Genomic DNA, 72,089 nt, shown 5'->3' with positions numbered 1-72,089 from the left:
ATATCTTTCAGTATTTTTACATACGGCTCGTCTACACCCTGATTCCGTAATGCCTCCATGACTGCTGAGGATGTAGCGGTGGCGTAGAGGTAGAACCCCCGCCTCGCGTGCGACATGTCCGTGGTTCGAATCCCGGTGCCGCGCAATTTTCCACGGGATTAAAAAAAATCCGCGTGGTAATAAAATTGCATAAACAGGCCTGGAGTGTGGCCTGATCCCGGTGAACAGAACCGTTAACGCACTTTCTCCCCAGAGCAGGATTGGCCACCCTGGTGCAGTGCTTGGCCACAACCTCCTACATGAACACAACAATGAAACCCCGGCCATCAGTCCCCAGCAGCTGCGAAGCAACTGACCACAGCGGGGGTCGGACCTGCGACGCAGCAGAGGGTGCTAAGCAACAGGTGACAATGGCAACATACTTGAGCCTGTGCACGTAGCTGAGTTCTGCCTGGCGGGCCATTCACTAGACGTTAGAGTGACAGAATAAAGAACGACTAGAGATCTGTGGCGTGAACAATGCAGATCTTCTGCGGCCGTCAAGATGGAAACGAAGCAATCGCTATCAAGGAAAAAAAATGAATATTTGAAAGTTTTTAACATATCTTTATTTCCAACAGATTGGGGGAGACAGGGAAGAAAACCTGCTAGTGCAGCTTGAAAAAACGCCCTGCCCCATATGACCACAAGTCATTGGCAGCGCAGAGCTGCCGCGTGTTTTTAACAATACAAAAATACACGCTTTTGCAAGAATGCATGTGAAGAACTAAGCGAAAAGTTAGTAGTTGTGTGTAGTCAAGTTACACAAGGTTTCAGACATGAGAGATGAAAAAATATTCATATATATATAAACATGTATACGCATTATAAATGTAAACAAAAACCTGTACACTCAACTAATCTGAACTTCTGAAATAGCTGACCGTATAAACATGAATATTAGTCCTGCTTATTAATTCGAGAAACTTCTGATGGGGTAAGGGCACATATATGAATTACAGATTTGTTTTAAGCATTTAAAATCCTTGATAAGTTGTTTTTTAGCATTTGTGAGCTGTAATTAGATCTTAAACGGTGCACTGTACAGGGGCTCTGTGTTTCTTGTGAAACGTGAGGGGAAAGGTTCTTCGAAACATCATGATTTAACAAGGGATAGATCGCGTTTCCTGATCATGTAATAAATCTTCTTCAGAAGCCGACGCCCATTATTTCGTGAGCTGTGATAATTTTAAACTTGTCCAATAAATGCTCGTTGTGTTTACCGTACGGGACATTTGCGAAGACGCGTACTATCCTTCAATGGTATAGTAGTGAAACAATAGTGAAACATAGTGAAACGAGAGTGAAACATAGCTCCCAGAAGAGCGCAAAAGTACATTTGCACAGAGCCCATCTATCGCTGAAGCGATATCGCATTGGCGGGGAAGATGGGGAGGGGAAGATGGGGGAGCCGCAGCTCCACAAGAGCTCTTTGCGGTCGTGTGGACAACGCTCAGCGAGCTCGGCGGACCACCCACCGGCCTCACGGTGTGAGTCGCCAAGGCTGCATATTTCTTCCATTACTCAACTGCAGCGGGTACATCTGTTAGAGCTGGCAGCAGTATGCGCCGCTTAGAGGCCAATGAGGACACCCGTCGACGCCCATCACGGTGACTTTCAAGCCTTCGCATTTCAATGGGAGGCGTTCTCTGAGATCACATCGCTTGGGAAAAATTGTCGCTCGGCGTCCCGTAAGAGACAATCGATGTGAACGACTTCCAGCCACATTGCGCAGTCGGCGCAGAAAGCTGCAGCGCGAGTCTCGGGAAAAGGCTGAACAAGGAAAACCGCGCATCACGTGATAGGAAAAGGTACTCTGTAAGTTAACCTTACCTAACCTGCTTCTCTTATACACTTCACAATTTTCTTTCCTCAATATGGATGGACAAATATTGCAGTGGAGCGTCAGGGCACTTCTCCACAACTTCGAGCTTGTCAGAACATTTAGTACGCCACACGTGCCAACCAGGAGAGACAAGCATTCTCAGGTGCTATGTATTGTGTCGCAAACACTTAGCTATGTGTTATCATTGTTATGTATTTGTGTATTCAACGCACTCATTATTTCACACCAATAAATTAGCAACGACCTTGTACACGCATTCTCGTAACAGTAATTGCCCTAAGTATTCCGATTGGAACTTGAGATTACGCGAACTGAATAGATAAATAAAAGATGATTCCTATGCGTTAAGGTGGTTGTATGTTTCACGCCAGTCCGGAAAAGGAGGTGGGCATAATATTGCCGCATAAGTGAAAGAGAACACCACTTTTACATAAACCAGACACCTGCAGGACTGATACTATAATACAAAGTGACAGATCTTCGAACGAATTTCTCTCCCATTGTTTGGAAACATTACTTTTCACAAGTTATCACCCAGCAACGCTACAGGGAGTAAAGAAACGTTTTATCGATCAAAGAACGCGCAATCTACTAGCTGTACTTCTTGCATAACGTGTTCACAAGCGTGTAGCATTAAAGAGCTCATGTACCCTTTTTCGGTGACTCCTTGCAGTCTCGCGGGCAGTGCACTATATCATGCTGTTGACTTATGATGCTGAGTAATATTGGAGTTATAAAGCTTAGGCGGTCACTCTAGATCACTCGTTAGTCTTGAGCGGACGTTGAAATCTCGGTTCAAGGGCTCAGATTTTGGAATCTGGATCTGCCTACGGAGAACATACATTCCCTGTAGGTGATCAAACCGTATGTCGCTGCGCACACGTCACACAAGGTCGTTCCAGAAACCGTGGACAACTTCCTTCCTCTACGTTTCGGTGACAAACGAAGTAACTGTACAGCGGCGGCCACACATTTTCATACCGATTTTACAGAAAAACGGAAGTAGCTGGTGTTTTGTGCCTTATTCGCGCCTGAATCTGTATTCCATGACGGAGAAAGTAAGAAAGATCTCCCGCCAAGGTGCGGGTTCCATACGCGCCTCGATGATGGTTTGAAAGGGTCGATGCAACACGACCACTCCAGACCATTTGGTTGAATCCACATCCAGCACCACGGAGCAAAAAATGCAATTCAAGTTTGACCAGTGAAAACTCGTCGAGTATACATTCACACCCAACCTAAATTCTGAAAACGATTTTTTATTGGCTGGAAGAAAGCATTGCACGATGAGAGATGTGGGCTGAAGTGCACCAGTTTCCATGGCTGCTCTACCACCCTCTCTTACCGTAAGCAGGCCCATCATCAAATAGTAACGTCACGTCAGTTTTTGGCACCTCATGTTTGACGCGACTTAAAACATTACAAACAAGCTATATAAAATCAAGCGTCGTTAAAAACAAGCCAGTCGACTCGATTCAATACATTGCAGTGAATAACGTCATTCCCGGACATACATGCGACTATTCTCAGGTTCCCCGCTTTCTTTGACCGGGTTGGATTCATAGCTGATAGTGCTTTTTTTACCGTGAAAATCACATCACCACCGTAGCTTCCGAAAGAAATATTGTAGTTGACTTCCTCCACGTAAAACCGGCATTCACGTGGTCCTTTCGACTGCAGCCACGTAGCGCACAGCTTGCGGCAGCATTTGTCGTCACCCTACTTGTGGACAGCAGACCTCCGCGTTGGCATTTTTGCAGTTTAGTTTTGGCCGTCTAAAAGGCAATCCACAGTGTTTTTCGGAATGTAATTTTGGCAGCTTGGCCCCCACTGCTTTGTCTATTTGCGTTATTGTATATGTAGGCTAGTCATCAACAATACCTCTTAAGCTACTCACGACATCATTCCAAACGTGTCTTGTACCAGTCTGTCAGTTTCACCTCTCTTGACCGGTAATAATTGCCAAGAGAAGAATCAAGAGTTAGTGAAATGCCTCAGTGCTGAGATTAGGGGTATATGAAATGATGGCAAAATTACCCTATTAGGTGGCATTAGTGCCTGCATACAGGATCTAGATGGTTATATCGACAACAACCAGAAGTGAATGCTAGATCTTTGTGAGCAACATAACTTCGTTATCTTGAACGGGGGACTTGAGTGAGATGGGTGGATCATGTGGGAAGTGGGAGACCGGCCGTCGACCGTTGATTACTGTGTAATGGCAGAAGGAATTCATAATAAATTGAAGAGATGGTAATTCACGATAAAGGGTATAGCAGCATAGGGAATCACCATAAACGAATTATTTTGAAAATTGGATATACAATGGGGAAAGTCAGTAAGGATCAAAGAATGGCTAGTCCAAATTTGAACGCTGTACAAATATGAAATATACTTAGAATAGTGGAGAACGGAGTGGGCAAATGATCAAAGAGAGTGGGAATATATTGATTTACTAAGTGTAATATGACAGAAATACGGAAATAGAAGTAGCGCGCTCATTGGAAAGTAAAAAACTCTGCAGATCTCACGCCTTGTGGGAACGCATTTTACGTGAAGTAGTATGGGACCATAAGGGTACCAAAACGTAGGCGGCTGTTTCATGACATACATGACACAAAATTCATAATATTCATGTCATGACAGGTGATTAAGTTAGTCATACACTCTTGCCATGCCATGCCAATTTTCGTACATACCTAGTTAACGAAACGACCATAACAGCACCAAAACGTAGGCGGATGGATAGATACAAAGATACTGCCAAAGTGGCAAATTTTCTCCTAAAAATGCTTCGCATTTAAATGAAACCGGAAAGCTAATGAAATACGGAGATACGGGAAGCGATTGCCGTACGACAGAAAGCATCATGAGAGCACAGCAAGCAGCAAAAAGCACAGTTGCCACACGATGAAGTAGCCAGAAAATGGAATATTTACAAGGAGAAAAAAAATATGGCTCAAATACTGGTTAAAAACATAAATGATGAAAGTGAACTTTGTCCAAAATACGTGAGAAAAAGAAGGCTGCACCTAGCGTATTTTGGCACAGTATAGACTTATTTGTCGGGAACTATCGCACAATACAACATATACTTGACCAAGGTGGAAACAAGCTGGAAGAGAACGGGGCATTTAAAATTGCATCCAAACATTACCAGCCCAATATTTCCGAGGCAATAACATGGTGGCATATGAGGAAAAAAGTGCTTAAAAGAGAACTAAATTCAAGATCAGCTGCTGTCGACAAATTTAAACCGGAAGAAAGCCGAAGAGCAAATTTCTAAGCGCACAGCCACAGGACTATAAGAGGTTTCCGTTATGCTCATTAATCATGTGTGACCAAAGGTAAAGAAGCTCTGCTGAAAGAAGTAGAAAAAGGAACTTTAAAAGATAGGCGAATGCCAGAGAGTTGGCGACAAGGTAGAATGAGATAAATTTATCAAGTTCAGGTGTAAAAGGTGGAATTAAATCACATCGACCGCTGTCCATTACATTGGTACCATAAAGGTTAGGAATACAGGGGAATCAATAAAGCTGCATGGATGGGCAGAGAATTATGACATATTGGGAGAACTTCAGAATGTCTTCAGAATAGGTAGGCGCCTGGAGGATAACTCAATCTTCTTTACTCAGTGTATTGAAATATTCAGAGTAGAAAACACACTAAATGTAGCTCTTTTTTATATTACCACGGCGCATGACAACGTAAACTGCAACATACTGCGGAATATTAGGGAAGGGGAAGGTACAGGGAAAGACAGTACAGAGATTTTGCGGGAGTCTTCCTTAACAAATGCAAGTTACGTTGGATGAGAAGGAATGAGGAGCGAGGACCAAGTTGATATTATTAAGGAATTGAGAGAAGGGTGCCCTCAATCCTCGCTGCTGTTCAAGAATGCATGGTTAGAAGGAAGAAGGTGCTAGAGGGATGGATTATCGGGTTTAGGCCGGTAGAATTGTGGTGCAGTAGCTTCTATGTTTGCTTTATGCAGACGACTTAGTGTTTCTGGCTAACAGACAAAGTTATAGGCAACATCTGACTAATATCTGTAGACAGGAAGGCGGAAATTAATGGCCAAAATTTAGAGTTAAAAAACAGGCGTTGTGGAATTAAATGAAAAGAGTGTACAGACAGTACGAATCAGGGCCAGGAAATACTTCGGGTAAAAGAATATAGATAGCTTGGTATATGGATAAACGAAGTCCATAGACAGGCAAAAACTCAGGATAAAACAATACCAGCAAAGGGGAAGAGAAACACGGCAATAATGAAGAACAGAGGACTGTGGGGATAAACTAGTTATGAGGTGTTCCGGGGTATGTGAAAAGGTATAATGGTTCCAGGATTTACATTTATAAATGTGGTTATTTGCTTCAAGTTAGAGGCACAATCAGGACTCGATGTCAACCAAAGGTCAGAGCGATGCGCCGCATGGGGCACTCAAGAGAAAACTACAAACAATGCGGCGCACGGTGATATGGGCTGGATAAGAATTAAAGTGAAGAGAGATCAGAGTATACCCTGAGTGGCTGGGTGTGATGGAAAATGTACTGGGCGTGATGGAGAGCATGGTGGGTATGATGGAATTCACCGTGCGTATTGGGTGCATGGTAGGTGCAGTGGTAGATGATGGTATACATACTCGGTGACTTGTCTCAATGGTGGGTATGCTGGGTGGATGGTGATATACAAACTGGAGAACCTGTGTAAATGGGCGGAGAATTATGAATATGCTGGATGAATGATGAGTGTGCTAAGTGGATGGTGGGATACGTACTGTGTTACTGTGTAAATGATCCATGGATAATGTGCATGCTCGGTCAATGGTGGGTGGATGGTGTGATGCATAGTGGGAGGACAATGGGTGAACGTGTGCGACAGCGAGAACATATTAAGTGCCTTATGGAATAGCAGTGACAGTGATGATGATGGGTTTCATGATGTGATGTGATTCACTAACTTCCAACGTAGAATCACTGTAGCCCCAATTTTTACATATATAAACTTACTTGCACATGTACATTTCTATTCAAGCATTTCCGGATACCTAATTACTAACTGTTGTTCCTGCAAAGTTTTTGTCTAGAAATAATGTTTTTATTGTAATGATTTGAGTATGTCTTGCTCGTTGTTGTTCACAATAAGATGTCGCTGCTTTGCTACCCTATGTGGGCAGTGGCAACTTGTCAAGCTGCTTCACTTATGCTTTTGATCTCGCCATTTATAGTGTGCAGCAAGTAAAAAGTAATATTGTGTTCAGCATTAGAAGACTGATGTGATTGAGAGCATGCTAGACATGTACGTGCTACTACACTGCACTGGATACGGTAAACTGCATGCCCGTCAGCATGTGGGCAGCACCACAAGCTCTCTCTCAAGAGCACTTGGGAGACGATGTGCATGAAGTGGCAAACTGGAATTTTTTCTCATGTATATTGTTTATGTACTTCGGTACAAATGACAGTCATACATGTGAAACAAGAAGAGCGATTACAATAGTGAAAAACTTTCCAGAGGAACAGCACAAAACGCCCAACTAAATTTCTAAAAAATACTGTAGGACATTGTTCTTTGAGGCAGCCACTATATTACTGTGCACTGTTGCAAAAACGTTCTACGGGCTGTAGATGATCAGCAATAATTGCATAAATTAGGCTGTTTCAAATGCCTTCTTTCAATGAACTGTCTGTGCCTTTATATCTGTCTGTGTGGTTGAGCCCGGTTGAGAAACAAACCAGTCTGCTTTTGTATGACGTCAGCCAGCACAGCCTCGTGCACATCCCAGTGGTCTGCGGTCATCTGCTGTGCACACGAGAATGGTGTAGAGCTGCCTGGTGTGCACGCCACAGTAGTATAGCATTACTCGATGTGCACATAACTGTGAGGCGGTCCTTGTCTGGCGGGCATCCACTAGGTTGTGCTGTATACTTAGCTTTTGCACACCAAGTGCCTTGGTTTGTAGTGGTCTTTTCTGGTACGTGTGTCATTGTTTTTATTGCTAATTTGGCTGCGTTGAAAATAGCAAACGGACAGATTGAAATTTCTTTTAAATATTTCAACATACTCTATCCCGGTAGGAGTGCTGCAGGAATGGAGAATATAGATTACAAATTTAGCAACGAAATAAATCGAAAACGAAACAAGATGCGATGGAAGACCACTGGCCAAATTTAGTAGCTGAATTAAGCAGGTGAAAAGCAATTGACTTGACAAGGTAAAGTACTGGACAGTTTTGTAGTGTGTACAAAAAGAATATTTAATTTTTTCGGTGCAGTGCTGAAAAGGAGACACATTCAGTCATGATGATGTTAAGTGGACGTAGGTCAAACAGTTGTGATGAAGTTGCTGAGTAAAGGAGCTTATGGGGAGGACCCGAGTATGGAAAATTTCAATGATCCTATGGGGCAACAGGGAAAGAGAGCGGACAGTTGAACATTTCCAAAGAAATCCTTACAAGGGAAACAATTGCATGAGAGCTGTGCTTGCAACTTGATACAAAAACAAAAAGAAAATGTGAATAATGACTGCGCATACATTCAAATTAACACAGAACTTTCGATGGCCACGAAGTTAAGCATTAGCTTGCGAATTTGCAAGATTCATGACAAAGCTGCTTTATAAAATATGATATTGTATGTATATATATATATATATATATATATATATATATATATATATATATATATATATATATATATATATATATATATATATATATATATACCTCATCAGCCTGGTTACGCCCAGTGCAAGGCAAAAGCCTCTCCCGCACTTCTCCCACAGCCCTGGTCATGCAATAATTGTGGCCGCGTTGTCACTGCAAATTTATTAATCTCCTCCGCCCACGTAACTTTCTGCCACCCCCTGCTACGCTTCCCTTTCTCTTGAAATCCATTCCGTAACCCTTAATGACCATCGGTTGTCTTCCGTCTTCATTACATGTCCGGTCCATGCCCATTTCTTTTTCTTGACTTCAAGTGAGATGTTATTAACTCGCGTTTGTTCCCTCACCCACTCTGCTTTTTTCTTATCCCTTAACGTTACACCCACTATTCTTCTTTCCATAGCTCGTTGCGTCGTCCTCAATTTAAGCAGAACCCTTTTAGTACGCCTCCAGGTTTCTTTCCTGTAGTCCTGGTAAGACGCAGCTGTTATACACTTTTCTCTTGAGGGATAATGGCAACCTGCTGTTCATGATCTGAGAATGCCTCCCAAATGCACCCCAACCCACTCTTATTCTTCTAATTATTTTGGTCTCATGATCCGGATCTGCAGTCACTACCTGCCCTAAGTAGATATATTCCCTTACCACTTCCACTGCCTCGCTACCTATTGTAAATTGCTGTTCTCTTCCGAGACTGCTAAACATTACTTTAGTTTTCTGCAAATTAATTTTTAGACCCACTCTTCAGCTTTGCTTCTCCAGGTCAGTGAGCATGCATTGCAATTGGTGCCCTGAGTTACTAAGCAAGGCAATATCATCAGCGGATCGCATGGTACGAAGGTATTCTCCATTACCACTTATCCCCTATTTTTCCCATTGCAGGTCTAAGACTACCTCCTGTAAACACGCTGTGAATAGCATTGGAGAGATCGTATCTCCCTGCCTGACGCCTGTCTTTTCGCTATCACCCCATTCCTCTATCAGCTGATTGATAGTGTGAATATGGTCTATTGTTGAATAGACTTTACGGAATCCTGCTTGGTCCGTTGGTTGAAAGAAGTCTAAGGTGCTCCTAATTCTATTTGCGATAACCTTAGTCAATAGTTTGTAGGCAACGAACAGTAAGCTGATCGGTCTATATTTTTTCAAGTCTTTGGCGTCCCCTTTCTTATGGATTAGGAATATGTTAGCGTTCACCAAGATACCAGTACGCTCGAGGTCATGAGGTATTGCGTATACAGTGTCCAGTTTTTCTAGAAGAATCTGTGGTTAAATCTGCTGTTACCTGATCCTCCCCAGCTGCATTTTCGCTTTGCATAGCTCCCAAGGCTTTCTTAACTTCTCTCGGCGTTACTTGTGGGATAGCAAATTCCTCTACACTATCCTCTCTTTCATTATCGTCGTGGGTGCCACTGGTACTGTATAAATCTCTATAGAATTCCTCAACCACTTGAACTGTCTCATCCATATTAGTAATGGTATTGCCGGCTTTGTCTCTGAACGCAGACATCTGATTCTTGCCTATTCCTAGTTTATTCTTCCCTGCTTTCAGGCGTCCTTCGTTCCGGAGAGCATGTATATATGAGAGCATATATATATATATATATATATATATATATATATATATATATATATATATATATATATATATATCTATGTATATATATATTGCAGGGTATGCCAAGTTACGATGAAATTTGCTTGCTTATGTCTCCCAGAATTAAGCTTTTATGACAAGAATGGAAAGTTCAATTATCCCCGCATGTTCTTGGCACAGGCAGAAGCTCCATGAGAAATAGTTAAGTACTGGTGGAATTTGAATTGCGTGTATAAGATGGTTGTTTTATCCTAGTGTTCCGCTTTCATATGGTTGCCTAATATGAAGCTTTTGAAAACAAGTGGTTTCAAAATATGTTAAGATGACAACTAATGAATGCGTAGTATTCCTTTACCTTGTATAAAGGCATGAGACGAAGGGGTTATGATAATGAAAGCTATGCTTTTAGCTTTTAGCAGATCAACTTTCAGTGGTGTGCTGAAAGGAGGTGCTCGTGCCTAACACATGTGTTTCACAAGAGTTATTTTACTTATGCATTCAATATACTTAACATTATGTGGGAATGACATAAGAATTGCACAATGTGAAGCGAAGAAAACGTATTTAGTAAACACAAGCACTGTGCTTAGAGATGGCTTGGTAATTGTGTAACTGAGAAAACGACACAGACGTTCGCTCAGTAAATCTGTATTTTAGCGGTAGTGTGACATAGGAGCTGCTTATCTTTAAGTGAGCAGATTGTTGCTCATATAATTTTCTCTGCCGGTGTCCAGACAAATGCACATAAACATCCGACTTACAGAATAAGTAGGCGGCAAAGCCAATTACCCAACTCACAAGATAATTTGAAATCAGATAGTTTGAGACCACGCAGAAATAATTTCTTTGCTTCATGACGTACAAACTACAGTCGATGGAGGAATAAGAGTTTGCGTACTGATATAAATACTCCAACGGAATAACTATGCATCGCTTGACCTATATTACTCCTAAATTCATGTCTAAACAATGCAATGCATGCTGTTGAATAATCTCTCAAAATACCTTCTTACCTTGAAGAGGCAACAGTGCAAAGATGAAACATTTTACTTGGAACAAATGAAATGAAGAAATCATATACACTACCTCCAATGAGCAGACAATCATATTTTGATTTAACATGGGGCAAGGTCCTCAGCACTTGGAGCATGCTGAGATTTTGACACGTCATTGTGAGAGTCACGTACTGTAAGAAGTTTAGATAATTTTGCTTCATTATTGAATGTCCAAAGCTGTATTGCTATGATCTTGTAAGATTACCACTGATGTCAATTTTCAAGGAATAAAAAGCCGGATTTTTCCCACCCCACTACAGACATTTCAGTGTTCAGCAAGAACATCTTTAAACGGTTTCTCATATGAGAAGGCGACCAACACTCAAACTTAGAGAATGCAATGTTATGTAAGTGCATTGTGGATTCTTTTGCAGATACAGTTGAATCACAACGATAAGGCAGAAACAATAAAGCAAAATTCGCGTAAGCAACCGCGTCTATTCACTGGAATGCACGGTAATACTTGGCGCAAGCACATTGTACACCGCCGTAAATTTCTGGCACACACCACAGAGGACACAGTCGCGCTGCAGAGACATGTTTTTTAGGAATGTTGCGGGTCGCACTATAAACGCAGGAAACATGGATGACAGGATGGAAATCCGCGCCTATTCAACATACGAACACGAAAGCAATGTGGATGATATGGGTGTAAGCTGTGCCAAACGTGCAAGAAGGCAGTGTAGCAGTTGGGAGTCAGTGTACAATTGCACTCTTTTTCCCTTTATGTCTATATAACATAGAACGCGAAGGAAGCTAGCAAGTAGTTCAGGCTAGTCATGCTGTATCGTTAAAGCAGCATGCAATTTCACACAGTGTGCAAAATTGGCTGCTTGCTCTTGCTCTTTATTAGGTAGGCACTGCAATGTTGCTCATCAAATGAATTTGATTTCAACAGCGCGGCACAGAACACCTGATTGGTATTGCTTCAATTTTAATAGTGATAATCAGCCAACAAGCGGTAATTCTACAGCTCTCAAGGAATATTTCTATTACGTTGGGTCCTATTTGGTTGGCACAGTGGACAGTCTTCTATTTGTGTACTCTATTTGGTGCTGTTCAGGTAAGAAGGTTCGTCAGGCAGTTAGACAGAAAAATATTTCAGCCGTTCTGCATTTGTAAAGCTACTGATAATGCGTGAGGCTGCTGATGAACGTGTAACACTGGATGTGTGTGTATATCGTCCACAAGTTCTTACAGAATGAAAATGTGAGTTGAAATACAAAGGCATAAAATCACGATGAACATACTTGTGTCAATGGAATAAATAGGCACAGAAGAATTTCTGTACCTTGTAATCTAGGAAGGACACCTTTCTTTCAGGCATTGATTATCGGCGGCGGCTAAAGAATGCCTTATATGTGTGGTTTGCCTGACTGATTTCTGTCGTCAATTTTTCAGCATGAGCGAAAATAGATTAAGGATTTAATCCCGCCTAATGCTTTATCGCGTCAATGCATGGCCAAGTGGAACGAGCATACTGGTCTTCTCAGCTAAATATGGGGATTTTTAGCACACATTTATTCACTGACCAGTATGCTCTGTTTACATTTGACCACACATGGTAGGAATACAGGACACTGCCTCTGACACACAAAAGACAGATTTGTTGATACCTTTAAACAAGCGAACCTCGTTTGCCTGCTCGCTTTTTTCAATTCACTTTGGATTGTCGTGCATATGCTGCCCATTTTTTTTTTTTTTGCTGGAAGAATGTGCGAAGAGCCGTGAGCAGGTGAATCGAGAAAGGCTTTCAGGCACGGGAGATTTGGTTGAAGGTACCTCCTAATTTGTTTCGTGTTCGTCATTGGCAGTGCAAGCTATGCCTTTCCTCTTGTGTATATTTCCCCAAATGTAGCTGGGGCAGACGGCCCTGTGCATCTGCATGTGCCCAAGAGAGTACTATAGTTAACTCAGAGGACAGGTATGCCGTTCAATATGACGATGCACTGGCACGACTGGTGATGCGCGTAATATGTAGATTGTTCTTCTGTTTTCTTCACTTACCACGACCGATTGATCAACACAAGAGCTGAGGCATACCACTTTAGAAAATTCGGTATGTCTCAGCCTGTGCTCATTATGATTGCATCTCAAAGAGGAATAATCTCTGAAGGACATGGAATAGCAACCACTCCCAGCTGATTTATTCTAGTCTTTGTGGAAGTGCTGTTCATGGTGTTCTTGTACATTAGCCCTGCAACTCATTAAGTACAGGTGCACACGCAGTGTACATAATATTTTTAGCCCTTGCAGCAAAAGAAATGTTGAATTGATAAATTTTTGTCCAGTAGTCTCGCTTCTGTTCCTTGTTTCGCATGCAAACGTTGAACATGAAGGTGCACCAACTTACTCAATTAGTTGTCAGTCAGTGTTCATAAACTCGAAATGTTGTTTTGAGCCAGGACATTCTTGCCATTTATGTCACTTCCGGTGAGTAATTCTACCACTTCTGCGCTTTGTATAAAGCATGCTACTAGGTACTTTTACTCAATGAAGAAGTTTGCGCTAGGTGGTGATAACTGAACTTGGACATCATGACCATTACAAAGGCACACGAACCCTACGATACACAGGAACGATGGGTGCTAGACATCAACAGAAGTGTTTAATGAAAAAAAAAATAACACAGCAACGCGCATTGCGCAGAAACCTTCAAAAAGAAGGAAAAGGCGAGTTTGTCACTCAAAATGTTTCCAGTGCCACTCGAGATATGATTTTTCCATCTCATGCAAGGCCAGGGAAAGAGCGCTCACACATCTATCAGTTTCGCTTCTAATACACAGGGTCCCAAAATTTTTTCTAGCTTGCTTCGCAAACTTGCATAGGACGTAGATGCCGGGAAAGTCAGGCTTGCATGAGCCCCACATCCAGTGACCTGTCAAATATCCGCCCCCTGCTAATGATTCAACAGCGGCGCGGTGGTCTCACGATCTTTCAGTGACGCATCGGCCGGTCCTGCTGACAATTGTCCGTATGAAAGTGGGATCCTGTAGAACACAAATACGCTGCACTCCTCAAAACTTGTCACCCGCCGCGGTTGCTCAGTGGCTATGGTGTTAGGCTGCTGAGCACGAGGTCGCGGGATCGAATCCCGGCCATGGCGGCCGCATTTCGATGGGGGCGAAATGGAAAAACACCCGTGTGCTTAGATTTAGGTGCATGTTAAAGAACCCCAGGTGGTCGAAATTTCCGGAGTCTTCCACTATGGCGTGCCTCATATTCAGAAAGTGGTTGTGGCACGTAAAACCTCATAATTTTTTTTCCTCGAAACTTGTACGGTGCTTTCTTTCTTGCTAAGTTTAAAACTAGGTTTAATATACCAAAATAGATACACTTCGGTTATTGATAGGAAGCCGCGATCTTGAACCGAAAGGAGGGATTTCTAAGTTGTATGCAGATAAGACTGACTGAAAATACGAGTTGAAAGCAGTACCAATAACATAAGGATAATTAGTGGAAACATGGTTTATTATGAAGGATTGAGGATTTTCAGATGACTGGAAAATAACACTAATTTGTGAATAGAACATTTGGGAGACCCTTGTAATCAATGTGACAAAATCACGCAAAATACAAATCGACTTATAAAATTTGTCCGCTTTGAATGCTCTGATTTGTGCAGTTTACAGGACTGCAATGTCTATACTAGGTGCAGAGCGGCGAATTTGTAAGCTTCGTGCTTCTATTCTTTTCAAGCTTACCAATATTTGAAAATTTCTTTTAAAACAACAAAAGCAAATTCAAAGTTCTGGTTCTGATATTCACTTTAAACTAACACCACCTTTCAAATGCACGATATTCCATTAAAACCGCCCAATGGTTATCTCCGGAAAGCGTTTCTGCGTTTTAAATGTATTTGAACAGGCGGCATCGGAGTTAGGCCCGAGCTAAGAATGTCACAAAGTGCTTCCGACGATTATGCTAGCCCGTTGACGTTGCAGCATTAAAAAAGATGAAGAAAAAGAAAAAAAAAAATACCGCGGCAGCTTTTCGGTATGCCTCTGAAAAACCCGGAATCATTCACCAATGCGTTTGACTCGTCCCGTCTAACCGTTCTGAGAATGATAGGTAATTTCCAGCCGACCTGCGGCCACTCTTTATCAAAAACACTAATAATCCCCGGTGAGACAAACTTCGTGGGGAAGTTGAGTGGGCAGGGATAGCTTAAATTATTTTCTTTTTCTTTCGCTGACATCATCCTACGTCACCGCGGGAAGCTTGAAAAGTTTAACGTCACTACGCCACGTGGTGGTACTGCCGCGAACTAATACCTGGCCTGCAAAAAGCTGGATACGTTGAAGAAGTGCGGCCGTTGGTACCACCAGTCCTCGCAATGGCAACAGCAGATCAATTCACCTGATCTAGCCCAAAAAGCAGGCGTTGTGTACCTAGCAACCCGCTGGTTTAGGAGCGAAGAAATATCAGTGTTCAAGACACCTGCCATGCGCTTCCTTCGCCTTTCTTGGCTGACGTCACATGCGTTCGCTGCAGCTGTGCACAGATCTCGGCTGCGGATGGGGCGTTCGCATATGACGCACGCCGCCATCACTTGCTCATTTGTTAGTGCATGACGTCAACAACGCGCACTGCTGATCTCGATAATGCTCTGATGAGGAGGGGTCACACGCAGCGGGAACGCCCACCTCATACGGTCCGGCGATAGTGCGTGAAATCACTCGCGCGCGCACCAACAAATCAGGTGTGTTGTTGCGCATTGACCTTAACTGTAGCCAAATGACGAATAAAAACATTAGCCAAATTTTCAAAGTGTCGAATGCATCGAAATAACACATGCATATGGAATATTCTCAGTAGCGTTTGCAGTAAATGCAGCGACACCTTTATTGTTGCACGTTCGTGGCAAGCTGTGGCACAATATCTTCCAAATATTGCATTTCACACGGTGCTGCTGCCTCTGGGCTGTTCGTTTTCTTGAAGTCTAGTCTGCTGTAGAATTAAAAAAAAAAGACAGTACGTTTCAATTTAAAATATCATTCTGCAGGCTGTCCCAGCTAACTTTAGCCAGAGTTTAAAGATATGCGAATGCCACGTATATGGACGGAACAAAACTAATGTTATTTGCCGGTACTTAGAGACACTCGATCTATCTGTTTCATTCCGACTAAACAGATAATTGTTCCTAGTTATATAATGAACTTCTTCAATAAGAAAATTATACGAAAGGTGTCAATGAAGAAATCGTAGCGCGACATGAAATACTCCCGACAGACCTTTCTGTTGCTCAATACGTGCTAGATAAAACTGTTTTTCCGAGCGTGAATGAGGCCTGCGAATACACGCAAAGTGCCTCGAGCGGCCAGTCGCGCCGTAAATTTTCGTGCATTTGCGCTCTCCTCTCACGCTCGGAAAAAAAAACAATTTTCTGTAGATAGTATTTAGCTACTGAAAGCTGTATGGGGAGTTTTTCTTGTTAAAAGTTAAATTATGAGGCTTTACGTGCCAAAACCACTTTCTGATTCTGAGGCACGCCATAGTGGGGAACTCCGGAAATTTCGACCACCAGGGGTTCTTTAACGTGCACCTAAATCTAAGTACACGGGTGTTTTCGCATTTCGTCCCCATCGAAATGCGGCCGCCGTGGCCGGGATTCGACCCCGCGACCTAGTGCTCAGCAGCCTAACACCATAGCCACTGAGGAACCACGGCGGGTGGTTTTTCGTGTCGCTCTACAATTTTCTCATTTACACTTTTCATTTAATTATATTATTTGAGTACTAATAGATATTTAGGACAAATTGTTCAATAAAGCGAAATGAAAAAAAAAAGATAATTTGAGTATCTATAAGCGACAGCAAACTGCATTCACTTGGGCGTATCCAGCTACGTGGCATTCGCATATTTTTAAACGCTGGCTAAAATTAGCTGGGACACCATGCATATGTCAGTATAGCGTAAGAGCTAAATGATCGCTTTGATAGAGTAAACACTGCACCTTTAGAAGAATTAGGCACACATCTAGTTTTTGGAACCTGGGCGTTCTCTAAGAGGACTGGTAAAATAATACATTGCTCAATGAAAAAATACTGTAAGGGCTACACCTGATTTTCTCGACAACAGATGTCGATTAAATATTTTAAGATATCTGTTATAAAACAGGGCGTGTCGCTATAGCTTGACAGCTTTTACTAATCTTATAGGACGCCAAAACGGATTTAGGATTTTTCAGTTCTGCATAATGTTGCAAAAAAAGACCCTCAGTTTAAATACCTCTAAACTATTTACCATGTAATGCATGTTCTTGACGGAAACGAGACACGACTTCCTCATCAAAGTAAAACCTCTCGCGGACAAACACTTAATATTTACGCTTTGAAAGAGCACGATGCAAACTGCAAATTAGATTGTACTGCTAGCGCTCACTGCTGTTTTTCTGAATACGTACCTTCAACATCACGGAACACAATCTCGCCTAGAAAAAGTGAAAATACCATTCATATTAAACTATATCATTGGTGGCTTCCCAGTTCGTGTCATTTTCAGTCATGTGGTTGTAACGTGCAATGTTTCAGAAGTAAATGCTCGCCTACCAAGCTTTCGTCATCATGGTGCCCAAAAACGCTACACCAGCGACCACATTTCCAGGCTGCTCATGACACAAGTTAGGAATTCTGAAATGGCTTTCATGTTACGAAAGGTATACCAGAATCGATAGTTTGTTTCTATTTCGCAATTTTATAAGTATCCTAGCCTAAAAGGAGTGCAATTTCGACTGCTAAGCCAACCATTCATCAGGTAACCTGTTAAAGGCCAGTGTGTGAAAGCACTGTAAAAGTTGTTTTTGTGTGTATTCCAAATTGTTCAACAGGGTTCGTCAAAACAGCAGCGCTGTAGCTTCTTTCACGGCTGCATGATGCCATTGATGTAATCATCGTCAACATTGGAAAAGTGTGGTACGTACCAAGTATGGCTGTGTAAGCCGCCTAATTTTTTCTATCATCCTAAGTACTTGCTTCGCGAAACTTATTTTTAAGTTTAGTTCTCATAAAGAATTGCAGTAGTTGATGCTGAAATTCATTGCATATACAATTCGTATATATAGAGCCATATAAAAATTTACCCACTTGTACTTTACATAGTACGCTGAGCCTATGTGGTTTGCTGGAATGGTGTGCTGGTCTTTAAAGCAGATATGACCCTCCGTTCTTCAAATATATTGGAAAAGTACTTTTGTGAGAAAAAAGTGACAGTTGTTTCGAAGAACTGGATGAATTTAACAATTTCGCCAACATTGGCTATTTCATTCCCCCTATTCTTGCGTCAGTTCGTTTAGTGTGACGTAAAGGGCGTCGAACATTTCAGCAAGCTTGTACGCGATCTGAGTTCAGTATAATCGACCACGCGCATAAGCTTTGTACTTCATTGTTAAGACATCACGTGAGGTTTCTATAATAACTGGTTAGTGATTTAAAACACTCGGTATGTTATACAGGTAAATTAATGTTTTCTTTGTAAATATAACTGAATAATCTTGAAAGCATACCTGGTTTGAACTGTACTGGCCATGGTTCTGAAAAAGAAACAACTAAATGATTATCTCTTTTTAAAATCCCATCGTCTATATGTTCACTGATATGTCAAAAAGGAAAGATTCCCTGTGATGCGTTTAGCCAGCATGTGCAAGATGAGCATTGGAATATTATCAAGTAAGGCATGTTGTATGTGCATCCGTGTTTCTGTTCATGTCCCGTCTTCTCCGCGCAGTTTAAGATTTTGCTGAATAATATGAAATAGGTATAAATAAACGTCTAGCATTCTACGGTTTTGTTTTTAAACGTTTGGCACGCTTGCTTAGTTGTCATAAATTTGGCCTCTAGATATGAAATGAAACTTCACTGCGTTTTTAAGGTGTACAATCTTGCGTGTTAACATGGCCCATTTGCATTCTGTGACTGTGTGGTTCACTAATTTTGTTTGTGTGGTAATACTCTGCATGATGATTGATATTTCTTTTCATTACTTTAAACGAAGTTGTGTAGCCAGGACACAGGCCCATAGAACGATGTAACTATAGGCGTCCATTCTGGCTGAGTGCTTCGATACTTAACCCTAGAACGAAACTAAAAGTCGCAGTTTCACCCGAAAGCAGAAGCATCGATTGCGATAGCAAATTAGTAGATTATTATACGAAGCAAGGATAGTAGTTTTTTATGGGCCGCGTAAACTTGTAAACATTTGCTTACTAACTACCAAGCCCAGTGTGACCCGCGCACACGTAAACGTGAACATATATTGCGCCTTCACTGCGGAAACTCGCTGCCAAAAGGCTCAAGTGAGGAATCGCGGCCGCTGCAGCAGTGAGCTAATTTATCTTCGTGTATCTCTTGCTTATACGCGAGAGAAACGTGGATAGCACAGGCGATGGGAAGCCACTGGTACTACCCGCACACTGCAAACGTTGCCGATTGCTTTGAACATAGGACCCACACTGACGCCCACTTCGGCCACGTCGCAGATCGCGTTCAACATGCGGTGCCCACGCGGCCGCTCCGTAAGCAGCAGCCGCCGCTGAAGAACGCAACCCCTCTCTCGCCACACCACCATGTACCACGAGCTACAGAAGAGGGCGCGCTTCTGCCTAGCCTTCCGCCGAGCCACGTTCACGGAATCAGCGTCACACGCGTTCACATCCACATAAAGCATACGGTACGCGATGACAATTTTATCGGCCTTGGACTTTATACGGATCCTCACGGCGACGGCGACGGCACAAATGCGGCTAGAGTGTCTAGATAATTGCTACGACAACAAATACTTTATTTGCCCTAATATGCACGTAGAGTACTCGGGCGAATAATACAGGAGAACAATGGGTATGTACAGTCAACAGCAAAAGTTAGCGGATGCGGTTTTCCCTTCAAATGTGAATTCCTGCACCGTTATGGTATGACACTTCATATTTAATGAATCACTGTGTAGGTGGTGAATGCTACTACGTGCTGGAAAATTTAATTCTAGGTTGTGTGAACACGCTTCGCAAGAATTCAAGTTGTTCGCAGATCCTGCGAACCGCAAACTTTTGCGGTTGACTGTAGATCCAACCGCTCCATTCAGTGGTACTACATAACGTTGAATCTGTTCGGTCCATACATTACTGTATCGGCCCACGATCGGCGCCCGCTATTCGTTCTTTCCTTTTTTTCTGGTTGATGCGGAAAACGTCGTACCGCATTCAAAATAGTGATATCGACAATAACTAGGCCAATTGAATAGGCATTTGTACGCCTCCTTTCTGTTGGAAATAAGCGGAGCCAGAATATACCTGCATAATTAACTCATTCGTTTAAGGGGCGGTCTATGTCACTTACACACAGAGCAACAATTCAGGGCGACACAAGTTTAATAAATTCGAGCATGATGTGACCGCGCGTTCAAAGAGTCTTGAACTTGACTGACACTTGCATACTGATCGCACGCAAGGTGCGTTAGAAGTGGAGACGAAGCACTTTTGGGTAAGAGTACGGATGCAGAAATGTCGATTTGAGTAACGTTAAGTAGCTATGGTGTTCGGCTGCTGAGCACGAAATCGCGGGATCGAACCTCGGACAGGGCGGCCGCATTTAGATGAGGGCAAAATACTAAAACGCCCGTATACTTAGATTGAGGTGCACATTAAAAAACCCCAGGTGGTCGAAATTTTAGGAGTCCTGCACTACGGCGTGCCTCGTAATCAGAAAGTGGTTGGGCACGTAAAACCCCACATTTTGAAAACAAAACAAAAAACTTTAGGTAGTTCCAGAGTTCACGGCTATTTAAAAAGTGAACAAAAAATAAGTATGAAAGATAATGGAAATTTCGAAACTTACCTACTGTATAACGGTCCTTGGTGTCGACTAGAAATATCAGACAAAACAATCTGGTCATCTTCTTCGAAAAAATATGTCGCTTATCGTACCTTTCGTTTTTCATATGGAAACGCTTTACTACCAAACTATATGAATTAGGTATTAGAGGCCATTATAATCAAGAAACAGATACAAAATTCAGAAAGACGGGAGCTCACAGAAACACAGACGCTTCAAGTACTAACTGGGGTCGAAGAAAAAAGGTGGCGCTGGAGCGAACATGGTTAAGAACGACCCGCTGAGGTGCAAGCTTTGCCATTCAGGTGCGAGAGCGGCATCGACTTTTCCTGGAAAGCCATCGCAACCCTCTAGCCGTGGCGTCACTAAGTCGACTGTGTGCGGAGAACAATAATCGTCTCCTCGACTCTCCGTCGCAGGAGCCGAGATGAGTTCGACGAACCAGGCTTTGTGACGGAACACGCCACCACCGACCCAGTCTGCTTTGAGCAAGGGAGTCCCCAAGGTAACCTAGTTCAAGGCCCCTTCCCACGCACTGTTCCTGACGTCAGCCCCGAGTTCTGCGAAGACCGTCTGACCTCGGTTGGGGACCGTGAACCTGTGCGGAAGTGTGTGCGTGTAAGCCCTCGCGCAAAGAGGCGGCTCGTCTACTGGTCTAACGTTTCCCTCACCTTGGGATCGAGGGAGGACCGAGTGTTTATAAAACGCTGTTGTGCGGCTGCTCAGTGTACTTTCTGTCGCAGTCATGCTAGACTGATGAACTGCAACGTCCTTATGTAGATATTGTAAATAAACCGATATTCCTCGTTCTCGATGAGAAGCAGTCCTTCCCTTCAAGAACGTCCTCAGCGTGGATAAGTTGGACGACGGCATGGGCCAGCTACCATCTAATTCACGCCCGATTCCAATCTTGACAATATGCGACAATGAGGCCTGCTTCTCCTCAGTAGCCAATACCTTCTACATAGCAGCGTATCTGTGCACTGCTCGATCTCCCCAGCCTTCATAGGGAAAACAGTGTAAAATAAACTGCTGTGCAAGTAACCCTTACGGTGCCAGTTAGCTCGCTAATAGGTTATTCGGGTACACAGATTTGAGATTTCTGCAAATAATTTATAGTGAAGTACACATAGTCGCATAAATACTTTGTTTTTGTTTACCCAGTTTAAGGCCTTATGACTTCTCAAAGCCAAAACAACTAACTACTGTTTATTTTTGGCAGGTGATCACATTGCCACGCTGAAATACATGATACTCCGGGGCAAAGCGGCTCGAAGAAATGGATTCACAGCTACAAACAGAGGTGAAAGAAAGACGGCGCTACCCTCAAAGTCCTCTTTCTTTTTAGGCGCAATGCTCGCTACATATCTAGCCCGCACACACTCTGGACACCAGGGCGCGGGAAAGAGCAAATGACAAGCCATCTTGTTTGGGACCAACCAATCAATTTGATTTTCGTATCATATAACGAAACAGATGCTTAACTCGCACAAGCTTGACCACTGATGTAGTTGCAGTTGGAGTTTATTTCACCGCAGTGTTTCAATGCTTACATATTGAAACACGAGGTAAAGATACAATTTGTGGTGTGGAATGCGGGAAAAAAGCTGCGATATCAACGCAGCTTGACTGGCCCCACATCCCAGCAATACAAGGCAGAAAAGTGACAGCAATCATAGTTATGAAAACAAGTAAATAGGCACATAAATACATAGTGGATGTGGCACAATAAGGAATATAATTATACGAAAACAAAAATGCAGAAAGATTTGCACTCCTACAGCAGAAAAAAAATAATTAAACAATCGTAAAAAGAAATCTAGCATTTTATGCCGCATTTTTTGCACCAAGAAAACAGCAAGAAATACATCATGTAAGTAAAAACAGATTGGATATATCCTGTCGTGAAAGAAGGCGCAATCGCTCTAATGAAAAATTGAATTTGTTTAGTATGTGGGGGAATGAATGTTTCAGCATTTGGAAACCATTGTTTGTTCGGCATCGAGGAACCTTCTAATAATCGCTCTGTCTAGTAGGTCGAGCCGAGGTGCTGCGCCATAAGCATGCTATCGAGGTGAGATTATTATTTCCTTTGTTAAATTCAGTTTTCAGACACTAATGAACAACATTTATACATGTTATCAAAACTTAACAATTTAAATTTATTGAATAAAGACGAGGTATGTGCAATATATTCGTCATTTGCTATACAACGTAAGGCACTTTTGCACGTAATGCACTGAAAGCGCGACTAATTTTTGCTTAGATTGCACGGTGCCAGTGCCCGAAACAAGAAGACCATAGCGTATCTGTGAACGAAAAAGCGTATTATAGATAGTTAACATCTCAGCAGTCGGAAGAAATGATTGACATATTCTAAGCATGCCTAGTGCCTTAGCTTTTTTCTTACCGTTTCACTATGGGAATCCCATAACATATGCTCGTGAAAAATTATTCCCAATGTTTTGCTGTCGAAGAAAAATCAATCGCCCCATCGCTCAGGTATAGCTTTGAAGTACCTGTGTACGCTGTTCCCTTCGATCGAAAGAAAACGGCTATGGTTTTTAAGCAGTTGATGTATAGGGAGTTTACGGTCGACCATGCATACAAGTCACCTAGTGTCGCGTTTGCTACTGAAATAAGGTCATTTACGTCCACACCCGCAAAAAACAAGGAAGTGTCATCCGCATATATGACATATTGAATTGTCTGGTTTATCTTAATAATTTCGTTCACATAAGGAATAAAAAGTAGTGGCCCCAATGTACTACCTTGAGGTACACCTTGAATAACTTTTTGCAAAGACGATTGTTCTCTGTTTATGCTTACACACTGTAGCCTATTGCTCAAATAACTGGTATATAAACTCAGTGCAATGCCTCGAATGCTGTAATAGGGTAAATTTTGTAAAAGGGTATTGTGACTTATCCGGTCAAAGGCTTTAGAGAAGTCAACAAATATACCAAGTGTAAGTTTCTTGTCCTCTATAGTGCCTAATTTCCTTTTGTCGTAGCAATGCTAGCTCTGTCGACAGCCCTGACCTGAAACCGTATTGAGCCAGCGTAATTACCGAGTGTTTTGTAAAGAAATGCGATAATCTTATAAATATTAGTTTTTCTATGGGCTTTGAAAACAATGGTAGAACGGATATGGGCCTATAGTGTTTCAAATCATTTTTGTCTCCTCCCTTAAACAGTACTGTAGCTTTTGCATGCTTCAGACATTGAGGGAAAATACCTGTGCCTAAAATGAGGTTTTAAATGTATGTTAAGGAGACGACTAATATATCTATAACAAAACAGATTGGAGTGTTCTCCAAACCATCAATATCTTCCGATTTAATTTTCTTTAGTTTTTTGAAAACATACAGAACCTCATAATATATCGGGGAAAGATAAACGGGAAAAATGGGAAAAAAGATAAGCTACTTGTGCGGAGATGTAATGTAGTGCAGAAGTGTCAGTAACGCTGTCTACCAATGAAGTAAGGTGATTATTAAATTTCTCAGCCAATGCTTTGCCCCTGTATGTTCCATCCCCTTCAGTTATCTCTTCTAAAATAAATTAGCTTGACGTAATGTGCTAATTGATCTGTTATGAATGATATGAATTTGATAGAGCCGTGATGATGATGATGATGATGATGATGATGATGATGATGATGTATGGGGTTTTATGGCGCAAGGGCCAGGTATGGCCAAAGAGCGCCATGTCTACGCTAATGAGTTTGCAGTGTAATTATGACTACTATGAAGTTGGTGTGATGTGGCTGTAAAGAGGCCTTAAAATATGCGCTCTAAAGTGCGTAAAATCTGTATAATAAAATTATGGCGATGACGTATGACTTGTACTATGAACATTTAGATGCATATAAAAAGAATGATGCGATAACTAACATATATCAGAGTATGAAAAATGCCAGAGCACTACTGCCTCCTTAGAGCCCTTGAGACACAAGGGCCTCAAGGCATGTGCTATGCAAAACAATTATCGCAGTGGCATCCTCTGGAGAGAGGAGGCGCTATGAATGCATGGGACTAATAACATGTAAGACCTCATCTCTGAGGAAACCTAGGACTGTGTCTGTATTAAAAAGCAATTCTGGACCAAGAAGCATTGCAGGATGAAGAGGAATGTGATGTCGGTATGCTAATGAAAAATGTCTCTTTCTCTCAGATTCGGCTTCCCGACACTCCAGGAGGACGTGGAGTACGGTCAGCCTCTCCCCGCATCTACCACAGGTTGGAGGCTCACTTCCGGTGAGTAGAAAATTATGGGTGCCAAACGTGTATCCTATTCTGAGACGACAGAATAGTACATCTGTTCGGCGCGATATTGTAGCAGAGGGCCAGAATCCTAACTGTGGTTTTATCAGGTGGAGCTTATTATCCGTTTCCGCGTCCCACATGCGTTGCCAGTGGTCTCGCAATCTCCTTCGCAAGAAAGGCCTCAGATCTGTGACAGGCACCGCAGCGGTAGGTTTAACAGCTTGCGATGCGATTGACGTGGCCATCTCGTCCGCCAGAACGTTACCCTCGATGCTGCTAAGGCCAGGCACCCAGAATATAATGATATACTGGTTAGATCTGTACGCTTTACACAAGACAGAATATAGTTCATTAAGTACTGGATTTTTGTGTGTATAGAGTGACATCAGGGCCTTCACGACACTTCGGGAGTCTGTATATATAGCTGACTTTTGGAGCTTTGATTTTCTTATATGCTTCACAGCAGACAGTAATGCGTAGGCCTAGGCCGTAAATATACTTGTTTCCGGATGCAGTACATCGGATTCTGAGAAGGATGGGCCGACGGCAGCATACGACACCCCGGCATTAGACTTCGAAGAGTCTGTGTAGAACTCAGTACAGGAGTGCTTGTGCTGGAGTTCTAGAAAATGAGTTCGTATTTCGATCTCTGGTGCGTGTTTTGTTACTTCTAAAAAGGATATGTCACATTCTATGACCTGCCACTCCCAAGGCGGTAACGACTGGATTGGATGCATTAGGCGAAGCTCGAGGAGTGGGACATGTATCTCATCACTAAGCTCCCTCACTCGAAGCGAGAAAGGCTTTCTTACAGAGGGGCGATTATGGAAAAGTGTAGTGCAGGTCATATCGTTAACAGTGTTAAAACATGGATGTTGATTATTGGAGTGTATTTTTAGGAAATATGTAAGGTTGATGTAAGTTCTGCGTAGATGGAGGGACCATTCATTTGATTCCGCGTATAAGCTTTCAATCGGGCTTGTTCTGAAAGCGCCAGTGGCTAAACGGATACCTAGATGGTGGACAGGATATAGGATCTTTAGTGCGCTCGGAGCGGCAGAGTTATATACGACGGCACCATAGTCCAATCGTGATCGAATTAGGCTCTTATAAACATTCATCAGACACTTTCTGTCGCTACCCCATGTTGAGTGGGATAGAATTTTAAGCAAGTTTATTGTCCTTAGACATTTTTCTTTAAGATATTTAATGTGCTGTATAAAAGTGAGCTTGGAGTCAAGTATAATATCCAAAATTTGGGTTCTTTGTTGATAGGCACTTGATGTCCACACAGTTGAACACAAGGATCTGGAACCAGGCCTCTCTTTCTAGTAAAAAGAACAGAAGAACTGGTGTGGGGTTAATTTTAAACCCGTTTTCGTCTGCCCACTTAGATATCTTGTTCAATCCCCGCTGTACTTGTCTTTCGCACACTGCCAGGTTACAGGATTTAAAACCTATTTGTATGTCATCTACGTAGACGGAGTAAAAAATAGCTGGTGGTAATGAAACGCGCAGTGTGTTCATCTTAACTATATAGAGGGTGCAGCTGAGCACACCTCCTTGGGGTACACCAGTTTCCTGAATAAATGGACGTGAAAGTACACTCCCGACTCTCGCGCGGAATGCACGGCTGGACAAATAGCTTTCTATTAGGGCGAGCATATTGCCACGGATGCCCATTCCCGACAAGTCTCTCAAGATTCCGTAATGACGCGTTGTGTCGTACGCCTTCTCCATATCGAGGAATACGGATAGGAAATATTGTTTATGTAGAAAGGCGTCGCGAATGTTTCCGTCAATACGCACAAGGTGATCAATTGTGGACCACCCCTCTCTGAAGCCACACAGAAAGGGATCAAGCATTTGGTTTAATTCCAGGAAATGTATGAGTCGCCGATTAATCATTTTCTGAAAATGCTTACAAATGCAACTTGTGAGGGCTATCAGGCGGTAACTGGACGCCAACGAAGGATCTTTACCTTGCTTCAAAATGGGAATCACAATTGCTTCTCTCCATGCAAGTGGAAGATATCCAGCAGCCCAAATAGTGTTGAAAAGTGCAAGTAAAGTCAGTTGTGCATCAGTGTGTTCGTTCTTAATTATGTCTTACATAATTCTATCAGGTCCTGGTGCAGAGCTCTTGCATGTGATCAAGGCAGCTCTCAGCTCGGCAATACTAAAGGGACGGTTGTAAGGCTCATTCTCTCGACTTTTTCTTGTTAATGGCTTACGTTCTTCTATTTGTTTGTATTTGAGAAAGGTTCGTGAATAACTTGTCGGACTTGACACGCTCTCAAAATACTCCCCAAGTGAGTCTGCCTGGTCTTGCAGTGTATCGCCCTGTGTATTTACTAGAGGGAGAGAATATGTTTGCCGCCCTCTAATCCTATTAACCCTGTTCCAGGCTTTGGCCTCATCTCTAAACGAGTTAATACTCGATAAAAACATGTGCCAACTTTCTCTTCTGGCCTGTCGGCGGGTTCTCCTAACTTGGGACTTTACTTTTTTAAAGTTGACAAGATTCTCTGCAGTGGGCGAAGCGCGTAGCAACCCCCACGCCCTGTTCTGCTTTTTACGAGCGATCCTACAATCGTCGTTCCACCACGGGACACGCCGTTTGCACGCCAAGCCATTTAGTTCCGATATGCATTTAGATGCGGCAACTATTATGAAGGCTGTAAAGAACTCGACTGAAGCATCAATTCCTAACGAAGACTAACGAATGGATGAGTTCTTGCACATCATCAAGATTCCTATGAAGACCTCTGACATTCCATTGAATAATTTGTGTATCCATATTTAAAGTAAATTGGTGCTGTGTTTACGGAAACGGAAGGGATCTCTTAGATTACAGAGCCCTTTCGAGGCCCTATAATAGGAGTTTTGCCCTTTCTGAAGCGTTCGAGCGAGTCTCGGTGCTCCTTAGGCGTTTGGTGCGCATTGAGGACAGGTGTAGTGTCCATTGCCTCCTGTGAGACGCCGGACAAGCGCTCTTGCGAGCGAGAGGTTTTCCGAGAGAGTCCTGCCCCGGAAGGCAAGATCCCTGCGCCCACCAGCCCGGAGGTCGATGGGGCTCCCTGAGGGATTTGGCTGCGCTGGCCGTTGCCAGCGCTGGAAGGGGCCTCGGAGGTTGGGGCAGCCTCAGCCGCGCCCACCTTCGGGGTCGATGGCCCCGTCTGCTGGGTTGGTGGAGCAGCGCTAGCTGCAACCGTCGCGGGGGCAGATGGCGTAGGTGCCGACTCACTGCTTGTGGGTCGGACAGCCGCCGGAGGCCGTTGTGACGCTGCCCCCTGACGCGCCACATCGGCAAAGGTTTTCTTGGGCAGGTACGATACCCGCCTACGTGCCTCCTTGAAACTTATATTTTCCTTTACTTTAACTGTCACAATTTCCTTTTCTTTTTTCCAGGATAGGCAAGACCGCGAGTACGCGGCGTGCTCCCCATCACAGTTTACACAGTGGAGAGCATTCTCACAAGCTTCAGATGTGTGTTCGTGGGCACTGCATTTCGCACATGTTTGGCGGCCTCGGCAGCTCTGCGAGCTGTGACCGAAGCGCTGGCATTTGAAACATCGGAGTGGATTTGGCACGTACGGCCTAACACGGAGCTTGATGTACCCGGCCTCGATTGAATCTGGCAAGATACTTGATCCAAAAGTAATTATTAGGTGTTTCGTCTGAATCTCGTTACCATCCCGCCTCATCTTAATTCTTCTGACATTGATCACATTTTGTTCGCTGAAGCGCTCCAGGAGTTCCGCTTCAGTCAGCTCAAACAAATCATCATCCGACACAACACCGCGGGTGGTGTTCATTGTACGGTGCGGGGTTACTGTTATGTGGGTCTCCCCAAATGACCCTAGTTTCGGTAGTTTTTCATATTGTTTCAAATCGCGGAGCTCCAAGAGTAGGTCACCGCTTGCCATCCTGGACACCTTGTAACCTGGACCAAAAACATCAGTCAAGGACTTTGACACAAGGAATGGTGAAATGTTTCGCACTGCTTTGTTTGGCTTTTCAGAGTGAATAACATGGAACCGGGGAAAATTCTGGATTTGGTGGCCGAAAAACTGAAATACATCTTCGGTGCGCCCTCGTTTCTGAGGGCGATCAGGAAGTTTGGGGAAAGAAGTTTCCATGAAAATATATGAAAATTCGGCAACAGCGCCGACCGCCCACCACGGAGCCCAACGAGGGGACGCCTAGAGCTTGCATGCAAGTCTGCACGACGCCAGTCGTATGCCGCCACTATAACCAAATATGGTGGACCCAAGGTTGGATAGCCACACAGGGTTAACCCTTGCCGACAAGAAAAAGGAAGTAAATAGAAGAGAGAAGGGGACAGGAAAGGTGGAAAATAAGGGAAAGACGAAGGTTGTAGGAAGAGAGACACAGGAAAAGGCGACTGCCGATTTCCTCCAAGTGGGTCAGTCTGGAGGTGCCGTCTATGTGAAGCCAAGGCCGAAGAGGTGTGTTGCCTCCGCCGGGGGGCCTTAAAGGTCCAAACACCCAGCATCGGCTCAACCGCCTGGATCCCCTTTTCCCCAGACACGGCTAAGCCGCGCACGGCTACACACGGGAGGGTCCAACCCTCGTGTGCTCGGGTACGTGGTGTCACAACACACCAAACGCCTGCTGACGCAGACGCCCCTGCGGGGTTGATAGAGCCGTTGCCGCGCGGTTTTACCTCTACTGCTACTAGGATGGTCACCTTAGCAAAATGCGGATGACAGCAGCAAGACCCGCAATGCGCAGAAGGAAGTGCGCTCATATCCTTCTTTTATTAATGGCGTGATCCATCATGCTATAGTTCACACAACGGCCGGTCTGTCCGGCGCATTATTTACCTCAATTAACGGCACCTGGTAGAACACTGCCACGGAAAAGTGCACGCAGTGTTATGCGTACTTGACGTTGCACGTTTGCGTGGCACATCCCATGATTCGAGGGCGTAGGCTAGATAGTTAGTTCGGGGCGGAAACAAAACACGTGACCACTACACTTTCGCCACCTTCATGTGGTTGTGGTTCATCGTGTGGTAACAAAGCACCTTGTGCCACTTTTTCCGACAATCCTGCTTGTATCTCTCGCCCACCTTGACAAATGCTTCTGAAGGATGGTTTCTGCCACTGAGCTGATAGCCGAACGAGATATGAATCTTTATTTTGGGCGTTTTCGCGCTACAATTTCGTGTCATTCCTCAAGTACTGACTTGCCCAAGAAAGTTCTTGAGCAGTATATTCATACACCTACCTATTTTATTTTTCGCCGGTGACTGCTTTCCACCGGCTAACGGATGTTAAACGTGATCGCTGAGCGCGAGATGCGCCTGCATGATTTGGATCTGCTCGAGTGTTATCGTTGATTCTGTTTGTTGTCTACGCTCTCGCCGAACACTGAATAATGAGCTTCCATGTGCGACATGAATTGCGCAGTAGGTTCTGCAAGGCACTCGAGTACCAGTGATTATCCTACAACTTTCGAAGAGTAATGCATAACAGCTCACGAGCTTGACCCACAGAAAAGATTTTCCAGGATCGTTGACTTTGCTCGCCGCTATTGAAGTGCTGGATGGTTACTTGTATCTCAGGGCACAAGTTGGCCCAACAAAGAGTTCAACTTGTAACACAGCTTTCACACTGCGTCATGCATCACCGTCACTACAGCGTGAGTACTATACTAGACAAACCTCAACCACTCTCGCTTACCTGTTTGGCTACTACGCAGACTTTGGGGAAATTATTGCTAGCAAAAAATCCTAGCTACATAAATCTTTCCCATTACACAACACGCAGAAATGAATCTCAACGTTTAGACAGTGCTGGTTTAGAAAAGTTGGTTATGCAGTAGAAATTAAGTATACCTTGTCTTTGTGTGAATTATATTCATGAAACACATACCTGGAATATCAGAGCTCCGTGGAGGTACTGAAAATGAAAGACAACAAATACTCTCATTCAGTCATGAACGAGAAGAAAACGAGTTAACCAAGGGGCCGAGTTTCTTTATTAATATCATAAGAAGCTAACAATGACACCAAGCAGAACACAGGGGAGAATAATTGTGCTTGGTAACCAAATAAAGAAAATGATAAATAAGGAAAATGAAAGTGGCTGAAAAAACAACTTGCTGCAGGTGAAGAACAATCCCACTTCTTAGCATTAAGCATGCGATGATCTACCAATTGAACTACCGCGGCGCCTTCTTACCATCCACTTTCTTGGCTATTTATGTTTCCTACTAGAACTGTGGGTGTGTTAGCCAGCGCCACCACTCACAATCCTTGGCGGCGGATGTGGAACATCCTTTTTGCCCCAGGCGTCGCGAGTACAGGATCTTTTTGGTAGAAGGCAACTGGTCAATAAATCCACCCGTGCTATCTGAAGGCATCAATGTTGCCGGATTCGGGACCCTCGCTACGGTATGAACGAGAAGAAAGGAAATTAAAGGAGGGGCCCGATTTTTTAAAATAATATCATATGAAGCCAACAAACAAAGATATCAAGCAAAACAAAAGGGGAAGTTTTTGTGCTTGGTAAATGAAATAAAGAAACGATAAATAATGGAAATGAAAGTGTATAAAAAAACAACTTGCCGCACGTGGGGAAGGATCCCACGTCTTCCGCATTACGCGTGCGATCCTCTACTAATGGAGCTACCACGGCACCGTTTTCCGATTCACTTTCTGGGGTAGTTATGGTTCCTACTAGAACCCTGGAAATTTTTGGCAGAGCCACCACTCACAAACCTTGGCAGCGGATGTGGAACATCCTTTCTTCCGCAGGTGTCACGAGTACGTGATCATTTGGGTGAAAGCAACTGGTCAATTAACGCACACATGCTACCTGAAGGCATTAATATTGCCGGATTTCAGACCCTCGTAATGTAATGAACGAGAAAAAAAGGGGGGGTTACCGAGGGGCCCACTTTTTCGGGCCCCTTGGCTCCACAATACAAATGATAGCGTAGGGAAGTTCTACATACGCTCAGCCGCATCGCTTCCCGGGCTACAGGACGCCGAGAACAGCAACCAACAAAGCATTGACATTTGAGCAATGATCGCCATGGCTTCAGCGGCATTCAGTCATTGCTGCATCTTTATATGTACTGTGCTATTTTCCCGTGTATATACACGTTGTCAGATCAGATGGCGGAGAAGGTGTTTGTTTAAAGTTTGAAATGCTCCTTAAATTCTAGTTAAATGAGTGGCTATAGCGTGACCGCGAAATTGGCGACGATAGTCGGATGCCTGTATATTTTCTTCCCATGCCATAAGCCTACAACAATAAAATATTATCATTGTTCTCTAGGCTGCAAAAAAAAAAAAAAAAACAACGCCAAAGTGTAAGTCAGGTGATGGAGCCGGTTCATACATCAGCGACCTATTATTAAATGCACATTCAGATGAGTGCTGTCGAGAACACCATTGTGCTCCTTCTGGCTCTAAAGAAAACGAATTCAAATTTAAGTATTGTGTGTGTGTGTGAATAGCCGAACATCTGATCCTTCCAGCATGATGGTGAAGTTGTTATTTCATTTCCTTTGCAATCCTTCGGAAGTTGCGCAAGCTAGCTTTTTGTGGAAAATCATATGCGAGGTTCTGCACAAGTGATTCACTAAGCTTAACGGGAACTTGTTTTCATTGTTCACAGCTCTGCAGTCCAGTGAAATATTCTACTGAATTCGCTATTTCACTAAAAGAAGCGCAAGTACTTCAGCGAATAATCCGCGTAGACAAAGGGCCTGTATTTTTTTGTTGCTTCGAGTCGATTTCGACACAAGCACTTCGTTTATTTTCTCCGTACTAGAACCCGTACTGCAGAACATCAGTAACGTTCCACCATGGGTATGCTAATTATTCATACGACCTTTTTACGCAACTATAATACTTGCCGCTAAAGAGGTGCATTGGTACACGTAGCGGTATAAGGCGTTAGCAATCGTCTGAAAATGAGCAATCTAGATAATTGACAGGTGCCACACGGTCCGTGTTTCGTTACACACCCCTCTATCGGGGATTGCAATGCAGAAGCTGTGTTGTACTACATGACGTATACAAGGCTGTGCAATTGCAACTCGCTGGTGCTAACCGCAGCATCAAATTTGCGGGCAATATTCTGAAGATTGGTCAGCAGAAATATAATGGTAGGTGTTCTTGAGCGTCCTCGAAATTCATTTTTATATTTCGTAAATGATACGTACGATGAGCATCCCGTTGTTGCATCACGGTACAGTTTTTCAGCCGAGTTTTTCCTTGGGTACTTTTATTTACCTGGTGTCACATGGAGTAAAGGGCCGCCTGTTTTTATCTATCTTTAGCGCGGAGGCGAGTGCCATCCGGTGTTGTTGCGAGAAATCCCGCGGTGCGCGCGACCAAGACCACAGCAGCAGCAGTGGCGCCGGCTAGAAAGTCGGGAATAGAGACAACGAAAGCTTTGCTTTGAAACTTCTGCAACGCTGCCCATTTCAGCGGACAGCTCGAGACCAAGGAGCAGTTCGTCTTCTTCGTTGGTGCGCCCACGCGCATCGTCCAAATGAAATAATCAATATGCACCCCTTCCTATAAATACTGCGTCGAGGACAGCTAACGTCGCATTCAAAAAAGACAAGTCCACCTGTCGAAATGTTGGCTCCCGCTTTTACCTAGTTCTCTTTTTTCTTAACACAATATGCATGTAGCATTATCCCAGGCGGTGGAAGCACCGTCCCTGTGCGTCTAAATATCGGTGTTAACCGGAGAGTAATGAGGCTTGATGCGTGCGACATGCACAACGTCAGTAGACAGCAGGGCAGATAAGCCACTGTCATTGACTCGGTCGATTTCATATGTAACTGGAGTTACAGCGCGCAGCACTCGGTATGGGCCTGTGTACCAAGACATCAATTTTGTGCTTTTAGATTTTTTTGGTTTTGTGGCCGTATCTTGAGAGGGTTCTACGTTGGGTAGAGTCTAGGTACGTCGGCGGCTCATAGCTTTGTGCGTGCTGCGAGTCCTCAGCGCTCGCTTTGCGTTGACGCGATAGACAGCACGAATGTCACTTCGCCCGCTGCTGCTGCCGCGTTTACTGATGCCAACTTTTGGACAGAGGGTGTAGGCAGTCTTCGAGTGCTATGTGTTCATGATTGATGTGTGCGCTAATACAATAATTCTTCAATAATACAAAACGAATGTTTACCAGTTCATATCACCGGTAATATAACTATCCATACTTCGTATCAGGCATGTATCCAGGGGAGAGGGCTGCGCCCCCCCCCCCCCCCTCAAGCTAAGCGGCATACCGCCTCCCCCCCCCCCGTGCCACCACTCCTCACACACATTCCTAATGCACCACCAAATCAATTTAGAGACTTGAGAGCTATTCGGTGGTGAAGATTTTGCTCCCTTCTTCACTCCGTTTGGATGAAGGTACTTATCGGCATGTCCTGGGGTGTGAAGGCCAGTTTTCTCATCGATTCCGTGCCAGCGCGACTAACTCGAGATGCGTTCACTTGTCACCATCTATTGCAACGGTCATGTGCGCATCGCCATTACTTTGTTAGTTCAAACTTGTTTGTTTAGACGGATACAGGGACCAGGAACGGGATTCAGTTCGTAGTCACTTGGTCCGTATGCTCGTGGAAAAAGTGATGACAAGAGACAAGGTGAGTTCCGTTTAACTTTTGCTTTATTATTTCCTCGAGTGACGGCTCGCCGCGACCCTGGAAGATCCTCGGAACCATATACCCGTGATATAAGTTAGAAAGGGTGGAAAATAAAATCATGCGAAACAGCATCCGTGATGAAACCCTGCCATAACCATTAAATCAATAAGCAATGTGAATGCCACCCGTTACCTCCTCTCGTTTTTTCCAAATTGTGTAGTACTTTTCATGCAAAATTGCCGCCTGTGAACAAGAGCAGCAAGAAGTTGAGAAATTAAGCGATCTATTAAGAGAGAGAGAATCGGGGCAACAGTCAAACAGAAAGGTAAACGAAAGTTACCAAATTTAACCGCTCTTTGTGAGGGTATACGTCTGTCCTTGCGGCTGCGTTAAGTCTTCGATAACCAAGACAGGATCTACATGAATTGTTCTTTTTCTCAACAAGTATCCCTGGATCAGCCCAGTTATTGCAAGCATCCTGGACGACGCCTTTCCGCAGCATTTGTTGGACTTGTTGGTCGATCACTTCAGGTTCAGAAGGAGAGACATAGTACGGCTTCTGGACAATGTGCACCGCTTGGTGCATGTTTATGCAGCATTGCTCTCGCGATTGCGGAAACGAAATCGGACGCTCGTTTTGCGTAGGCTGAAATCGTGAGAAGAAAAGCGTATTGCCACGCAAGACGCGTTCTGCAACGACGACTTCAATGACATAGCGCCAGAGTAGCGCGAGAACGTTTGTTTACCGATGACATGCGTGGAACACGTCCACCGATACCGTATCTATGGAAACGAAGCGCGGCATGAGTGAAGGTCTGTCTGCGGCGGCTGCTGCGAATCGCGCCCACGCGGCACCCACGCGCTGCCTCGCACAACCTTCCGATTGGCGAGGCAGTGGCGCCACACTTCGCTCCGTTTGCAGTGCGCTGTAAGAGACAAATTGTCCGCACCTGCCAACATATCGCGAAATTTTAAAAAAAAATTAAATTATCGGGTTTGACGTGCCAAAACCACTTTCTGATTATGAGGCACGCCGTAGTGGAGGTCTCCGGAGGTGTCGACCACCTGGGGTTCTTTAACGTGCACCTAAATCTAAGCACACGGGTGTTTTCGCCCCCATCGAAATGCGGCCGCCGTGGCCGGGATACGATCCCGCGACCTCGTGCTCAGCAGCCCAACACCATAGCAACTGAGCAACCAGGGCGGGTATATCGCGATATGAAACCACGTTTAGAGCGGCGCTCATCTTTCATATCAGGGAGTATCGTATTCGCCAGTGAATTTTTCAGCCGGCTTTGTTATCTCGGTCGTTTTGTGTTCTTCGCATATGACGAACATTATGGTCGCAATAAAATTATTTTCTATTATTCGCACGTCGTCGGTATTCGCAGGGAAAGCTCTAGCTCATACGCTTACACGTAAGAATGAAGAAACAAGTATGAGCAGCATTTCTTATCTACAATGGCCAAACTAAGCAATATAATCATTTAATGGGCCAGTGCAGTGTGCAGGAGACGGAATCATTCTGTATTATATCGCGTGCGCAACCCTTACAAGCGATGCATTATCTTGTTCTTCGCAGACAATAGAGAACACAAAATAATTCGCGCAACCATGTGTGACAACGCTGAAGTAGAAACCATTTTCGTTAGCAACGAGTGAACGTGCCTCTTGTTATACTGTGTGGGAGCATCGCACAATTAGAGCAGTTCGAGGACCCACGCAAAACGCAAAAAGAAAAGAAAAATCAAGCAGCGCCTTGATGCATGGGCAGCCCTTTTTCTGAGCACGGTGGTCATACGCTGCTTTCTCTTTCAGCAGTCGCGAGTACTCTATTGCGGCACCTCCCTATGCATCAATAACACAGGACGCGAAATGCGTCAGGTTGCGTGCAGTCTTCGTTATTTTCCATAACTTAACGACCGCTGCGCCGGTTGCAAATTCGGCAGGTGTACCCGACACGCGTACCGGCCTGAAAGTGAGGCGTGCGGGCCTAAAATAAAGATGCCGAATAGTCGTAAACGGCGCTCTAATGTTGTTGTCGCAGGAGCGCGGCAGGGGAAGGCATGACGTACGCTATTGCGTAGTTTAGAAGAACATAGAACGGACACCGAGCCATGCAAGCTTGCTGGCCGTGAAGATTTTGTTTAAAGCAATTGTCATATATTGATGTTTCTCAGGCGTCGCACGAAGCTTCTGCAACAAATAGACTCCACAGGCGTTTAGATGGATGGGTGGATAAAGCTTTATTGGGTCTATCTAAATGTGGTTGGGACGTCTAGGGGCCCAACCACATTTCAATAGATCCAATGTTGTTTTAACCATTCATCCATCCAAACACAAGTTTCTGGGGTCTCCGTGAGCGTCGATCGCAGCGCTCTTGCATGAGGAGCTTCTTCTTTGGCTAGTTGCTGGTACAGCCGGTGACGGCGCCGTGCGACCCGGACGAATAACTTTTATACACCTCCCTACGCAGGTGCAGTAAGAACACTTCTAAATCCGGCAGATGGGGCAAGAGCTCGTCTAAAATATTCACCGTCGATTACGGTACTCCCCCATTCGAAATTGCAGCGCAGGTCTGTAAGATTTTTCATTTCGCAATGTACTTGCCCGCACGTTGGAAGGGGAGCGAAGTGTGGCCCGACTACTTTGCTAATCGGGATGTCGCGAGAGGTCGAGCATGGGGGACGCGTGGGTGCGACTCACAGCAGCCGCCGCACACAGACCGCAACGCATGCAGCGCTTTGTTTCTATATGTCTGACGTGCACTACTCTGGCGCCATCTCGTAGCCATCATTGTCGCAGTGCTGGTCTTGCGCGGTACTGCGCTTTTCTTCCAAGGATCTTCCCATAGCCTCCTCCTCCGCTTTCCGCCTCGTCGTTCCGCTGCACCATCCTCTTCCACATTCTTTTCTCGCGTTCTCTTGGCTATCGCCTCTCTTTCATCCCTAGCTGCGCTTTGCGTTCATTCTTTCATCCTTCGCTGCGCTCGCTCGCTCGGTTACGAAGGTTGCCGAGGCACGCCGATTCCCAACACAGGAACATGCGCCTAAGAGATGCGATCCTAAACACAATATGCGCGAGTGCAGCGATTTTCTCCCTTGTCCGCTGTCAACCCAGGCCTGAACAGTAGCAACGCCTTGTATCGAATTTAACGGCGGGATGCTACGACGCCATAAAGATTATGGTCTATAGACTAGCATTCAGAGACAACAAGACGGGTGAGGCGCTTTTGGAAGAAGCCATCTCAAGTGGTTGAGAACCACAAACGCGATGCGGCTAGCGCCATCCCCGCCGTCCCCTCATTATCTTCAGTATAATAATACCAAATACATGGCGGTCGCCCACCGGAGCAACAAATTCTGGTCTGTGCATGACACGTGGAAAGTTTCAGGGTAATTGCAGGTGCCTGCGTGCGCTTCAGAATGTCTTGCACGATTCTTGTCGCGCATACACAAGGTGCGGTGACAATCGACTAGGAATAAAAACTGCAGTAACGTTTAAGCAACTGCCTATAGAGAAAGGTGCGTTTTGCGCTCAGCAATACCTTTGAACGTTTCTTAGTCGGTTAAATGCGGTAATCAGGATGACTAACAAGTGCACATGTGGATATTTTAATTTGACTTCATACCAGAAAAACACGACGATCAAATGTATGCGACATTTGCACTTGTTGTATAGAAGAAAAATTTCAAATGAAAGAAGAAGAATAATGCGTAAAGTCACAAATAGTCCGCCATATTTCACGTTACCACCACGTCGCTGTTGTCACGCGGTTGGTCCCCTTCTAGTGAGTGGAACGCGCACCGTTGTTTAGGATTGAGCGCCGTATCACCGGGGCAATTGAACGCGGCGGCGAACCGCTTTTCGTTCGCAGCAGGCAGGTTGCACCGTAACACCACGGGCGGGTACTTTCTGTCCTCGTCCCAAGCGTACGCACTGTCCCCGCAGAACTCGAAGCAGCCGGCGATAAAGAACGATTGTTCCTGTGTGTATTCCAGAAGGCCCTTCTTTGCCGGCAGGGAGGCGAACGCGAGCCGGGCCTTTTCGGTTCCCGCTGTGTCGGCGAATGCTTCCGAGAGAGAGTTTTTGCTGTATACTTCGTCCGCAGTGTAATTCTTCAGCTGCCGTCTCAGGCAGTCTAGCCGAAAGACGAAGTTGATCAACGACTGAATCGTCCACCACTTGATGTGGTCGCCGATGACTCCAGTCGAGCTCCCGATTTTAGGGTCGAAGGCGTGCGTCAGTTCATGTCCCAAGACTTTTCCGATGGCACCGTAATTCACTGCCTCTGGCACCGCCTCAGAAACCACTGGAGGCGCTATCAACGCTGGCTGAATGACCATGATGTGGAAGAGCGAATGGTAGAAGGCGTTCAAATCGAATGACTCGTACTCATAGTCATCGCGGTGAATCGTCACCGTGGGGTCTACCTTAAGAAGGCGTTTCTGCTGTTCGAGGCGCCGAAGCTTAGTCTTGATGAGCCAACTAATAAACGGCTGCGACTCGTCCGGTTCCAGGTAATCGTAGAAATCCTCGAGTGCTTCGTTAGTTTGTAGGTGTTCCGGTAAGGCCACGACGCTTAGCATGCTGTCAACATGCTCGACGGCGCCTTTGGCTGTTGATGGATCCATCCACGATAGCTTGGCGAAGTTCTCGCGGGTGGCCAACCTCACTGCGTTCCACGTGCTCTTCGTCACATTCACATTTGGCTGCAGCTCCAAGCGGTCCACGAACCACCGAACAAAGGCGAATTGGGCAACCTGCGTTTGAGTAACTATTTAGGCTGAGCTGATCAAGTCAAACGTTTAAAGCGGTAATTCAGTATCAATGACGAGGACTACCTTACATACACCGGCGATATTGAACAGAGTGATTTAGAAACAAGGTAAATGCGTGGAGAAAAGAAAGCGACTAAAAGCGGAGGGCGATCATATGTTGTGAATTCACAGCCTCAAATACGAGCTCCGACTGCCTAACCTGATTTATTACGAGTTCTCAGTTGTGTATCTTTAACTGCGAATTACTTTTTTCCCACACTAAAGGCACTTTGATTCGCGTAATTTTGGGTGTTTTCTGTAGAGAGGAATGGTTGACCGATAGTGGAACTTTATCTCTTACTCCCAGAACAGGAGTACGATCCTGCCACAATTAGGCCAACGAAGGTCTCTTCCTCCTTATTACCCTTCAATTTGGTGATAAATGCAGGTGCACTTCTCCCGTGTGAAATTCAACCACCTACCTGAGACATTTGGCGTGCGCACCACGTAGAAGTTTCTCGGATAAACTCTTCTGGTAACAGCTAGCGGTTTGAGGCACCTTGCTAGAGTGCACCGCTTCGGCATCGGCCCATATTCTCCGCGTATACTTTTCACGCCGAGGTTTACACTATATACGTGCAATCTCTGCAACATGGAAACATCTCAACGATGCCCTCAGCTGAAACAGGTTTTAACGTTTCTCCAAAAGAATACAAGTAACGTCGTCCTTATGCCATAGACGACATCACATCGACGTAAGTGCCTACGACTGTGCCTCGCTTATTGCCGGACGACGTCACAACCTCATAATGCACTTCAATCCTTCCAGTGCTATGTAAAGCCAAGCACTCTGCACACCGTAAATTCAGTGTTGAAGGGGCAGAGTAAAGATCACGTTGTCTCTTTCATGCGATTGTTGTCGTCGTCTTGGCGCAAAAGCAACGCACAGGTTTTTTTTCAGACGCACACACATTACTGGTCCCGCACACAAGCACGTTTGCCTATGTGGCAACGCTTGGACGAACCCTCTACGAAAATGTATAGTTGGCTATCTGCAAAATGGCTCGTCTTGCCTTGATCCCTTCCATCCATGGGGTCTGTATAACTTAATGCCAAGCTTTCTTCGCCTACTCTGCCAAAATTCACGTTGCTGCATGGCTCCCTGGCAGCAGCCAGGTATCCAGGAAACCTGGCCTAATAGCTTTACTATTACCTCAGTCGCCATCTCCGTGGATATAGTTGTACAGTCGGCGTCACCCTTGTGTAGAGCGCGGGAACGGCGGCCTGAGAGGCACTTAAGAATCAGCCAGCGACGTTTAATGGTAGTTGCTGGGGCCAAACGTGCCTAGCCGCTAGCGTTATACGTCGCTGGCTGCCTTGGGCGCGCCCGGAGGCAGCCGTTTATGCGTTCTACACAAGGGTGACGTCGATTCTACATGTACGCGCGAAATCAATATGAAACTACCAGTTAAGCGGCTCCTACAAGCATTTCATACTGATCAAATATGCTGATAATAATTATATCATTGTTATGGTACTTTCTCCCACTCAACCTTAACATATAATATCAGCCTACAGGCATCGCTCAATCACGCCGAAGGGTTGATGAAATGGTGAACTATGCTTGAGGATTTCTCTCATTTTGTTTTGTTTGCTTCAAGCAATCAGTATTCGCCATACCACTCTTGGCCACATCTAAAAAATGGTCATGTCTCACAACGTACCATTCCTACATAAAACATGAAGGCATAAAATATAGACCTTGTGTGCTGAACACGCATGACCAGCTGTGTTCTGCGTCACCAGATTAAGCTAGCTTACTACATAAAATTTGGAGGACCTTTAAGCTTTCAGAAATCCCTGGCTGCTTTTCACGCTTTCTGGCAACTGCAACTTGTGTTCCTGGATACGCTGGCCGCGAACACTATGCACGAAGGTAAGCTATCTGAGCGCGCCGCTACTACCAAGGCACACCTCAAACAGCAGGTGGATAAGGGGTATGTGTTTCAGTTTCAGCATAATTGACTTATGTTTCCTTTTTTCACATCTTCAAACTACAATCTGACGCTATCATGTCCGGAGGTTGTGCGTAAAGTCGTACTTTACGAATCTTTTCACGCATTTTACTTTGAGAAATGCAAGTAGTTTAGTAACGCCTTTGAGCCACGGGAGGGTCTGCGCGGATTGGAATGCGTGATTCGGGATGATTTTTCTTCTACGCACAACGTCGCCGCCACCAACGCCGTCGGCGGATATTCAGCGACAACGGGACCCGCAATGCTGTTGTATTTAAATGTTCGTTGATAATGCCGGCTGAAACTCCTTGTGAAAGCACAGTGATCTGGTACTATATTGTGCAATTATGCCTGAAAAATACTTTAATTGCGTTACATTGATTTAGCCATTCGCTATGGAACTTATGAAGCGCACCCAATTATTTCTTGAAGATGAAAGTAAACAAAATTGTACGCCCCGCAACTGGTTGCGAAGCATTTAGTTGAACAGTTTTTGAAACATCGCTTCCCGCATATTCCAACATGTTTGTTGGAACCACTTTGCTTCTTTGTTCAATCTGACTTATTTTCCCTTCACGCTATCATACCAGGCTGCGATTGTACTGCACCAGCTAGGCTTTTTGCGCTCCTCTTGGTGCACGAGATCTCGCGTTAAACATTTGGGAACATAAAGCAGAACAAGGGGAAAGCGGCTTTTTATATCAAACCAATGCAAACTAGCAAACCTTTCTAGGAAGGCTTAGGATATCTAAAAACAAAGAAAACGTTACCTCGAATTATTACGTAAAAGTGGCCACAGAGCTCTAGATATGGCTTGTAGTTTTGTATTACAGAGTGTCTTCTACAAGCAAAAACTGTTTTACACCGAAGCTATTAAGGGGTATTTTCCCTAGTATCGTCTCCATGTATAGGAAAAAATCCCCAAGATGGTGCAATGCCAGGTCGACCTGAGGCGGAGGTGACGCGGGCGGTAAAGCACTGCCAATACCTTGGCCAATCCCGTAGATAGTGAAATACCGGGCTGAACCGCGGTGGAGACGCAGTTCGCTATTAAAGGGCAAATATACACAGCTTCACATGTCATCCTTCTTCGCAGAGTGGAGGAACGTGAGTTTTAACGCGATAGAGTTAAGGAGCTCGTGTCGCAGAAAAGCAGGTGTCATCGGCGTCGGCGTCGGTGTCGGCGGTGTTCGCCGTGAGCGAAAAACCCCGGAAGGCAATTCATAAATACAAACAACTTGCAAGATGGGCTGGGTGGGTATCGAACCAGGGTCTCCGGAGTGTGAGACGGAGACGCTACCATTCAACCATGAGTCTTTTATTTATTGCCTGTTTGGTACTTCTATATCAAACGACAAATGACATTTGGCACCAATTGTCAACCTTACAGGGCTGACTATTTTAGAATTCTTTGGGCGTGGTCAAGGGTTCCACCCTTGACAGCCAAGCAGGTACACAAAAGAATCCCGGAAGGCATTTCATAAATAAAAAACAACTTGCAAGATGGGCTGGGTGGGAATCGAACCAGGGTCTGTGGAGTGTGAGATGTCATAGCAATGAGTTTTTTTTTATTTATTGTCTGTTTTGTACTTCTATATCAAACAAAAATGACATTTGGGAATTTTCAGCACCAAGTGCCAGCCTTACAGGGTGGACTACTTTAGGATTCTTTGAGCGCGGTCAAAGGTTCCACCCTTGACAGCCACGCAGTTACACAATCTTATGCTTTCTGAATTTTCACAAATCTCGACATGCATTCTGGGAAAGCATTCTTGCAGGCCGAGCATCCGGATCGCAATGATACCCCGCCATATGGGCGCGCCATAGACACTGAAGGCCAACTAGCCTTGTAATGTCAAACGGCAGTCCATCATCGTTTTCTATAGATAAATATCTAATACCCTGTGGATCGAAAAGAAAGCCTTTTTTTGATAGCCCCCTGAAGTACATCCCAAAGGAAGACACCCGCCAAACAATCTAGAAATACATGATCTAACGTTTTTTGGTTTCTTACATATCAAGCAATGCGAGCCCCAGGGTAAGAAAAAACCACAATCTTCTAAAAAGGTTTTGAGAACCAACGTACCCGTATACAGCTTAAAAAAGAAAGACTTGGTCTGTGGCGTTACTTGCACTCTTTTCACACGCTTAAGCACGTCTTGCCCCTGGCCTCCACTGTATATGGCCCTGTACATTAGCACAGGGAGAACTACATCGCATACATCTTTGTACAATGTTTTACATTTCACTTAAAAAAAGGTACTCATTTGAAAATCTAACGGACAAGAACCATAATATTCAAATAACCCAAATCCACAAACAGGACTGCTCATATTCTCTGTACAGACTACACAGCCAGGTAACGCGCTCCTTAGCCTCACTTAGCACACCGTGCGCAAGAAAGGATCGCTTAAGTAACGGAAAAATAAAAACCAGTCTACGACCGGTCCCAAACCTCCGTCTCTAACTCGCCTGAACAAACTCGTTCGACTGTATCGTTCGCCAATTGAACCCCACACAAATACTGGGAAGACTCGGTGCAACTTCTGTATATTTACCGTTGAACAATGCAATACCTGCATTACATACCAGATTTTTGCGACAAAAATAGATTGCAAGCGGTAGCTCTTGCAAACATTGACAGATGTCCACATTTCCACTCGTTCCATCTTATCTGTGTTTCTCTTGTTTGATCTTGCCAATAGTCATTGTTATTTTTTTAATATTCAAGCGGGACGCCTTGGTATATTTAACGGGTTTCGTCAGCCACTTGACGTTGGTGAAAGTGACCGGGGTGGTAGGCCATTCCCCATGCCTGAAGCCAAGGCATTTTCCCCAGTTTACCATGCTTCCAGTTAACTTGCCGAAACCCTTTACTACGGCGATAGCTGCAGCTGCACTGAAGCCGTGCACTGCAGCTGCACTTATTCCGAAGCCGTGAATGCTGCTGTTTCAGTGATCGCTAGGCGCATTGTTTCTGTATATATACTGAAAAGAAGGGGACTCAGGGGGCAGCCCTGGGGTACAGAACGCTTTATTTATCGCGTTGGGCAGTTCCGGTACACCAAAGCTGCCCCATCTCTAATGATGAATCCGGCATTAAGGTGGTCTAGGATGTCAAGCAAAATACCATGAGGTACACAATCAAATGCTTTCTCAAGATCGAGCTGTAGAATTGCTACCCCTGCTTGCATATTGTCGCAGCACTCCATCACGCACCGCATCTTATGTATATTATTCACAATCGAATGCCACATAATTCCACATGTTTGGTGAGTAGCAACCAATTCCTTAATTACTTTCTGTAGCCGCCTTGTTAGCACTTTCATCAAGATTATATAATCACAATTAGTTAATCGTATAGGCCTGTATGAGGAAACCAATTTTAACTTCTCTATCTCTTCTCTCTTTGGTATTATTACAGTATGCGATTCCCCAAATACCGGGGAGGACATTTAGTTCGTAAGTCTCATTAAAAAGAACTGTAAGCAGTTGAGACAATTCTTTAAACGTCTTGTAAAACAAAGCGCTCAGACCACCAGAACCTGGCGACTTGCGGAGATTCCGGTTATCTATAGCCTTTTCTACTTCCGTTTGTGATATGGGTGATTCCAACTCTGTTCTGGTGTCATCTTGCAGCCTTCGCATTCTCTCAAGAAATTCTTCTTCAAACATTTCTGCATTCACAGGTCTAGAAGCAAAAAGCGCTTTGTAACCTCGAGCAAAAGCACGTCCAATGCTCTCATTGTTTGTCATTAGTATCCCGTTATCTTCAATAACATCTATGTGGTTCCGCCGGGCGCGACTTCTTTCGAGTCCAAGTGCGCGTTTTGTAGGACATTCATCTATCATCATCATCATCATCAGCCTCGCTACGTTCACTACAGGGCAAAGGTCTCTCCCATACGTCTCCAACAACCCCGGACATGTACTAATTGTGGCCATGTCGTCGCTGCAAACTTCTTAATCTCAACCGCCACCTAACTTTCTACCGCCCCCTGCTACGTTTTCCTTCCCTTGGAATCCAGTCCGTTACCCTTAATGACCATCGATTATCTTCCCCCCTCATTACATGTCCTGCCGATGCCCATTTCTTTTTCTTGATTTCAACTACGATGTCATTAACTCGTGTTTTTTCCCTCTCCCAATCTGCTCTTTTCTTATCACTTAACGTTACACCCATCATTCTTCTTTCCAAAGCGCGTTGCGTCGTCCTCAAGTAGAACCTCAAGTAGAAAAGTAGAACCTATTTCGTAAGCCTCCAGGTTTCTGCCCCGTAGGTGAGTACTGGTAAGACACAGCTCTTATACACTTTTCTCTTGAGGGATAATGGCAACCTGCTGTATATGATCTGAGAATGCCTGCCAAACGCACCCCAGCCCATTCTTATTCTTCTGATTATTTCCGCCTCATGATCCGGATCCGCCGTCAATACCTGCCCTAAGTAGATGTATTCCCGTACCACTTCCAGTGCCTCGCTACCTATCGTAAACTCCTGTTCTCTTCCGAGACTGTTAACCATTACTTTAGTTTTCTGCAGATTAATTTTTAGACCCACTCTTCTGATTTGCCTCTCCAGGTCGGTGAGCACGCATCGCAATTGGTCCCCTGAGTTACTAAGCAAGGCAATACCATCAGCGAATCGCAAGTTACTGAGGTATTCTCCATTAAAGTTTATCCCCAATTCTTCCCAATCCAGGTCTCTGAATACCTCTTTTAAACACGCTGTGAATAGCATTCGAGAGATCGTATCTCCCTGCCTATCGCCTTTCTTTATTGGGATCTTGTTGCTTTCTTTATGGAGGACTACGGTGGCTGTGGAGCAGCTATAGATATCTTTCAATATTTTTACATGCGCCTCGTCTATACCCTGATTCTGCAATGCCTCCATGACTGCTGATGTTTCGACAGAATCAAACGCTTTCTCGTAATCAATGAATTCTATATATAAGGGTTGGTTATACTCCACACATTTCCCTATCACCTGATTCATCTATAGCCATTGCTTGTACCCTTGCTCTCACTTGCGCTCCGTGATAACGGTTCTCATCATAAAGCTCCAGTTTGTTTGATACTGCGCAGATCTTCGGCATACACACCTGGCGTTTCGCATTCAAGCGCTGTTAGCATTTCAAAAATCATCTTGAGCTCTTTCTCATTCTTTTTGGCTTCAAAGAACAAAAAGCTGGATCTTTCTATCGCTTTAATTTTTATATGTTGCTTAAAAATTTCCCACTGCTCTCCTATTTTGTCCCCACTATCTTCATGGATATTCTTGATTGCATAAATCACTGCGTCATTGAAAGATTTGTTCCTTAATTAATTGGAATTCAATTTCCATTGCTCCCATGAAAAACCCTTGCTCTTTTTCCTTGACACTATTTGACATTTTACAAGGCAGTGATCAGTAAAAGAAATTGCCAAAACACCATAATTGCGGCACTTTGGTATAGTATCCACTGACAGGTACAGTCGGTCCAAGCGGGCATGGCTGTTGCCCTGAAAATGAGTACTTCAGAGCTCGGGAGCACTTCAGGCACTCTGCAATATTCTCTAGCTCATGATCTGCAATCATTTGTGACAACACATCACTCCATTTGTCTTTAACCATTCTTCCAGTTGACCATCACTTGAGTTCAAAACGCAATTAAAATCCTCAACCAAAACAAGCCGCTTATCAATGCACACATACTGTCTTAGGTTAGAAAACAAACTCACGCATTCCTGCGCCACACTTGGAGCATAAACACACATACCACGCTATGCAATATCACTATATGTGAAATCACACAGCACAAATCTACCGGAAGAATACGAAGAAACGTTTTGCACTGACAGTGCTGGATTTCTTCGAACAAGGAGAACGTACCCTCCGGACCTGCCATTAGCGTGGCTCACAACGGCGTGGTACCATGCAGTGAACCTCCGCCGCATATTCGCCGTCTCCTTTTCCCCTTCCACTTTCGTCTCCTGCAAAGCCAATACGTCCAGTTCTTCTTGCATTAACCGGTACAGTTGACTGTGTTTTCCTAGAGGCGTGACCTCGAACGTTTAAACTGGCGAGTGTAAGTCACGTTTCAGAAGCCATCATTGATTTCTGGAAATGGTAGGTCCGCAGCATGGCGCTTACATTGCGCGTCTAGCTGAATGCTAGACGCCTCCGGGACCACCCTGTGAGACGGTCTCACCAGTTTGCGAAGGTGGCTTGTCGTGAACTTTCCTATCCGCCGTGCCCCCAGGCCTCGACCTGGGGTTCGTGCGTCTACCCGTTGGTGTCTTCGCAGGTGGTCCCTTGATGCTTCGCGAGCCGATCTTGTCTCCTTAGCTTGTGGCGTCTTCCAAGGGTCTTTTCCCTGCCGAGCTGACGCCAGTACTCCCCGCGACGCCGCTAGCTGTCGGTGACGCGCCGAAAGCGTCCATGTCCGTACTTGAACTCCGAGGGACGCTTTTCACGACCCTCCTTTTAGAAACTTCGTTGTGGGAGTTTCGGCTACTTGAGAACTTACTTCTTTTGCAGAGTCGTCTGTTCCCTCAGCCGTCTTCGCCGCAGAGTCCGGCGGGCTGTGTGCTGCCTCTGATCGATCTTAACTTGCTGGAGATGAGGCATTGCAATGTGGCCCAGTTGTGCTCACATCCCCGCTACCTTTCGCTGCGTCCTCCGCCTCGGTCGTGTCAATTATTTGCACCACTGAATCCTCTTCACTGGCCGTTGTGGCCACTGCGGCGTAGGACTGGACGCACTCGGCGTCGCCGTGACCGAAACGCCGGCACTTTGAGCAACGTGGCACCTTGCACTCGCGACGCAAATTTCCCGAACCATGACAGCGCAAACACTGCATAGGCCGACCTGGTGCAACCAACAGCGGTATTTGAACGGCGACGCGAATCTGGCGTGGCAGGTCGTCAACCTTGAGACCACTCTTGAGCTTCAGGAGCACAGTCCTGATAGTCTAACCTTTCTCGTTCACTCCCTCCACACGCCAGCGTTCCCGAGCAACCTCGGTCACTTTGCCAAGCGCCGCGAACGCCGTACGCACGTCCTCGTCCGCCACCCCGTATAGCAACCAACGAAGCCGAAGCCTCACCTACTGCTCCTGCGGGTCGATGACGAGACAGCGTCGCCCTTTGACCTGAAGTTCTTTCAGTCCAGCCAACTGCTTCGTGGCCTCTAGGCTGTTTAAGGTCACGGCCATGCATGGTTAATATAGTATTCGCCCAAAGCCACAACGTTAAGGAGCAGCCGTTCCTTGTGCAAACGTCCTGGAAATCATCGACCCTGGAGGGTCGCACTCGAACATCTCCGTGGAAGAACAATGTGTTCAAAACGACGCGTCATGTTGGCAAATGCGGGAAAATAATCTCAAAATCCTTGCGGACTTCTTCTACCACCCTGTTACCGCGTACCGGGTGGGCCGCTGAAACAGCTCATGAAGAGCCCGACATTCCGCGTTCTCTCACCTCGGTGGCTGAAGACGAAGTGCTCAGCCATGAGTTCGATCGTTCAAAGCGTTACAAAAGCGCCTCTAGTGAATGCGGTCTTGCACTAGAAATGTGCCGTAGAAAGTTATACTGCGGATTATACCGATAATTATGAGCATGTAAATTACAGAAGTCACAGTTAAACGAGTAGCGAAGAGCATTTACACTACATTTCTTCTGCGCTTGGCGCACACGTGGAGCCATCTTGCGGCAAACACAGAAGACCCCATCCTCGCAATGTACGGCGCTGCCCCGACAGGTGGCGTGCCACTCGCCCGCTTCTCCCCTTCCTCTTTCCGCTCACAGCGCGATTCCTAGATGCACCGTCCGATGCGGTGCGCCTCTGACGTAATCGCTGTGCCGTAGCGCATCCGCTGGTAAAGCATCCCCTGCGATGTGTGCGGTGCTACTGGCGAGGAGTCATGTGTCTGCGTGGTGTTTCCAAGCGAGATAGAGGACGATCCCATGGATATGTCAGCCCCATGATCGCGTCCGCCTTCATGGCGCGTCGCGGCGCGACTGTGCGTGTCGATCATGACGTTTGGCTCACCTAGGTCGTTTTGAGTGGGCGATGCGAACAGGGTTCGACAACGCTATCGCGTTCCACTCTTGAAGACGGAGCTCAAGCGTCCTCCAATTTTTCGTTATCGTCTGACATCCGGACACTCAGTTGCGCAGTCTAGACCGCTTACTTTCAAGTCCGTCCTCAAATACTCGTGTTCGGGAGTGGCGGAATTTTGCTCTAGATTAAATAATGGTCACACCGCAAGTGTTAGTAATATTTTGGACTTCTCCTACAAGGAATTTTCAGTTGGTGCGTTGGTAACGTGGTATAGCGTAGTAATCTTTTTCACTACATAGTTAATTTCGGTAAGTTTCATTGCGGAAGTATTGCGAGAGAGGTCAATTGTTCAGCGGCCAGAATATAGAGCTTTTTCTTTTTTCAGATCTAGCGAGAAGTAAACGTTAGCCGCCGCCTCTAGACAAGTTTTCGTGATAGCTTGCCCTAGGAACACAAACCTGGCTCGTGGATTTCAGGCATTCTAATCCGGAGTCCAGCTGGGCTTGAAGGTCGTTGGCCGCCAGGCACTCCACCAGCAAAGGCGACACCGCGGAACGCAGACCAACGAGAATCTGCCAGCCAGCGTAGAGCACAATATCCGCATACCGTGACCGCTTGCCATTGTCCAGGATCATTTTGAGAAGCAAGCCACTGCTGCCGGACGTTAGGACCTCTTCCGTCTCGTCGACAGCCCGATCATGCGGCAGGTGGTCGTTGATGACTTTCAGCCAGGCAGCTATCATGCCAGGCCCGCCGGTCTCACTGGCCAGTTCTTTGATGGTGGAGTAGACGATCAACTCCTGTAGGCTTGAAAGCAGTGCGCCTACGGACGTGCTCAGGTCGCGGAGAACGGCGAGGATTCGCTCAGCGAGCGCAATGGCCAAATCACCTTTCGCCGACGGCGCCACCAGGGTGATGCATTCGGCTATTTCTTCCGGGACCTTCGTGCCTTGGAATTCCTGACTGACAGAAAATCCGAGGCCGTAACGATTGTAGGTCTTTAGGTACGGCACGAGGTATAGCTGAGCGGGAGTAGCCAAGTTGTATTCTAGCGACATGCCGAGCAGGTACTCCATAAGGTCAAATCTTATGGGAAGCGTCAGGGAAGGCCATTGGAAGTTGAACTTTTTGAAGATCTCGAACACCACCTGCGGGCAGCATATAAACGAATCAGTGTCCTCCTCATGTCTCTCTTTCCGGGGTTTATAAAGCTCATCCAGTATCAACGGCCTCCTTTTAGATGTGCTGGTAGTAAATAACCTTGATACTGAACAAGGCTAGGCAATATACGGTTGTTAAAATAAATAATCAAAATCGTGCGCCTTTGCTTGTTTAGGATGCGGTGGTCGTTATTGCTGACGTATTCAGTGTTACTACATCAGCTGTTCCCAAAGGTACAATTTCAATGTCCAGTGTCCCCTGTCTGATTAGTCACTTTGTCACTTTCTATCCATGCTTTTTTCTTCTTCAAAATGGGTTGAAATCACTTATACAGGATGAAAAGGCAATTTTTTTTAATATGGAGAAAGAGTGAGACCATGAGAAAATGAGTTTAGTAAGTTATGCTTGCTATTGGTCAACAAGCACTTCGATAAATATATAAATCACCTAATTGGCTGGCGTCTGATCCTAGGAAACTATATAAAGTGTGAACATTGTTTTAAATGCTGGACTTGTTATTAGAAAGTGTTAAGTGTGCCTCAACCTAGCACTGTTTGCTGAATGTTTGGTTCCCGGAGCAGTAAATAGCAATGATGATATTATTTATTCGCATTCCATTGGAAACCGCGCGGTGACAAATTGTCACCCAGCCTACTTGAGGTAATCAGGTATGCTGTACATGGTTGGAACTCTCGTAGCGACGTGTTGTGAACCACTGTTGAACAAAAGAGCACAGAAACCTAAAAGCGCTGTGGCCTATGTGGTTTTCAGTGCCTGCAGAAGACCATGCATAATGATATGGAAGGCGGTGCAGCGTTTCGTACTTCACTATCTTCCGAAAGTGACGGGGAATAAAGCTCGCTACCTCTTGTTCAGCCGCGTAACGCCACAACGGCTCCGGAACTGCGGCCGTTCCGTCCGTGATAGTTGAATGCCTAGGGCGGCTGCTACGCCATAATATAATATTCGTTAATGTTGTGAAGCGTGCCAGACTACTCACTAAAAAGGTACAGCGACGTGTTACTCCGTGAACGCGGATGACGCGAAAGAGTATGGGTGCTCACGGCAAGCGACGCCATGGGCTGCCTGCAATGGTCAGAGGGCGCAGCGATAGGCTCAGCCATTAGCGCCACCTTGTCAGCTGCGCGAAACACCGAGGCGGCCACTGCTACGGAGGGCTGCTTTTGCGTCGGTGGTTTAAATCCTGTCGGACGTTCTAAATTGCGGTTTTAAGGCGATCGAAAACATCTAGGCCCATCTTGGACCACCGACGCTTGAGAAAGGAGGTCAGATTTACGACTGCCACCATGTATATCGTGTCAAAGAAGTGGCATCACGGACATCACCGCGAGATGCCTAAATTAAATTATGGCGTTTTAAGTGCCAAAACCACGGTGCGATTAGGACGCACGCCGTGGTGGGGGACAACGGGATAATTTGGACCACCTGGGGTTCTTGAACGTGGACTTAAATCTAATTACACAGGTGTTTTGGTATTTCGACCCCACCGAAATTGGACCGCGGTGGCCGGGATTTAATCCCGCGACCTCGTGCTTAGCAGCCCAACACCATAGCCACTAAGCAACCACCGCAGGTCGCGAAATACTTGTCACAACATAGCAAGCGTGCTTACGACGTCGAACTCAAAGTTAGTTAACATGTAATTATATCATGCCGCTTAAGTGAGCAAATAGGGCCTTGCACGTCTCTGAACAGTCAATTGTCGCCTAATTACTTGGAGCGTGCCTTGCACCTCACAACTGTAGCGGTTTTGGCGAATTGTCAGGTAAGTGCTTTTTTCTCCGTTGACAAAATGCCTCGAGCATATTCTGGTATTTTCGTTCGGGCTCGAATTTGAGAGGGCATTAGCCCTGAAGCATCATAAAGAGCAATCAGCTGAAACTAAACAACGTGAAGACTGAACAGTGAAGACTGAACAAATATCCGCTAGCGTGCGCGAGAAAAATCTAATTTTCGAATACTCGACGTGTGCTGCAGTGTACTCCAACCTTAGTTCTGTTGTTCTAAGCGCGAGAAAATATCGCACGAATGAGCTCGGTTCCAGATTTCGCGTCTGAATCTTGGCGCAAGAAAAAACACTGCGCGTACAAAGATCCAGCACGGAGGGCTTACGAAGCTAGATTTGACACGTAACAACCACTGCGCGTTTGTTTTGGCGTAAGACGAGCTAAACAAATATACCTAAACTAATTTACAAGAGTGCGAATAAGTTCATGCGTTTTTATGCAGTTTCGCTTTAGTGTGTGTTTTTACGGATGCCGCTGCTGGTTGTTTTTTATTTTTTCTTGTTTTTGCATTTTTACGGCTTAGTTCGCTTAACAGAAATTCGCAAGACCGACACGAACCACGATGATCTACTTCAGCCGCCCGGTTGCTTACCCCGGTTTTGAAGGGAAGCGGTACAATTCGATACCGACATCCCCTTCGCGGATGTGACAATCATTAACGCAGAAGTAGCTGCGCTTTTCTTTTTGCTCACACTTCTCACGAAGGAACTGCCAAGAGGCCGCGATAAATCTATTGGAAATTTGGAAAAGCTGGCTTTCAGGCGGGCCTGAGCACACCACAGACAACCCTGAAATGATGGTGATGGCCTAACCGCGGGTGCTCACCGCCGCTGCTAGGTGGCGCGACATGTACAGGCAAACTTCATTGCAGGACGGCCATTATGCGGTGCGCGTAGGGGCCTACACTGTCCACATCGGAGTCGTATTCAAGACAGGGCTCGAGCGGCCGCGCCTTAAGCAGCAGCCGCTGGAGTAGTAGGCCCTATTGTAAACATTCGCTTACTATCTAAACCATCATGGTGTCAGCTTGCAGAGGCGAACATCAACACTTCACACTCGATTAGCGTGGACACTCGCTGCAAATTCTGTCGTGAGGAACCGCGGCAGCGGCAGTGCGCTAAATCACTTTCCTGCTGTCCATCGCTCCAACGCAAAGTGAGCAGTGAGAACACAGCGCACCCAACGTTACGAGGAGGAGGAGGAAAAACTTTATTCTGGTCCTGTACAAGGTGTTGCCACCTGCCTGGCTAGTCCCATGTTGCGACCAGGAGGTCAAGCCTCCTAGCCCTATCACGGGCGTACTGGACAGCCAGGATTGAGGGATATGATGTGGAGATCTGATCATTCCTAAAAACCGATTCCGGATATGCCAGGACCGAGCGACCCACACTCCCAGACTCCCAGTTCAAGCGTCTGTATCTCCTTTTCACATGCTTCGCACATAATATTCATGTCTGCAATGTCATAAGATTCCTTTATTTGTGCAGGTAAATAATAAGAATGTGTTTGTAATTGCCTAAGTGTAACTGCTTGTGCTCTGTTTAGCTTACAGTGAGGGGTGGAACCATCCTTTCCATGTAGTATTGTTTTGTAATTTCATTGTATGTAATGAGCGTCTCTCTCTGTAGGCTCTCTAAGCCAGCAGAATCAAAACCATATGGAAAAGCGGCCCAGTCTGAGAGTTCGCGGGCGATGCTGTTGGCCGATTCATTTGGATTGACAAGAATGTCATCAAGTGAACCAAGGTTCGCCGGGAGCCAATAAATATAACGTGTAACATTTGTTTGCAATATGTTAATTATTCTCACAGCATGTGGGGCAATCTTTCCCATATTAAAAGCTCTGATAGCTGTTTTCGAGTCACTATATATTTCTGTGAATCTATCGTCTGTTAGTGCCAATGCAATGGCAATTTGTTAAGCCACTTCAGGTTTTCTAGTGTAGACCATGGCGCAGTTGGTGCATTTGCCCTGATGATCCACTACCGCCGCCGCGAACTTAGTTCGATCCTTGTAGGCAGCCAAATCAACAAAGCCGCTCCTCTGCCTCCTTTATCCACCTTCTTGATAAACGACCTGACTCGTGCAACTCTCCTGTTGATGTTATGTTTTGGGTGCATATTCCTGGGTAGCGGTGCGACAATTATGTTGTCTGCGAATTCTTGATGAACATTAGTGTACATTGCTGGATCCGTAATGGGGTTGATCATGATCTGGTCCAGGACTGATCTTCCCGCGCTGGTTGTAGATAGTCTCGCTATCTATGATGCTTCTTGAGCGTCCGCGGTCTCCATGGTCGTGTTGTGTATTCTAAGTTGGGCAATTTTGCAGTGCTGGTTCGAATTGAGAGCCCCAATGCGCTTTTAACAACCTTCTTGATCGCTGCGTCAAGCTTCTTGAGTTCAACCTGCGTTCAGTTGTACATGGCAGTGGTGTATAAAATATCAGAGAGTACGAAAGAGAGATTAACCTGATGAGGTTATCTTCTTTAATGCCCTTGTGTCATCCTGCCAGGCGTCGGATTATCCTGCACGCGTTATCCTTTTTAAGGGTGGTTTTCTTGACTTCCGTATGGTTTCAACCCTTTGCATCGACGAAAAAGCCTGGTACCCTGATCATGTTGACTCTGGGTATATTGACGCCATTTTCAGTATGTAGGTGTATATTGTTTTGCGATAGTGGTATCCAGCCTTTAGACCTGCACCCTTTTTCACGTCTATAAAGTAACAACTCCGATTTATGTGGAGAGCACCTGAGTCCAGTGGGCCTCAGGTATTCCTTCACCGTCTTGATCGCTTCAGTCAGTGCGTCCTGTATCTGCCTTTCACTGCCACCAGCACACCATACAGTGAGATCATCAGCGTATATGGTATGGCCAACGCCCTTAATGTTGCCCAGCTTTCTGGACAGACCAATCATGCACAGGTTGAAGAAAGGAGGAGGTCACCGAGCTCGATCTCAGAGCTGAACCACTTCCGAGTTTGTGTCGCCGACCTTTATCTTCGCAGTGCGTGCTTCGAGAAAGGATTTCACGTATATAAACGTCCTCAACCCGAGTCCAATGTCTTCTATCGATTTGAGGATGTACATATGCTTTATGCTGTGGAATCCTTTTTCCGAGTCTAATCCGAGTATGGACTTAGTATTTCTAGAATATCCGTCAAACCGCCATCATTATCAGCCTGGTTGCGCCCACTGCAGGACAAAGGCCTTTCCCATACTCCTCCAACTACCCCGGTCATGTACTAATTGTGGCCATGTCGTCCCAGCAAACTTCTTAATCTCATCCGCCCACCTAACTTTCTGACACCCCCTGCTACACTACCCTTCCCTCGGAATCCAGTCCGTAACCCTTAATGATCATCGCTTATCTTCACTCCTCATTATTTGTCCGGCCCACGCCCATTTCTTTTTCTTCATTTCAACTAAGATGTCATTACCTCGCCTTTCTTCACTCACCCAACATGCTCTTTTCTTATCCCTTAACGTTACACCCATCATGCTTCTTTCCATAGCTCGTTGCGTCGTCCTCAGTTTAAGTAGAAGCCTTTTCGTAAGCTTCCAGGTTTCTGCCCGTAGGTGAGTACTGGTAAGACACAGCTATTACTCACTTTTCTCTTGAGGGATAATGGCAACCTGCTGTTCATGATCTGCGAATGCTTGCCTAACGCACCCTAGCCCATTCTTATCCTTCTGATTATTTCAGTCTCATGATCCGGATACGCGGTCACTACCTGCCCTAAGTAGATGTATTCCCTTACCACTTCCAGTGCCTCACTACATATCGCAAACTGCGGTTCCCTTCCGAGACTGTTAAACATTACTTTGTTTTTCTGCAGATTATGTTTTAGACCCAGTCTTCTGCTTTGCCTCTTCAGGTCAGTGAGCATGCATTGCAATTGGTTCCCTGAGATACTAAGCAGGGCAATATCATCAGCGAATCGCAAGTTACTAAGGTATTCTCGATTAACTCTTATCCCCAATTCTTCCCATTCCAGGTGTCTGAATACCTCCTGTAAACACGCGGTGAATAGCATTGGAGAAATCATATCTCCCTGCTTGACGCCTTTCTATATCGGGATTTTGTTGCTTTCTTTATGGAGGACTACGATGGCTGTGGGGCCGCTATAGATATCTTTCAGCATTTTTACATACCGTCGAGGATGTGGTGTTTAATTTCCTTCATGGCATCCTGCGTGGAAAGTGCGGACCTAAACCCCAGCATGTATTGCGTGTATATATTATTGTCATCTAAGTGGTCTTTTAGCCTATTAAAGGGAAGCTGAAGGGTTTTTCAGAAAAAATGAGTGAGCAGGTGTACGTCATGGTTTAGAACCCTCCGAACTCGAATATGGAATCAAAATTGAGCTAAAGAAAGCGCAAACAGATTTTATTTCGACGAAAAGTGCAACAGCAGACTCGGGGCAGCTCGCCCGCCTCGTTTGCCCGTGATTGGTCTGGCGCCTCGTGACGTCAACAATGGCGTTCGTCGGGACCGACCGACCCTTGCCGCTACACATGAAGCACGGTGCAAGGTGGTTTGGCTCTGTTGTTTTGCTGGCAGGGTAATGGTAAATTTCGAGAGCTTACGTCTCTCTAAGACTTCGGCGTTGCTCCCTACATGTACGAGCCAATTGCGAGGAGCCGGCTTCTCGAAGAAGCAAAAGATGCTGGTAGCAAGCAGTGGTTTCGACGGGAACGAAAGCGAAGTGTTAGAATCTCCTTGCGTTCGAAATGTTCTTTGGTGAGTTTCTTTTTTTCGAAGCTGCATTTTGCGATTCAGTGAGTTCGGGTCCGGGCATACAACGGTACTGTTATGTTCCTACATGCCTCCTCGTGGAACTTAGGCGGGGATGCGATCGTTGGCATTTGTGCACTGCGCCAAAGCGGTTGGCAATCTACACAGACGGTTTACATGAGGGAAAAGCTTTCCGGCTCTTGCAGCATGTGTAGTGACCTTCATCAGCGCGCCATCCTCAGGCTATTCCTCACCGGAGCCGTAAAGGCGGCGAATTCCGTCCGCTACGTGAGACGGCCGGTGTTTCTCTGTGCGCTAGAAGGAGAGCGCAACGTCCTGGCGTGCGCCGGCTTTCAAACACATGCAAATTTTACAAGGCACTGGGCTATGGTAGTTGCATGTAGGCTCTTTCACAACACACATGCGAATAGAAAATTAACGCCGATTTGCGACCAAGCCTGCGTCAAGGGTGGGGGATAAACATGCACACCTTCCATTCAGCGTGCTAACACGAAGGAGCTAGCAGTAAATCAAAATGCAGGCTTGGACGTGTTCGTGTATTCATAAGGTCTTCCAAGACAAGTTATCATCCGTGCGCCCGCACACGTCCCGTCTTATGTGTTCGTTGCCCCAACCTTCTCGCGCTGCGTTTAGAAAGCCTGCTAGCAGCAAGTCGTACTCTCACTGATTCACGCATTATCGATAAACTCTGGTAGTAATCTTCGTCACAGAAGTGGTTAAACACTGTACTGTTGTCCTTGAGTGCTTGAAATTCTTTCGATTCACAGCATCCTCCCACTTAGCTGCAAACTTCTTGTCTTGTGGGAAGCAATGGAACATCGTCGCGGCCGCTGGTGCTTGTGCAACTGTAGGCTGCACAGAACGCCGGCACCACTTCAATTGAAGCTGCGCAAGTCAACTACCCCTCTACATACACAAAAACAAAGGAATGCAGGGTCGAGTGAAGCAGATTATGACGGCACGCAAGCAGAAACAAGCGTGCTCAGGCACGGTCGCGGAGACTGCGAAGGAACGGAACACCAGTGCTGACGTCACTACGCCGCGGTTTCCGGTCTCCACTCGCATCGTCAGCGTCAGCTGCAGCGCGTGGTGCTCGATGGTGGGCGGAGCGACAGAACAATTTTAACCGACGATTACGTCGCTCCTAAGTAAAAAATCCCACCCAAAATTTTACATGCATGATTTATAAGGTTTCCGCCTCCGTATATGAGCACCTCATTTAATTCGACAGACTCTTCAGTTTCCCTTTGAGAATTGCATTTTCAGCTACCTTCCCCACGCATGATGTAAGTGATATTGGTCTTAAGTTGTCCAGGCATGGAATTTTACCCGGTTTCAGTATCAGCATAACTTGTGAAGTTTCCCATTCTTCTGGGACTTGCCACGAAAACTTGATCTTGGCGGCGGTTCGTTATTGTCCTTCTTGACGTTGGTTGCTAGTGCTCTTTCGTTTCTCCGTTTTCTGACCGCGTATGGAGTTGTATAGCGCTTCTTAGACGTTTTGTCCACCGTTTGACCACACAATTAACACCTGGGTTAGCACTAATGTTCGTCAGTCGGATTCACTGCACCACAACCTGGGCTTATTCTCTCTTGCGGAGACGGGCACACGTCAGCTCTGTGACCGAGCCGACCACAACCGTAGCATACGTCGATTTGTTTCGTGTATGGTGAGCACCTAACGAGGACCGGGCCGTATCTGACGCAATTCAGAACCTGTTGTCCATCAAAGACTATGATCACCATACCAGTATTCTTGATTCTTTTAACGGCGAGAGCAAAAGGATTTGGTGGATCGACTATGTTCTTCTGCAGCTCCGCCGGACCGTCTGCTAAGTCAATGTTCCTTATCACCCCTTTGCACGTGTTGCGAGGAGCAGCCTCATATGCACTGAACTCGAAGCTGCATCCATCCAGGTTAATTGACATTATTCTCACATATTTCTCAGCATTCTATCATTCCGGCGTACTCGCCACAACTATGTTTTGGTTGACGTTCGGGCATATGATGTCTGATGCAATCTGGTCCGAGCTCAGACCGGCTGCTTCAACGATGATTTTACCTATCTTGGTGGGCCAATCTTGCTACGAGCTGTCGGCCCACGTAGACTGTGCCCCCAAAGCAGATCGCTTTCGAGATAAAGGCGTATTTCCAATTGCTGGTAGCTGCAGCGGGGCGTGGCACGTGCGGAGATAACGGGTGCGAAAGAGGAAATACGGGTACTTTGGTCCTTGAATATACGACTCTTCCTAGGCACTACGGAGGAGTTTCTTAGTGCGTGTTTTATGCGCTGGTCCCTAGGCGTGCCGACAGAAGTCGCGGGCCGCGGTAGTGCTCAACTTAGCATCGCAACTTGACGGCTTGACGCAATTATATTTATTCAGTCGTGTTTTTTTACTAGTTGAAACAATGTGTCATTATTTCCCATTATTGGCGGCTTCAGGATACCAAAGTGGCAACGCGAACATCAAAGCTAGAACCCGGACTGGTCCGTGGATTGGGGCTCGAGGAGGCCTGCGCGTGCCACGAGATTATAAGATTGGCTGTCCGCGATAGCGGACAGCCAATTTTTTTATGCGAACACCCCATGGTACGCTTCTGCCTCCGTGGCTCCAACCCACTGGCCGCCGTGCTTCCAGGCTTGATGCCGCCGCTACCGCTTAGATGCCCCGTAGATTCTGCGCCGCCTGCTTTAATATAAGCTCAGGTGCTCTTCTGAGGCCTTGCGTTTGCCAATTATATGTGCCCTCCTAGAGAAGCGTCTAAAAAATGCAATCCGTCGCCGCTACTAAAAAAGCGGCCCGCGATTTATACAGCAGCAGTCAGGACATTGCCCCTTTCAGACACAGCGATCACGAAATGGGGCGTCCGGGCCCACTGCCTCACCGCACGCGCAGCTAGCGGCGCAGCATAAACAAACTGCACCGCACTCCGCAATGCCGGCATGCCTAGGGGACAAACGAATACAACACGTGTTAAGAGTCCTCCTCAGTTGTGCCAGGGGAGACTCACATATTCAAAGAGCAAAGTCACCCAAATTTTCTCTTTAGCACCGGCTCCACTCGCGCCTGCTCTAAAACGTTGAGCACCGGGAAAAAAGCCACGCCCCGCTGTACCGATTAGCAATTGTACAAATGCAACCCTGTATGTGTGCATCGCAAAGAAAACCTGTAGGAAATGCCTGAGGAGGTCCACCCAGCGCGCCTCCGCCTATATTCTTCCTCCGCTACGCTTTCCATCATTTCTGCATCCCCACTTGGCGTAACGTTACCTATACATTCCTCTAGGTGCCGTTACATTACCGCGCGGTCACCCCGCTCCTTCGCAGTTGCCTGACCGCGCGAATGTCTTCACCTCCAGGCGTCTTACTCGTCCGCTTGCTTCCGGGTTTCAGACGCCGCCGATTTCATTAGCTGACGAGTTACGCTTGCGCTAAAATGCAAGTCGTGCATGAAAACTCGCGCGAGAACAAAGATACACGAAAAGCCGAACGCCTGTTAACTCATTGTATTCGAAAATGAAAAACACTATAGAAAGTGTCGGCTTGATTTTTTAAACAGCGTTCTTGGATAGTTGTGATTTGGTGGCAGCAGGTAAGCTCTACTGCTAGACATCCGACGGATAACCCCGCTTTACGCGCACATGCAGTGCATAACTGAAACACAATTTGCATTGGCAGTACAATATATTTCGTACACATGCTTTGCTGACTATCTGAAAAAGGCCAACTAAGCCGAAAACAGAAATATCAATCAAATCAAATCAATAATAAACTGCTAGCAACCTACAGCCAATTGCCATAACTAAACAAGCAGACGCAAGATCTTAAAAGCCACTGGGAAAACCTTGTTTCTGTAAAAACCAGAATTCGTGCTGCACGAAGTAATTCCACACAGGTGGCTCACTTCACACGTTTCTTAGCGCAGTGACTGGCCTACGCAAGAAATACTAATCATGCCGAAATATTTTGTTCTGTTAAGACCTGCATAGTCTGCTTAAAGCTACGCTTCTGCTGAATCAAAAGCGCTAATCATACATCGCGGTGTCGAGTAGCTTGACAGTAGTATCTATCCGAAAAAAGAAATAAGTGAAGCACCCGTCGCAACGGCTTAGCGGCTACGGTGATGCATTGCTAAAAACGAGGTCGCGGGATCAAATCCCGGCCAATGCGGCCGTATTTCGATGGAAGCGAAATTCAAGAACGCCCGTTTCCTCTGCACTTCTGGCACGTTAAGGTTCCCCTGGTGGTAAAAATTGATTTTGGAGTTCCCGACTACGGCGAACCTCACAATAAAATTGTGGTTTTGACACGTGAAGCCCCAGAATTAATTAATTCATTCATGAAGAAATTAGGTGAGCGCATTGCCTGGATTGTCACTATTGCGAATGCTATCTTGCCGTTATTGCTAAAATTCCACATTTTAAACCAATGTAGCTCACGTGGTCACAAAGACGAAAGTTAAGGGAAATAAATTACTACGTGGTATGTGACTTTTCGAAACTAGTCAGTGCCACACGCAAGGACTTTGCTGCCATCGCCAAGGCAACATCTCTGCACTTTTCTTCGCACTGCCGAACACTCTTCGTCGGAAATGAATAGACGCTATATTATTGACGAAGAATCCAGTTCCGTATTACAGATATGACACACCTGCGACAGCAGGAATCTCCTCCCAAGGTATCCCTTAAAAAAGGTTGCGTGTTCCTGTCATGCGCATTTCTCTTCTTGCAGTATTCTATTGACAGAACCTGAAATATAGTCCACGAATAACAGTTTCAGCACACTCGGCACACTTTAATTTCCTTTGTTTAAATTTTGAAACATTGCGGAAAGACATGTGACATTTCCTTCTCGATTCGTTTTTTGAGCAGCCATTGTGTGCAACGGCCTTCATCTGCACATTACTGCCATCACCTGCCATACGCAGTGTTTCAGTGCTGTTACTAACCACTTGCGTATCTGAGGCCTGTTACTTTCCCTTTGATCATTCGCTGTAAATCCCACTAGTTACGTCCCCTTCCTATACCCCCTTTGTTTAAGGTACTAAAATGGAACAAGAATAAGGCTCTCTAGTCGAACTCACCGTCCTGCTTTTCACGTTATACCACTGCGTGCCATAAGCTTAATGTAAATGGCGAGGAACAAAGGAATGCTCGAAATTTTAAATAGGCATCAATTCAACTTCTGTCGAATGAATGCACATAATTCTTTGATGAATAATCAATTGATCGTCAATACGTCATTAACGTCAGTCAAATATTTGAATAAAAATAATGAAATTTCCTGCGAGTTCCCACAACTTCCCGCTAAAAGAAAGAATACAAAAACGAGCACACAGTGAGCCAATTGTCTCAAATCCGCATATTAATTCAAACACAGCGCACTATAAAAGCCACTGCCTTACTAATCCAAGAGGGGACGGGTTTAGATCCTCGCTGCGGCGACTCTATTTCGATGAGCGCGAAATGCAAAAACAGTCTCGTACCATGCATGGCGTGCAAAGGCAAAGAATCGCAGGTGATCGACATTGATCAGGAGTCCTGCATTATGGCGTGCCTCCAAATTATTTTGCGGATTCCACAATTTAAACCAAATAATTTCTTGTTACCTTTCTCAAGCAGAATGTATGTTTGTTTGCAGTTCTGAAATAATTAGAAAATTGCCTTTTTGGAGCAATTTTTGGAAGCGAGGGTTATCTATGGACATGAGTTTTTCTCGTAAGAAGGACAAGCAGGGAGATGAAATCATGCGGTTTTTCTAATCCTTATGTTTTTGCTCTAATGCACTTGTGACTGAATCTGCATTCTAAACAGTGTTTTTACTCATGTACCACGTCCGACTGAACGTCATAATTATCTGCAGCTCTTTATCATGAGCCTCGCTATGTTGACTTACTGTCGCCTACGCGCAGGCTTATCAGAAAGCACACATGCATTAGAAAACTCGCCCGAATTCGGGGTCTTAAGAGGAACCGCCGTTGGTTACTCCTATTCTTTTCTCGTGTACCGTCTAGTCCCGCAGTGGGAATACTAAAGCGCTAGCTTACCTTGGTATCGTCTCTCCGCTCCACAAAAACGTTGATACATCTCTGGTATGCGGAAACGCTTCTGCGAACGGCCTTCACTTGGTGCTTGGGAGGCGACCGCTCGAGCTCGTTCAGCACGAACCCGTATACCCGGCTTTGAAGCACACGTAACTGACCAGGACCGCTCGTCTCTGGAACCGGGTGCAGCCTGTCCCAGTTGCCGCAGACGTGCTCGTAGAAGTTGTCGCATGGGTCCACGCTGGGGTCCACGCTGGCGGCCAGCTCCTCCTCGTAGTCGAAGCATTTCGTCGGGTGGTCGCAGTAGGGGTATGCGAGCAGCGACAGCACATCGACCAGGAGCCAGCTGACGCCGTACATGACCCCGAGGGCGGCAACTATCGTTAGTCTCAGAGCACCCATGATGTGTAGCGTTTGTTCTGGTCGGGCAGGATTTAAGGTAGATAGAGCGTAGATGTTGCAATGAAGGAAACACCCGTGGCAGGCTTCTTCTTCTTCTGCTCGAGGCAAAGTGCGTAGCGTGGTGGCAATACTTCATATATTCTCCGAAAATAATTTTTAAAAAAAGAAAGCAGACATAAGTGATTCCAACGGATCCTAATCGTTAACTATGTCAGCAGCATGCACATAGAAGACCGCAAAATAATTTTTGAGTGCCTTGAAAAATTTTGGGAGCTTTCTGCGGGATAACTGCCAGAAAGGGAGCAGCGTTAGTTATGTTTTTTCAGTTTACGAGCGGGGGCAAGTTAGGCAACTGCACCTTTAATAAATGTGATTTTGCTAAATTAAATGTTCAGCTTACATATATTTTTAAGATTCAGTGATGGTTATTAAGGCGGAAGCCTTTAATGGCTCATTGTCAAGGTCATCAGCCATTAGCAGAAACAGTCACAGTTTTTCAGCCTCCTGAATGGTCTCGGTGTCGTGACGTCACTGTCGCGAGACACGAGTGTGCGCCTCCTGATTTGCTCGCGTGCATGATATCACTGTCGTCAAGTGCGGGTGTCCGAATGGTTCGGCGCCGTGCGGGATGACTCATCACATCGGCACACATGGCGGCGGTGTGTTCGACGGTGCGCCCTGACGTCACTGTCGTCAGGTGCTTTAGGTGGCCTCCCGATTGGGCGCTGTGTGGCTTGACGTCACTGTTGCGAGCCGCGCATCGCTGCCGTATGCTTGGGTGCGGTGTGGCGGTGGCGGTGGCAGCAGTTTGCGGTATCGTGTGGGAAGGATGGCTCGTCTCGCCAAACGAGTGTCTCCAACACGCGGCGTGCGGCAGCCGCAGAATGCAAGCGGTGCTCAAGGGAGGCTGAGCGTATACGCCGCAAGCATCAGGGCGCCGAGGCGCGTCCGACGCCACTGAGTCCAGGGGCGCGGTGGGCCAACGCAAGAGAGGCAGTGCGTTCGAAGCGACTCGCTGCATCTCCGTGTAACAAGGCAAATGCAGCTCGGAAGCGCCGTGACCGCGAGCTTGCCGCAGCAGGCCGAGCACCTACAAGCCAATCGAGCGAAGTGGATGATGAGGATGGAGAAGTACATCCCCACGCCGCCATGGAAGACGCGTCTCCTCCTGATCCACAAACGGCGCTGTAACAGTTCCAGGCGGCCACAAACTACTTTAACGTACACCTCGTCCAGAACGAGTTCGGCGCAACGCGCTCTTTGTGTGATCGGCTGTGGTTCGCCATGGACCCCCGTATAGCACCCGAATGCAGTCACCACCTACTGCGACAGTACTTTCCCGGGCGGCACGTAGAAACGTTTGTCGCGTGCCGAACGCGCGTAGAATCGCCTCGGGCCGGTAAGATCCCCAAGTTCTCGACTATTAACGGCTACGTTTACCCACCCAAGCCGGCACACCTACCATCCCTGAACACAGTAAGCGAGAGTGATCTCCCCCCCCGTATCCCGTTTATGCAGATCCGGCGGTTGCTGTACCACACGTCGGGCCAAGTACTTACATATCGCAGCTATCCTGGTTGTGGACCCACTAAAGCTCAAGGGGTTTACCGGGCATGAGCTGCAAGCCGGCATCCTCACAGATGACAGCTTTGAAATGATGGACTCTGAAGACATCGAAACGATAGACGTAGGCGTAAACTACGTTGCAGGCATTTAATAAACAAACAAACATTCACATAGCAGTGTACAAGTTATATGCCTCCGTTGTGTTTCTGACGCAACAAATCGCCATTGGCAATGATGTCAGGCTTCCGCCGTTTCACACTTTAGCCTCGACAAAGTGTCTTCCGTTTTTTTTTTTTTTTTCAAGAAAGCTCTTCAACAAATACATCATTCGAAACCTCATCTTGTTTGTGATACACGCAACTCCTCTTCTGTATGGTAGATATGTATATATATATATAGTGATGTTCGAAAAGCAAGAACAGGCTTTGGCCGCGTCAAACCGCCTATATCTACATATATTCTGTATTTATATAGCAAAATTGCGTTGGTTTACTGATCCTAACGTTTGCTGATATTTAGCCAGAACATTTCACGGATTGATGATTATAATTCAAGATGACGGCATCGTGGTCTTTGCGAGGAATCATCCTACTCATACAAACTTATGCATAAGCTGATCAACATAACGTAAGAACAGTTACCTTCCAGATTAAAGCTATATTTTTTTCCCCCTATAGTTTTTGTGCTCAAATATCGGGCACTTGGCGGCTGTGAATAATTTAAACAGGTTTGTAAAACTTACGTAGCGTTGTCTCTACAATGTCGTTTGTTTTCCACAAACCCCTGATTTTCGGTGCATCATACATTGCGGGTATGTACCCTATTTTAAGCTTATCATCCGTATTCTACTTTGGATGCTTCGTTTGTGCCGTCGACGCTCTTTTCACAAACACCACGATGAAAATGCAAACGTGAACACGTTGTTTTATTCGTAAGATCTAAACAAATTGCATCGTAGATTCACCTAATTACTTATTATGATCAGAAAATTCGCAAAATACCTAGATAATTTGTTATTGATATCTTTTACGGTAGATACTTTAAATACCATGTGCCAAATACCTATTTCGCCCTTACTTATATAACAGACCTAACACTTGCATCACCGCCCGATTCATGGCCGACCCACCGGAGTCGGTTGCTCCATTTCACTAGTGACCAAGAAGAACAAGATCTGTGCGTCACTTATAATGTTATTCTCGCCTTCTACAGTGCGGCTTCGTGTGGCCTCCGAGATAAACGGGCAGATGCCGCTACCAACAATATCTCTGTGGAAAAAACGATACCTTGAACTCACTGTTTACCAGTGCTCTTGAGCAATAGTGCAAAAAATGTATGTCTCGCATGTACCATGCCCACGATCTACGCGGTATCTTTTTTTAAAGCGAAGCTCTTTATGGCTAGGTTCCGGCGGGTCTCTTCTCCATGACATAGACCAACAATTTTGCATGCGGGGGCCGATCCCGTAGACAGTTCATTGCCGGGCCGACCCGCGGCAGAAGCGACACAGGCGCTAAGCACTCCCCATACGGGATCGATTCCGAAGATAATGCAATGCCCGGGTCGAGCCGCGGCGGAGGCGAAACAGGCGTTAAGCCCTCCCCATACGTGGGTCGATACTGAAGGTAGTGCAATACCGGGCCGACCCGCGGTGGAGGTGCAGTTCGCTATTAAGGGGTCCGCATACACAGGTTCGCTGGTGGTCGTTCACAGAGTGGAACAACACTGATTTTTTTTCTTGTTAAGGTGTAGCTCATATAAAATCCCTTTTATTTGGCAGCGCTTTCGTCACTACACTATACCTCAACGAATGCACCGTGCGCAATTTGGAGTGAGCTCATGTAGAGTTGACTTCGTGGAAGGCGTGCTGAGCACGATTTCCCGGTTCTCCTGCACTCGATGCTCCGGAGGTGAATGCCTCGTGCCAGATATCGATAGTAGGCGATACCCGCTACGGTTTCTTCGTGGCTTCGGCATTGCGTTGCTACGAGCACGAGACAGAGAGAGAAATAGAACACAGGAAAGGCAGGCAGGTTGACCGGACGCACGTCCGGTTTGCTACCCTGCATTGTAGGAAGGGGTATGGGGATGGAGAGCTCGAAGTCCAAGGATAACAACCCAGCAGCGAAGGCTGCTTTTTATTTGATTAGAATGCGAAAACGCCCGTGTTGCTTGCATCGAGCGGACATTATAGAAAAAAGCGAGTTGGTAATAATTATTCTGCATTCTCCCACTATGGCGTGCCTCATAATTACACCGCTGGTGTGATTGTCACAGAGTATAGCGCCGCTCTAGTTGATTCTTGGTGCGGGAACGTGAAAATCTCCCGTTTTGGCTTGAAAAGTTGCTCTAGCTGACATAAGAAGGTGACGAACAAGTCCGATGGCTAATTGGTTCTCTGGGCAGGTTAGTTTCTTCTACATCTAATGCGTTAACTTGCTTTCGATAATATCTTCTTTTTTTCTGGTAACGCGTTTTCGGACAAACATAGCACCGTCCACCGCTGCCATTTCATTGTCAGGAGTTCGTGCTAACACGATTTATAGCGGTGCGAAAATTAACCACCCGGCCGTTTACTTCAAACCAATTTGTTTGAAAAGGTTAAATGTCCGCTTTAGATAACCGTGTTCTTTCGTTTATCCGCATCCATCCTTCTTTTGTTTTCTAGGGTCATATTGCAATAAGGAGTCGCGCAGTACTTACACGACCTAAACTAGTGCCACACCACGTGAGGTGCGTACATGTTACGCATAACTTACGCTAGGCTGAATGCATTTGCTCCTAGGGAGCACAGAGCCGTCAACAAACCGGGAATATATGAAGCAGATCTGCTGATCAATTGGCGCCAATGCCGACAAGAGAAAAAAAACAAGGTGGGGTGGCGAATGAAGTAGCTCTGGAAAAAAGGGAACATACACCTGTGCTTTGTGTGCAGGAGCCTAGCAACATAAATAAACATACACAAATAAATTCATAAGAAGGAGGGGCCGGAGGAGCAACCAATAAAGATGTCATGCGTAATGATGTAAGCAGCGACACCACCACCCCACACTTTCACGTTCTGCTGCTACATGTTTTTTTCGCGTTTCGCAAGGCTCTCATAAATTTTCTTTCCGCGTGCGGTGATGATCGTGTGTTACGGCGTGATGAAACTCAATAAGACCACATAAGTGTTAGAGTGCGATTCGGCATGTTTTGCACTTGGCGGGGAACACTAAACTGAAACCAAATTTTTAGGAGCGTTGTAACGCGATTTGCTAAGAAAAAAGCCTTCCCGGTCTTCGATAAGCCAAACGAAAATTGTTGTGTTAACGTGTGTGAACGAATATGATGTCGGTGTCTTCCTAACACCATATTGCTACGGTCACTAACAATGAAAAAAAAAAACAAGTAAACAGAAACTTGCACAAGCAAACCGTACCAGTCGACCAGCTCCAAAGCATATGAAACCGGTATTGTCCATACAGCCCTTAGTACTCATACTAGAATAGGCTTCAGTTGTCTAGTGTCCTTATAAGGTATGTGCTATAAAAGATGTTGAGATTGTGCAGAAGGTAGTGTGCTTTGTACGCCGCATTACGGCATATCCTTTTACTTACCTATGCATTTCCATCCATTAAACGCAGCTAAGCACTACCAATTGCTGATTTTCTTTTGTATTTTCCACCACTTTATTGCTTGCTGACGTAGGTTTTGATTGCATACTACCTAAATTATAGCTAACAACCTTATACACGTACAGGAGCACTTTGCCGCCTTCAAACCTGCTACACTCGTCATTCCGCATGATAGTTTGCACTTCTTTAGTGCTTAGTGTTAGTGGATTTTTTAAAGCGTGCCCTTTTGCTCATTGCGAACCTCATGCACGGACCACCCTCTTGCAATTTGTTTGCCAGTCAGTACATCGAATGATCCCCACATTTTCTCCCAGTAATAATTGCATCTGACCAGCACTCCTGCTTGACATAATCCGAAATATTTGGTTTCTTTATGCACCCTGGCACCTGTTTATGTTTTCCACTCCATGTTTGATTTTATTTTCGCAGCACCTCAATATTTTGCATACGGACGCAGGCGATTAGGTGTTGTACGGCGTGAATAAACCTCGAATAACGAGCCACCTCTTTTTAAAAAAACATTCCGGTACGCGTGGTGCACGGTACACCATAATGAAACTGAATATTTATTTCCCATGACCATTTTCTAAGCTTGTCTCGTGGCCAAATACTGGTTCATAAACATTTCAGGGTACTTGTAAAGAAGTAGGTGGTTTGAAGTATTTTTATTAGAATACAAATGCGGTTTCCAATTCAGGCTGTGAAGGTGTTTGGACAGCGAAGAAGCTGTTAACAAGTATAACGATTACCCATTCCGATATACGCTTAAATTACTGACGGGGTGACATTCACATGTACTTTCTCTACTTATAAGCCTAAGACTTTTCAGCGGCCTCCGACTTGGCTTGCGCCTCTACTTCGGGCTCCTGCAAATAGTGGACCAGAGAGAAGAGGAATCCGCCGCGCCTCGTATGCACGCTGCTCTTCAGGAGTGCTCACTGTACGGGGCCTTCCCCGCATAGCACTGTCACAACACAAATCACTTCCCAGGTGGGGTCTCCTTTTACGCACGAAACTGTAGTTACGTCACTCCCAGCATGATACGTTAGAGTCAAGCCGCTGTTGCAACGGCACCTTGCGGAACAGTAATCTTTACCGAGAAACGTATGCGGAAGCTGTACGTAACTCGTATCAATTATGCTGTTCGGATGCTTGTTTTGAGCTCCTTCTTTATTGAAACTCCTGCTGTTCTGTATGTTGTATGAGTGATTCCAAAAAATACATGTTCATAATTACCGATATAAACCGCAGAATAACTTCCTACAGCTCGTTTTTAAGGCAACACCGCATTCACTAGAGGCGCTTTTGTACCGCTTCGAAGCATCGAGCTCGTGGCTGAGTGCTAGCGTCTCCGTCTCACACTCCGGAGTCCCTGGTTCGATTCACACCCAGACCATCTTGCAAGTTGTTTTTTATTTATAAAGTGCCTCCCGGGATTTATCGCTCACAGCCAACGCCGCCGACACCGACGACACCGGCTTTTCTGCGACACGAGCTCCTTAACGCTGTCGCATTAAAATGCGCGCGCTGTTCACTTCACATTGCTGAGCTTTTGTAGCCTCTTGGACCAAAGTTCTTGCACCAAAGTTCTTGAACCAAAGATCGGTGACGTCCCCAATCTTAACGCGGCGGCACACGAGGCTGCGCGCGCGCTTACGGACCGCGCGGCTTCACCCGCCCACTCGGAGAACAAGGACGCCCCCACTACATACAATGAAATCACTAAACACTTCTACCTAACGTAGAGAGTAAAGCACGCCGCCCCACGCGCTCACTCGAGCTCAAGCGGTAACACTCAGAATGCTACAGACTCATACCCCCACACAAAACAGAATACACCATTACATGCCTAAGCTCTACGACAAGTCTTATTGCACCAATTGCAATACATCCCTTAACGTCTATCATTTACTCTGGCCGTGCTTGCAAGCTCACATAGACTGCGAACAGGACAAGCGCATATTTGAAGAAGCAATCCGGAACGAAGAACTCGCTCCCCAGCACTGGGCCGTCCAGCAGGTCAACGACGCAGCCAGGAAACTCAATTTCCCGGTTCCGTCGTTGGAGACGCCTACTTCATGAGAGCCCAAAGCTCTCGTGCCTGCAGGACCTCGAATAAAGTTGATTTCCTTCCTTCCTTCCTTGTAGCCTCTTCCTTACGGGGGTATGAGTCATTGCATTTGAGGGCATGAGCTCTACATGATGATAGTTTTCTGTCGATGCTTGGCCCCGAAAGAAATCCTGGATCCTGGCCATATGCAGTCTCGCAGTAAAATACCAACCATTGTCACTGCAGTCCCTTACAGCACAACTCCGTCGTTCCTTGTTTAAAACTTAAACAATGGTCGTTCAAAAACAATGTATCTACCCATCAAAATGTTGGTGCTTCCTTAAGAGGCAACTTGCCTTGGTCACAACACGTTAGCAAGACCAGTAGGAAAGCATTAAAAAGGGGTTATTTTATAAATATTGCCACTCGAACAGTTCGAAAGACAATAAGCGGTTCTTTTATATAACGCATGTTCGGGCATACGTATGATATGCATCATCTGTCTAGTGTCCCTCATCTTTGTGTACAATAAAAGAAGTTCAGGAAGTGCAAAGGGCTGTGCGCTATCTATGCCGCAAATGCTTAAACTTTATTCGCACAGGTCCGGCTTGGCATGTCACCCTGAATGGCTTTATTGCAGCAAACCTGATATTATGCAGCATACCTTTATAGAGAGTAGCAGATTCGACGTGCACAGAAACCTTCTTGAAGTCAACTTCGATTGGTCCTTACCCTTCCCATGATACTGTCCCTTCGGGCGTCGGCACTAGGACACAAGAATAGGAAGGTATGAGATGGAAAAGTTAATTTTGTAAATTATAAAAAACAGACTGCCATGTTAATTTTATGGTTTTATTTTCCTCAATACGAAAACAAACATATTTACTTCAAACTGAAAAAAAAACGTTAAGCCTGAAAATTAGTAT

General features: G+C 45.6%; 1 protein-coding gene and 1 long non-coding RNA gene across 2 annotated transcripts; both read right to left on the bottom strand.

Annotated features, from left to right (window-relative positions):
* Window positions 1-16,026: 16,026 nt before the first annotated feature.
* On the bottom strand, window positions 16,027-33,046 carry LOC129380277 (uncharacterized). The gene is made up of 6 exons (XR_008608292.2): window positions 32,283-33,046; window positions 31,199-31,225; window positions 21,032-21,058; window positions 18,709-18,735; window positions 17,611-17,637; window positions 16,027-16,154 (listed from the first exon to the last, which is right to left on the bottom strand). It is a non-coding gene; the product is annotated as an uncharacterized lncRNA (long non-coding RNA).
* Window positions 33,047-38,553: 5,507 nt separating this feature from the next.
* Window positions 38,554-64,070, bottom strand: LOC126546022 (endothelin-converting enzyme homolog). The gene is made up of 3 exons (XM_050194080.3): window positions 63,532-64,070; window positions 50,215-50,904; window positions 38,554-39,703 (listed from the first exon to the last, which is right to left on the bottom strand). The coding sequence occupies exons 1-3, from the start codon at window positions 63,928-63,930 to the stop codon at window positions 38,684-38,686; spliced, it is 2,109 nt and encodes a 702-aa protein (XP_050050037.1). The 5' UTR covers window positions 63,931-64,070; the 3' UTR covers window positions 38,554-38,683.
* Window positions 64,071-72,089: the final 8,019 nt, after the last annotated feature.

Source organism: Dermacentor andersoni, chromosome 10, assembly GCF_023375885.2.
Source record: "Dermacentor andersoni chromosome 10, qqDerAnde1_hic_scaffold, whole genome shotgun sequence".
NCBI lineage: Eukaryota > Metazoa > Arthropoda > Arachnida > Ixodida > Ixodidae > Dermacentor > Dermacentor andersoni.
The sequence above is the reverse complement of the archived record's forward strand: the minus strand, read 5'-3'. Positions and strand labels throughout refer to the sequence as shown.

Excerpts from the sequence above, each read along its gene's own strand:
- LOC126546022 (XM_050194080.3), bottom strand. The coding sequence starts at position 63,930 with ATGGGTGCTCTGAGACTAACGATAGTTGCCGCCCTCGGGGTCATGTAC. Across the intron at positions 50,905-63,531 it reads AGCGGAGAGACGATACCAAG|GTGGTGTTCGAGATCTTCAA; the intron begins GTAAGCTAGCGC and ends TGCTGCCCGCAG. Across the intron at positions 39,704-50,214 it reads GCCTGAAATCCACGAGCCAG|GTTGCCCAATTCGCCTTTGT; the intron begins GTTTGTGTTCCT and ends ACTCAAACGCAG.